We start from the raw sequence: 63,987 nt of genomic DNA, 5'->3' as shown, positions 1-63,987 counted from the left end.
CTAACATGGCCCACTTCTGACAAACTTTTCACCTCCTTATGGCCAGGTCCATAGGAACTCGGGATATCTCCTCAAAGGAGCAAGGCTTTGGATGTCTTTCTCCACCCCAGTGGCTGGTTTGATCTTTGGACATCTGCCCTCCTGCTTCCCAGGATTAAGTCTCTTGGCCGTGAAGGAGAAGGTGGCATCATTCAAAGTCAGACCCAACATTTGTTCATATTCTTTGCTTCACAGGGTTAAAATGATTCTGTGAAGCTAAAAGTCAAAAGGCCAACTGAGTCAAATTTGGTATAATTTGCTACTTCAATAACCAAAACAACTAAGTAAAATATACTGTCACTTTACCTGGAGTAACACCTATAAGAAACATCTGAAGTTATTTTTGGCCATTATAACTTTATTTTTATCTTTATTTTTCCTTGTTGGAAATACATATGGTATAAAAAGTATAAATAATGAAATATAAAAGTTGAAAAATAAAAGCCCCTTGTCATTTGAGATGTAGTCACCTTTTATAATTTATGTATATCCTCAACCTTTGTCTATACATACACTCCATATATAAAGTTTTTAAAAAATAAGGGTCAGATTATATATATGTTGTCCTATTTTTTTTTAACAATATAGCATACACATCTTTCCATATCAGTACCCGCATATCTACCTTTATGTGTCTCATGATAAGTGTATGAACCTTTGCAAACAGTGCTTCCGATGGAGTTTCTGACTAAGGAGGAAGTGAGTGAATCTGGGAGCCTCATAAACAGGTCCAGTATAGCCTGTGGAGCATTAGGACTGAAGTTCCTCCAAACTAACTTGGCTTACATGATCCACTAGCTCCTGAACCCACTGTCCCCTTCTTCTCCCCCTCTTATCCCTTGCTGCTATTCCATACATATGAAACTCACCTCTAACCCAGGCTCCCCAACCAGCTCTCAAGCAAACCAGCCCCAGAACCTCCCCAGCCCTGGCCTCACAATTTATAGCAGCACCCAGTAACCTAGATGCAAAAAACCTCGTTCCTTCATTGTTTACAAGGTCCCATCAGATTACTTCCCTCCCACCTAGATCTCTAAGAACATTGAGCGGAAGCTGCAGATCCATTAAAGAAGAAATTGGAAATTCAAGCAGTGGGAAAATCTCTGCCTCATGGAGAGTTTGGCTCCTGTGTGATTGATACTGGAAGCTGTTGGAGTTGCAAATGGACCGGAGTCAGGGGCCAAGAAAACTAAAACTGACAATTAATTGGCTCTTAACCCATCACATCTTTTAAAAAGGAAAACATACCCTCAGTGCCCCACCCAAGATAAAAACATCAAAAACCCTAGGAGAGGATATGGAAAACCAGACTGCGTATGTCTAATTTGACAAAGGGTTATTTAAAAATAAATTGCTCAAGACAGAGCACAGATGAAGAGAGTTTCTTTGGTCTTTGGCCAATTCTTCACTAATAAAGTCTGCTGGCCCCAGTGAACAGAGCCAGGACCAAGGAAAATAGTCTGCAATATTTGTCTCTTGGAACATTACCTTGCTCTTGTTTGGGTTTTGGTTGTGGTAACAGCTTAATTGAGATATAATTAATTATTTAAAGGGTACAAATTAATGATTTTTGAGTTTATTCACAGAGTTCTGCAACCATCACTGTAATAAGTTTTTTGGTATAAATTATTTATTTTAACTGGAGGCTAATTACTTTACAATATTGTAGTGGTTTTTGCCATACATTGACATGAATCGGCCATGGGTGTACATGTATCCCCCAATTGTAATCATCACTGTAATAAATTTTAGAATTGATTTTCATTACCCTAAGAAGAAACCTTGTACCCATTAGCACTTGCTCCATACTTTCAGCCCTAGGTAGCCACTGATCTACTCCTGTCTGTATGGACTTGCTTCTTCTGGACATTTCATATAATTGGAATAATATAATATGTGGCCTTTTGTGAGTGGCTTCTTTCCTTTAGTGTACTGTTTTCAAAGTTCATCCATGTTGTAGTATGTACCAGTACTTAATTTCTTTTTTATTACTGAATGATACTCTACTGTATGGATATACCACATTTTCTTTATCCATTCATAAGTTGAAGGGCATCTGGATTGTTTATCACTTTTTGGCTATTATGAATTATTCTGCCATGAATATTCACATACAGGTTTTTTGTGTACACCTGTTATTTCTCTTGGGTATATACCTAACAGTGGGATTATTGGGCAAATGGTAACTGTGTTTAACCTTTTGGGCAAATCTTTTTTCCAAACTGCCTTTACCATTTTATATCCTCACCAGCAATGTATAGGGTTATAATATCTATCCTAGTGGGTATGAGATGGTTTCACATTGTGGTTTTAATTTGCATTTCCCTCCTGGATAATAATATTGAGCATCTCTTCATGTGTTTATTAGTCATTTGTATATCTTTTTTTGAAGAAACATCTATTCAGACTCTTTGACCACTTTTTAATTAGGTAATTTTTTCTATATTGTAGTTCGTTATGTATTCTCACTCTGAGTCCTTTATCAGATCTATGATTTGTAAAAACTTTATCATAACTTCTGGTCTTTTAAATAATTTTTCCTGAAAGTGTCCTTTGAAGAACAAATTTTTAAAAATTGTTATGATATCCAATTTATTTTTTTCCTCTGATTGTGCTTTTGCTGTCATATTTAAGAAGTCATTGGCTAGTGAATTCTCTGGTGATCCAGTGGTTGGGACTCCACACTCCCACTGCAGGGGGCCCAGGTTCAATCCCTGACTGGGGAACCAGATCGTGCATGCTATAACTCAGAGCCTGCATGCCACAGTGAAGATCCCACTTGCTGCAACTAAATAAAATTTTAAAGAAGAAAGAAACCATTTCCTAACTGAGAGTCATAAAGATTTACATATATGTTTTCTTCTAAGATTTAGTAATTTTAGCTCCTACACTTAGGTCTTTGATCCATTTTGAATTAAGTTGTATATGGACTGAGGTGGAGGTCCAGTTGACTCTTTTGAATGTGAATATCTAGTTATCCCAGCACTGTTTGTTGTAAACACGGTTTTCCCCGTTTAATTATCTTGGCACTCTTATCAATAATCAGTTGAACATGAGTTCTGTCTTATAGACATGTAGGTAAATTCTGTTTGATTGATCTTTATGTCTATGCTTATGCCAGTAACACACAGTCTTCAGTACTGCAGCTTTGTAACAATTTTGAAATTGTTTCCTGTGAGTCTTCCAACTCTGTTCTTTTTCACAGTTGTTCTGGCTATTCTGGATCTCTTGCACTTGATAAAGATACTAGGATCAGTTTGTCAGTTTTGAAGAGAAGTCAGCTGAGATTTTGATGGGGATTGCATTGAATCCATAGATCAATTTGGGAAGTATTGCATCTTAGCAATATCGGTTCAGTTCAGTTCAGTTCAGTCGCTCAGTTGTGTACGACTCTGCGACCCCATGAATCGCAGCACGCCAGGCCTCCCTGTCCATCACCAGCTCCTGAAGTGCATTGAAACCCATGTCCATTGAGTTGGTGATGCCATCCAACCATCTTATCCTCTGTCGTCCTCTTCTCCTCCTGCCTTCAATCTTTCCCAGCATCAGGGTCTTTTCAAATGAGTCAGCACTTCTCATCAGATGGCCAAAGTATTGGAGTTTCAGCTTCAACATCAGTCCTTCCAATGAACACCCAGGACTGATCTCCTTTCGGATGGACTGGTTGGATCTCCTTGCAGTCCAAGGGACTCTCAAGAGTCTTCTCCAACACCACAGTTCAAAAGCATCAATTCTTCGGCGCTCAGCTTTCTTCACAGTCCAACTCTCACATCCATACATGACTACTGGAAAATAGCATCTTCCAATTCAGAAACACAGGAGAGATGTCTTTCCATTTATTTAGGTCTTCTTAAAGTTCTTTCAACAATGTTTTGTTGTTTTCAGAGTTTAAGTTTTGTACTTTTTTTGTTAAATTTATTCCTAAGTATTTTATTCTTTTTGATGCAATTATAAATGGAATTGTTTTCTTATACATATTCATTTTCTGAATGTTTGCTGCAAATGTATAGAAATGCAATTGATTTTTTATGTTGATTTGTATTTTGCCAACTTTCTGAACTCATTTATTGCTTTTAATAGTTTTTTTTAGTGAATTTGTTAGGATGGTCGATTATAAGGTCATGACATCTATGAATGTAGATAAGTTTTACCTATTCCTTTCCTATCTGAATTCCTTTTATCTAATTTTCTTGCTTGAGTATTCTGACTAGAACCTCCAATACAGTGTTGAATAGAAGTAGTGACAATGGAATTCTTGTCTTGTTCCTGATCTTAAGGAGAAAGAAGAAGGATACTTAAGAATACTCTTAAGGAGTATTCAGTCTTTTATTATTAAGTATGATTTAGTTGTGAGGTTTCTGTTATTTGGTGATTGGTGAAGTTCCTTTCTATTCCTGTTTCTTTAATATTTTTATCATGAAGATTGTTGAATTCTGTTAATATAGTGTATTACATTAATTAATTTTTAAATGGTAAACCAGTCTTGCTTTTCTGGGATAAGTTTCGCTTGGTCATGGTGTTTGTTTTAGGTTGACTTGTGTCCCTGGAAAAAGTGTATGTGGAAGTCCTGACTCCCTGGACCACAGAATGTGACCTTATTTGCAAATAGGATCGCTGAAGATATAATTAAAGATGAGATCATACTGAATTACAGTGGACCCTAATCTAATGTGACAGATGTCCTTATAAAAAGGAGAGATTTGGACCTGGACATGCACATGGGGAGAATATCATTTGAAAATTGGAGTTACACTGCCACAAACCGTGGAACTATAAGTAGGTAGGAGAGAGGCCTGGAACAGATACCTCAAGAATCTGAAGGAACCAGTCCTGCCAACGCATTAATCCAGACTTCTAGCCTGCAGAACTGAGAGAGAATAAGTTTTTGTTGCTTAAGCCACCCAGTTTGTGGTGATTTGTTATGGCAACCCTAGGAAACTGAGACAATGTATTCTCCTTTTTATATATTCTTGGATTTGGTTTGCTAGTATTTTGTTGAGGATTTTTGCATCTGTATTCGTAACAGATGTTGGTCTGCAGTTTTCTTTACTTGGAGCTCTTTGGAGCTATTTTCTTATTGTTTCTCTAGGCTTACCAGGTACACCTAATCAGAACCTGCTTTGAAATGAATTTATTCCCAATGAGACAGAAACATTACTCCTGATAACTCTATTGTCTCTCCCCGCTTTTGAACTTATTCTTGTTATCATATTTTATTATTGTTACACCTATATATATTTCAAACCCAACAGTGCATAAGTGTAATTATTACTTTATGTAATTTTATGTCTATTAAAGAACCTGAGAAAAGAAAGGACAGGAAGAAGAAAGCAAAAAACTCTATTTATAGAGCTTGTTATATTAACCTTTTTCTCCATCATTCCTGGCACTCTTCATTTGTACCTGATTTTCTAAGCAAAGAGGATCCTCTGAAGATTCTTGGTGGAGAAAAGGGGGTGGTGGTCATTTTAGTATGTACAGTTAAATTTGAGGACAGTTACTCTTGCAGACATGCATAAATACATGGGGGTGGTCCCAGGGATAGAAATCAGGGAGGTAAGTTAGGAGGCAGCTGCATCAGTCAAGGCACAGGTTCATGGGAGCCTGGCTTTGGCTTGATTTGGGCTCTGTTGCCTTGTATTTTGCCTTCTGGAGCTGGGAATGTCTAAGACAGTGTAAAAAGGCACTGACTCAGACAGAGCTGGGCATGGATAGGTACACTCATCAAGACTTGTTGATGCACTGAGGTCAATCTGAGAATGAACCCAAGATGGGAAAAAAATGCCTGGTCTGGTGATTTGAGGGGCCTGAGAGAGACTTTCCCATGGGAAGCCTCTGTGGAGAACATGATGCCTAGCAAGTAAAAGCCCATCCCAGGCCATGGTGATAAAAGAAAATTGCCACACAGCTATGTGTGAATGCAAGGCAGGAGGCGGGAGGAGGGGAAGGAGAGAGTCCTCCCATGCACGTGTCCCTGCAGCTGTCAGGGATGAGGTTACAGACCATGGACGAGAATGCAGAATTCCCCTTCCCTTTCCCAGGGCAGATGACCTTTCAGAAATTAAACAAATCAATTCTGTGTCCTCAGAGGAGGCATGTTTGACTGCCTTGATTCAATGGACTCCATTGTTTTCAGGTGAAACCAGGTGATTCAATTCATCACTGATGTCTTCCTTAGGAGGTTTTGTCTGTAAATTTTCCTCTGGAATAATTTTGTAAGCTCTGGATTAGACATGCCACTACATACAGTTTAAAGACACACATACACACACATACCCCTAAGTGCAGAGACTTCGGTGCTATATACCACACATACTGGTTATTCTAGTATACTAGGCAAGAGATTAACCAAGACCTGAGTAAGGTTGTACTGATAAAGGTTCACTTGCAGAATGCTCATGGAGAATAATCGAGGGTAGCAAAAAACAATGAAGTTTAAAAATAACTCATCTGTCAAAGAAGCAACCAAAGTGAGAATTAGAAAAAAAAAAAAAAATACTGCTCAGCACTGCTACTTTCATACTACCAAGTAGTCTCAAAATCATTCAATATTGTTTAAAATGACTGTGCTCCTTGGCATCCGTGGAATTAAATGCAAGTCTTCACTGAAGAATGCTCTCAAAAGTCCAAGGAATAAGCGGTTGCAGTCAAAAATTTAAAACCAAACCAAACAAAAATAAGAAACAAACCACTGTGATAAGAGACAGCACAGAAAATAAGAGTCCTCCCATATTAATATTATGAGACACAGATTATAAAATAAATATTTTTAATATATTTGAAAGATGAGGTTGAACATATAAACCATTTGAATAAGGAAAAATAATACTTTTAAAGTGATCAAACAGGTTTGATAACTGACTGAATGTTTGGAAATGAAAAATATAGTTGAAGTTTTTTGCCATGCCATGCTGAAAATGAAATTTTTTACAAATTCAGGTATATCATTTCTGTTACCTTTATTTTTTTTAATACTCTATTTAAAGGTTACTTTGGTGTAAGTGAAAGACCGAATCCAATTTCATATTTTCCAGATGGCTACCCTCTTATCCTAATACTATTTATTAAACATATCATTTTACTCCGCTGATTTGAAATACTAGCTTTATCAGAAACTAATCCCAGTATTTATTTGCATCTATTCCTGGGATATCTATTCTCTACATGTGCTGGTACTAAACTGTCTCCATTATTATAATGTTCATGATTTTTTTCAGTATCTGGCAAGGGCTAGTCCTCTATCATTACTATTTTCTTGCTTTATTCCCAAAATATTAATGTTGGTATTTTTCTTGAAAAAGTTCAATTTATATATTTATTTAGAGAGGATTGCCATCATTTTCCGTTATTTAAGTGTGCCTTACCATCTATTCAAGAACTTTTTAATCACCTTTTGAAGTCCTTCAAAGTTTTCTTCATGTGAATCTTTTTTTTAGAAAGAAAATCACTTTATTCTAATTAATTCACAAACAATAACACCAGAAAATCACTGTTTACATGGCCACAACCGCCTCTTCTGCCCAACCCCAAACTCAGTACCATCTCAATGAACTTCTATATAGTGACAACATTCTCTTCCACCACAGTCCTAAAGCACAAAAGCTATTAATGATTAAGGAGAGGTTTAATGGGTGCTTTCACACTTTACATCTTCATTATTAATTATATTTTAAATGCTAAATCAACATGGTCATGAGAGGTCATTTTTCATGTCTTCAATCCGAACTTCTTGATTAAGCATTGGCCAATCTGCACTGTTTCAGCACGTCACTGAAACCGTCACAAAATTTAAGGTCCCCCTGGCTCTGGGCACACTCCAAAAGCTGTTTCGCTTCATAGAACAGGAGCCATCCTGCTGCACCTGTGGCAGCTGGGTTCCCTAGGGCTCCCGGTCAGAGACGTCAGGCCTTGAGGCTCAGCACTGCTTCCCCCACTGAAGCCCGCAGTGATGATGTGACCCAGAGCGTGGCCCACGGCAGAACCCGCAGCCGCCTGGGCCATCAGACCTGGCTGCTGGGGAATGGCAGCCGGGGAGCCAAGGGCAGAGGCGGGGCCGCTGCTGGTGGCTGAGCTCTGGGCGCTGGCTGAGCTGGGCACGGCTCTCATCTGAGGCATGCAGCCGGCAGGAGGGGCCCGCGGGAAGGGCAGCTTCAGCTCCCACTGCGCGTCTTGGGCACACTGCTAAGCGACATCGACAGGTGCATGACCCCGGCGGGTTCTCTTCATGTGAATCTTGTCCATTTCTGAGATTTATTCCTAGGTATTCTCCTGTAGTTCTTGTTTTTGTAAATTGAATCCTTTCTAGGTGATTGTTCATATATTGGAAAATTATTGATCGTGTTTTAATTTTGTTCTCAGCTACCTTACTAAATTGTCTAATTCCTATAATGATTTTTAAAGTTGATTTTCTGCCATAATATTATCTCACCTGCAAAGAATAATGTTTTCTTCCTTTTCCTTTCCTTCTCTTTCCTTTTCCTTGTATTTTTCCCTCTTTCTCTAATGACATTGGCTAGATTTGGCCAAAGTTAAATAATACTGGTCATAATGTGCATTCTTGTTTTGTTTCTGATTTTAATACAACTCAGTGTTTCACTGTATAACTGTTGGCATTTCTAATGATATATGTATTTTTTCCTGTTAGCAAACTATTCATCTATTACTTTTAATAAGGTTTTTTTTTATTGAAAGGGATATTGAAATGTTATTAGATACCTTTTTAGCATCTGCAAGAATGTTCACATAGTATTTCTCTTTTGATACATGTTTAAGCTGTATTGCTTAATATATTCATTAGTATTGAGCCATCTTTGCATTTTTGGTATGAGTGTTCCTTAATTATGACATATATTTGATTTATGTACTAGTAGATTCTATTACTACAAATCTAGTGGAGGTAGGAGAAGGCAATGGCACCCCACTCCAGTACTCTCGCCTGGAAAATCCCATGGGCGGAGGAGCCTGGTGGGCTGCCGTCCATGGGGTCGCTAAGAGTCAGACACGACTGAGCGACTTCACTTTCACTTTTCACTTTCATGCATTGGAGAAGGAAAATGGCAACCCACTCCAGTGTTCTTGCCTGGAGAATCCCAGGGACGGGGGAGCCTGGTGGGCTGTCCTCTATGGAGTCGCACAGATTCAGACACGACTGAAGTGACTTAGCAGCAGTGGAGGTGATGGAATTCCAGCTGAGCTATTTCAAATCCTAAAAGATGATGCTGTTAAAGTGCCGCACCCAATATGCCAGCAAATTTGGAACACTCAGTAGTGGCTACAGGACTGAAAAAGGTCAGTTTTCACCCCAGTCCCAAAAAAGGACTATGCCAAAGAATGTTCAAACTACCTTACAGTTGTGCTCATTTCACATGCTAGTAAGGTTATGCTCCAAATCCTACAAGATAGACTTCAGCAGTATGTGAACCGAGAACTTCCAGACGTACAAGCTGGGTTTAGAAAAGACAGAGGAACGAGAGATCAGATTGCCAGCATTCAATGGATCAGAGAGAAAGCAAGGGAATTCCAGAAAAACATCTACTTCATTGACTATGCTAAAGCCTTTGACTGTGTGGATCACAGCAAACTGTGGAAAATTCTTAAAGAGATGGGAATACCACTTTACCTGTCTCCTGAGAAACCAGTATGCAGGACAAGAAGTAACAGAACCAGACATGGAACAACTGATTGGTTCCAAATTGGGAAAGGAGTAAGACAAGGCTGTATGTTGTCACCCTGTTTATTTAACTTATATGCAGAGTACATCATGAGAAATGCTGGGCTGGATGAAACACAGACTAGAATCAAGATTGCCAGGAGAAACGTCAACAACCTCAGATATGCAGATGATACCACTCTAATGGTAGAAAGTGTCACAAGGTACTAAAGAGACTCTTGATGAGGGTGAACGAGGAGAATGAAAACGCTGGGTTAAAGCTCAACTTTAAGAAAGCAAAGATCATGATATCTGGTTCCATCACTTCATGGCAGATAGATGGGGAAAAAGTGAAAGCACTGGCAGATTTTATTTTCCTGGGCTCCAAAATCACTGCTAACAGTGACTGCAGCCATGAGATTAAAAGACGCTTGCTCCTTGGAAGAAAAGCTTTGACAAACCTAGACAGCATATTCAAAAACAGAGACATCACTTTGATGACAAAGGTCCATCTAGTCAAAGCTATGGTTTTTCCAATAGTCATGTATGGATGTGAAAGTTGGATCATAAAGAGGGCTGAGCACCAAAGAATTGATGCTTCTGAATTGTGGTGCTGGAGAAGACTGTTGAGAGTCTCTTTGACTGCAAGGAAATCGTAAAGGAATTTGTAAAAGAAATCATAAAGGAAATCAACCCTGAATATTCATTGGAAGGACTGGTGCTGAAGCTGCAATACTTGGCCATCTGATTCAAAGAGCTGACTCACTGGAAAATTCCCTAATGCTGGGAAAGATTGAAGACAAAAGGAGAAAAGGGCGGCACAGGATAAGATGGTTAGATAGCATCACCAACTCGATGGACATGAATTTGAGCAAACTCTAAGATGGAGTAGGACAGGGAAGCCTGGCATGCTGCAGTCCATGGAATCACAAAGAGTTGGTCAGATACAGCTTAGCGATTGAACAATAAAAGTCTACTGGCTAGTATTTTATTTACATTGTTTAGGCATTGGACTGTGTCAGTTTTATATTGAATTGATAAAAAGACTTTGGAAACTTTCCTTTTAATACTCTGGAACCATTAAATAATATTAAAATTACATGTTCCATAAAGATTTGATAGAATTCACTTATAAAATTCTCTAAAAATTGACCTATATGTAACTTTCTTCCTTTATTGGGGTCAGTTTTAATAGTTTATATTTCCCTATTTGTGGTGTTTGCATGAAGCTGAACAATATATTCTTATAATTGTTAAAATTTAAGTATCTATGTTTATTTTTCTATACTCTTTTCATACCTATGTATGTGCTTCTTCTTTTCTAATTTATATTGTTTGACTAGCTTTGCCTAATTTTTACCTTTTTGTTTTTTCTTGAAGAACTTTCTCAAGATATGTTAATTTGTTCTTTAGTTTTCTATTCTTTAATTCTTGCTTTTACCTTTACTAATATCTCCTTGTTGTTGTTGTTGTTAAGATTACTGTGTTGTTCTTTTTTCTAACTCATTAAATTGAGTGCTTAATTATTTACTTTTTTCATTTGTCTTTCAATTGACAAACTATTTTTGGCATAGTTTTGTTTTAAGAAAGATTCATAGGAACTATGTTCTTTGAGGATTTATATGCTTGAAATCATCTGCAGGTTATTTTTATGCTTTAACTATACTTTGACTGGAACTAAAATTCTTAGGTCATAGGATCCCTGAAAATACTGAGGCAGTAAATTGCTACAATGCTGAATGTTGCTTTAAAGAAGTATGAAACAGCTTGATTTCTATCTCTTCCCCTTGAGGTGATTTGATTTTCTGTCTGAGAGATCCTATCTTTGAAGTCCAGTAACTTTATTAGGATATGTTCTAGTTCTAGTGTTGGTTCTTCCTGAAAAATGATGTGCTTGTTTAAATGTACAGATTCAAGTCCTTTATTTCAGAAGAGTTTTCTTGAATTATACTTTGAATATTTTTTGTGTGCTTGATTGTTCTGTCTTCTGAATGCATAACTGAACATCCCATCTGTCTTAAATATATTTTTTCCTATAATTCCTTAAAATTCTTTTTTTTTCCCCTTTTCTTTTGCTATTTTCTTGACCCTGTGCTCCATTTCTTTAGCTTGTTTTCAACAAGTATTCTTTCTTCCTGCAATTTCCATTTCTGTATGTCATTACTTCTCTATATCTTTCCTAGGTTCACTCAGATCAACTTTATCATTTCTTTCTTCAGTTCTTTTATTAGTGCTTTGGATTTTTGATTCATGTAATCCACTTTTTCACTGAATTATTTGAATCTTAAAGAAGTTTTTGGTCACAGTTTTCAAGTATTCCACAATAAATTTTTATCTGATGAATGCTGAATTTTTCTTTCCTATTTTGCCTTTTTCTTAAAATGATTTTGTCTCCTCGTTCCTTCTTCGAAAGTTTTACTAAAATGCAGCTCACATACAATATAACTTAGCACTTAAAGTGTATAATTCAGTATTTTAAAGTACTTTCGGAGAGTCATGAAACCTTTCCTGGTTCCTTTTTTTTGTTCTCATTTCTCCTTTCTGGACCAGTTATATAGAGAAGGAAAATATGAGAGAGATGTAAGAGGCTCTGAACAACCTCTGGACCAACAAGAGGTTGGTTTATTTTGTCCTAACTCAAAATAAAGCATATGCAAGGCTTAATGGACTTTACTGTGAGTGTGTATTCAGACTTCAGTTCACTTCAGTTCAGTCGCTCAGCCGTGTCCCACTTTTTGCGACCCCATGAACCGAAGCACGCCAGGCCTCCCTGTCCATCACCAGCTCCTGGAGTGCACCGAAACCCATGTCCATTGAGTTGGTGATGCCATCCAACCATCTTATCCTCTGTCGTCCCCTTCTCCTCCTACCCTCAATCTTTCCCAACATCAGAGTCTTTTCAAATGAGTCAGCTCTTCTCATCAGGTGGCCAAAGTATTGGAGTTTCAGCTTGAACATCAGTCCTTCCAATGAACACCCAGGACTGATCTCCTTTAGGATGGACTGGTTGGATCTCCTTGCAGTCCAAGGGACTCTCAAGAGTCTTCTCCAACACCACAGTTCAAAAGCATCAATTCTTCGGCGCTCAGCTTTCTTCACAGTCCAACTCTCACATCCATGCATGACCACTGGAAAAACAATAGCCTTGACGAGACAGATCTTTGGTGACCAAGTAATGTCTCTGCTTTTTAATATGCTATCTAGGTTGGTCATAACTTTCCTTCCAAGGAGTAAGCATCCTTTAATTTCATAGCTGCAGTCACCATCTGCAGTGATTTTGGAGCCCCCCAAAGTAAAGTCAGCCACTGTTTCCACTGTTTCCCCATCTATTTGCCATGAAGTGATGGGATCAGATGCCATGATCTTAGTTTTCTGAATGTTGAGCTTGAAGTCAACTTTTTCACTCTCCTCTTTCACTTTCATCAAGAGGCTCTTTAGTTCCTCTTTGCTTTCTGCCACAGAGTGGCATATCTGAGGTTATTGATATCTCTCCCGGCAATCTTGATTCCAGCTTATGCTTCATCCAGCCCAGCATTTCTCATGATGTACTCTGCATATAAGTTAAATAAGCAGGGTGACAATATTCAGCCTTGACGTACTCCTTTTCCTATTTGGAACCAGTCTGTTGTTCCATGTCCAGTTCTAACTGTTGCTTCCTGACCTGCATATAGGTTTCTCATTCATACTTCACAAAATTTTAATGACTAGGCTTGGTAGCTTCAGGGTCACTCATTAACCTTGGCTTCTCTGTTACCTCAAAAAATTTTTTTGCAGAATGTCATATCTGTATGATTTCAAAACGGATCATAGAGAATTCTAGAGCCATTTTGCAAACCTCAGCCTTTTTCTTTTTCCAAACAAGGAATTGATTTTTGCCTTGGAAAAGTGTTGACTCTACCTGAGCTCTGCAACCATGGATATTATCTTCCGGATATCTTTCTCTGGTCACATTTTTATGCACTTGGCAGCAGCTCCTCCTTATAAATATTAAAGTTTAGGGCAAAAGTATTGCCTGATTTCTTCCTAAATGGAGTGTTTATTCCATTTTTATTCTTACTGTTTCAGATTGGTTTCAGAAAGCAGATTCAGTCTTAGTCAGTTCCAGCTTCTCTAAGAAATGGCATATATCGGATGGCTTATAAACAACAGAAACTTATATCTCACAGTTCTAGAGGCTGGAATTTTTTTTTGAGATCAAGGTGCCAGCATGATTGGGTTCTAGTGAGGACATTTTTCTGGATTGCAAATTGCTGTCTTCTTATGTCCTCACATGGTAGAAAGAGATAGGAAGCAAATGCTCTCATGACTATTACAAGAGTAATTGCATTCATGGGGGCTCCACTCATATGACCTCTTCTAACACTAATGACCTCCCAAAGGCCATTGGAAGGTAGGGTTTCATCATGAATTTGGAGGCAGGGGACACACACATTCAGTTTGTAACACAGAGATTTCTTTATTTTTCCATCTTAAAATGAGAGAGATTGATCATTTTATTATGAAGTTCTTTTATTTTTTAAACATTTTTAAATGTCCGTTTCTTGTCCATCAACTTTAGACTATATATATTTTGATTTGTTACTTTGTAACTAAGAAAATAAACATATCTGCCTTTCTTTTCCCTTTTTTTCTCTCTGTTTTTCTTTTCTCTATTCTCTCTGTTGCCAAGCAACATCTGCTAGTATTCCATTATTTTTACTACACTAAGATTCATGGCATTTATATTCTTCTCTGTGACTGTAATAAAGTATCTGTACTTTTTTTGTCTGTAAGCTACTCTAAAAATGGAAAAAATAGAAATTGGTCAAATTATTATGGACTGTATAAATATCGTGAGCCACAGAGTACAATAGTGTTATTGGAGTCTCAGAGAAAGATGCATAATCCTATACCACTAACTCTTAGAGGAAAATGTTCCAAATATCATGTCAAACAAGTTATCTTTTTTATACTCTGAGAAAGTATCCTTGTATTTTTGTTGCTTTACATTTCTTATACAGTGCCCCCCAAAGCTTTCAATTACTTTTTTCTTTTCAATATATATATTATATAAAGATTATTTATGATATATACAGTATGTGTGCTCAGTTGCTAAGTCATGTCTGACTCTTTTGCGACCCTATGGACTATAGCATGCCAGGCTCTTCTATCCATGAGATTTTCCTGGTAAGAATACCAGAGTAGGGTTGCCATTTCCTCCTCCAGGGGATCTTCCCAACCCAGGGATCAAACCTGCGTCTCCTGCATTCTCAGGCAGATTCTTTACCACTGAGCCACCTGGGAAGCATATATAGTATGTACCTTCACTATAACTTTATTTTTTTAAGATTTTTTTTCAGTGTGGACCATTTCTAAAGTTTTCTATTGAATTTGTTAATATCACTTCTGTTGTTTTTTTATGTTCTGATTTTTGGCCAAGAAGCATGTGGGATCTTAGCTCCCTAACCAGGGATCAAGCCCACACCCCTTGCATTGGAAGGCAAAACCTTAACACCTGAACTGCCAGGGAAGTCCCTCACCATAACTTTAAAACATTCATTTTCTTCACCATACTACCTTTTAATAAAATCTATTTTCTTCATGAAGATAATCTTTCTGGGGTCCAATAAGACAGTTACTTTCTTTTATGAACTTGTTTTTTGTTTTTGTTTTTAGATTCCACATGCGAGTGAGATCATACAATATTTGTCTTTCTCTGTCTGCTTAGCATAATGCCCTCTAATTTCAACCATACTGTGGCAAATAGCAAGATTTTCAATAATATTCCATAGACATATGAACATACCAGTTTCTTTATCCATTCATCCATCAATGGACACTTCAGTTATTTCTATTCAAATAATACTGGCAATGAACATGGTGGTACAGATATCTTTTCGAGTTATTGTTTTCATTTCCTTCAGATAAAAACCCAGAACTAAAATTTCTGGTCCACATAGTAGTTCTATTTTTAATTTCTTAAGTGTCAGTCAGTTTTTAAAATTGGCTTCCCTGATAGCTCAGTTGGTAAAGAATCTGACTGCAATGTAGGAGACCTCGGTTTGATTCCTGGGTCAGGAAGATCCTCTGGAGAAGGTACAGGCTATCCACTCCAGTATTCTTGGGCTTCCCTGTGGCTCAGCTGGTGTAGAATCTGCCTGCAATGCGGGAGACCTAGGTTCAGTCCTTGGGTTGGGAAGATCCCATGGAGAAGGGAAAGGCTACCCACTCCAGTATTCCTGCCTGGAGAATTCCATGGACAGTGTAGTCCATGGGGTCGCAAAGGGTCGGACATGATTGAGTGACTTTCATTTTTAAATGTCAGCCAAGACCACAAACACTGTGTATAACACATTTGAACTGACATATGGCATGTCTGGTAATTCTTTGATTGAATGCCAGACATGAGAAAGGAAAACTGTAGATATAAACTGAGGCTCTGGCTAACGTATCAGAGAAGACTAACCTGCCATTTAGCAGTCAATAGGAGTAGAGACAGATCATGTTAAGCCAATCTGGGATGAGCTCGTTTGAAGGTAGGTTTCAGTCTTTTGTGCCTACTGCTCTATTTCCTACTGAGCAATACACCTAGAGTGGAAGTCTGAGCAGAATATGAGAGCCCTTCCTCATTGGTGGACACTGATCTCTACAATTTCTGCCACCCAGTCTGAGGGATTGCCAAAGGATCTGATTGACTTCCCAGGGTCCTTGCTTTGGTCCTTGCCCGGTGGTAATAAGCCATCTAAGATCAGTAAATTCATTGAAAGGAAGTTTTTACAGAATATAGCACCATTCTCTTTGAAATCCTTGCCCTTCAAGTCTTGTCAATGATCTCAGCTTCAACCTTTATAAATTAAAAAACAGAAGAACAAATGAAAACAAGCAGAAGAAAGAAAGTAGGACACAAGAGCAAAAATCAATGAATTAGAAAAAAGAAAAATAATGAAGTCAATGAAACCAGAAACTGACTCTTTGAGAGAGAAAAGGATAAACTTCTACCCAGACTGATCAGAAAAACAAAAACAACAATAAAACACAAGTCACCATTATCAGGAATGAGAGCGGGAATGTGACTATAGAGCCTAATCATATTAAAAGTAATATGAGTAAAAGAATAGCTTTATACCGATCAGTTCAACAACAGATGAAATAGACAAATGCCTTGAAAAGCACAAACTACCAAAGCTCACTCAAGAAAAAATAGATAACTTGAATTATGCTCTATCTGTTAAAGACATTGAATTTATGATTTAAAACCTTCCTACAAAGAAAACTCCAGGACTAGATTGCTTCAGTGGGACTTAACCAAACATTTAATAAAAGAAATTTTACCAGTTCTGCCTGGAGAAGGGAATGGCAGCCCACTCCAGTATTCTTGCCTGGAGAATTCCATGGTCAGACAGATGAGCCTGGCTGGCTACGGTCCATGGGGTCGCAAAGAATCAGACATCACTGAGTGATTAACACTTTACATTTACTGGATGTTGGAGAATTATTCCTTTGAGATTCCAACCTCACTACCAAACACGTAAAAGCTTGGTGAAGAATTCTTCCATTTACTACCCTCCTTTAAAAGAAGTGATCAGACATTAATGAGAAAGGACCAAAGGGACCATTTTAAAGCTGGACAAGGGAAATACAATTCTTATCAGTTTTGTCCAGATCCTAGTTGTTAGAACAAAGTTAAACTTTCAGTCTTAAAAACAAAATCCTTGAAAGTTTTAATTGAACATTTTACACAGTTAAAATCTTGCAATGGTGCTTTACATATCTATGTAGCACATGAAAGGCTTTGTGCAGACAAGTAAAATTTCCTTTTCTGAGTATTGAAATGTGATGACACCATTTCATCATCTTTAACTTGAAATAAAAGCTATCAGATTTTATTCTTTTATAATTTAGGGAAGGTGAAGTTAAGGGACTAGAAGACTTCTAAATTGGCTTCTTCAGATCCAATGATTTAAATGTAACCAGTTTTTGTTGGGACTTTATAAAATTATATTGTATATGTAACTGTTCACTAATCTGTACATTATAATAAATATATTTGCAATTATTAAATGTTACGTGATATTTTGGTTCAACTTAAAAAAAAATAAAGAAATTATACCAATTCTATACAAGCACTTCCAGAACTTGGGGGAATATTTCCCAATCATTCTATGAGACTAGCATTACTGTGGTATTGAAACTATAAGTAAAGTGTTCCGTAGTCTTGGCACTGGTAAAAATACAAATTTGTTAGATTCTAGCAAATCAAAATGCATGTTATAATCTTTAAACTAACCATGAAAAGAATAGTAAAATAATGTATAATTATAAGCTTACATTATTATAAAATAATGTATAATGTATAAGTTTATAAAAAAGGAAATGAAATTGTAAAAACTAATTAAACCTTTTTTAAAAATGCAAGAAAGAAGAGTGAAAGAAAATAGAATAGATGAGACAAATAGAAAACAAATAGTAAGATAGTGGTTATAAACCCTAATACATTAATAATTACTTTAAATATAAGTATCTTGATTAAAAGGCAGAGGTTATTTGGTCTGGATGAAGCAAAAAACTGTGGAGCTCAAGCAAGAGCACATGCAAAGATAAGCAGAGGATTCATGCCTGCAGGTTTCAGGGCAAACGACCAAGTATGTTTCTCAGATTTGAGGGACTTATCCTGAAATGTAAGACCTAAATCCTTGGTGCACAGTAACAAGAGGAAAATGGATAGGCTGGTGGCAGAAGTTACCTCAAGACCAAATTTGTTTTACAAACAAAATGAGATGAACTAAAGAACCATATATGTAAGTTCAGTATAGAGCACGCGGCTAGCAAATATTTAACAACTGGCTCTGCAAGCGTAGTTTCAGCATGGGTGTTGAATAATATATTTTGTTAATGTTGACAAGTGAGATGGAAGTGAAACAGTGAAGACATGTTGGCATTTCATTCATTCATCAATTGTGTGGCATGTGTGACATCTTTACTGAATTGGATGACAGTTTTTGAATATCATAAGAATAGTTTATTTGGGGTTTTTTGTTGTTGTTTTCTCCGTTTTTACTATTCACAATGTAATGTGCACAGACAGGACATATTTGTAAGTTTCATCTGCATAGTTTACGTTTTCTCCATCACTTTCTTAGGTATAGACCAAGATTAAGCAAACTGCAACCCAGCTCTACATAGATAGCTTTTCAATTATCTACTCAGATCTAAATAAAATAATGCTTTGATGTGCACCAAAATACACGAATAAGTTCTCTTTCGTAGTCAAATACTGTATGTACATCATTCCTTCTTACCTTCAACTTACATTTCATTTCCATCTCTTCCATATAATTTTATCTTAATGTAACATCATTACTTTAAAAAATTTTTATTGATTACCCTATCATTTTACTCTGCAATAAAAATCACATATGTTAACAAGACTTATGTGGTGATCATTTTACAATATATATATTGTATATATATTGTATATTACATATACACCTGAAACTAATAATAATAATGTTATATGTCAATTATACCTCAATAAACATTTTAAAATTTGTTTTAAATTCCTATACCTTTATGTCTCCTAAATGTTAATTAAAGTTATTCGAAAGTTATCACGTAATGATATTGGTGAGGCATTTCTCTATTAGTTCGTGTAACCACAGGTAAATACTCATGTATGACATTTTCAGAATGTCAGGCCTGAGACAGGCTTGGCATCAATTCTGTTCCTCCTTTTAGTTTTTTTAGCTACCAGAGCAGAGAACCCAGGTTTATATAAATAACTAGATGGAGGTAAAAGGAGTTTTATTTTTTAAATATCAACCAGGTCTTGGAAATCTTTCAAGTTATATGCCAGAGACAAATATTATTTTTAATGGTCTATCACTGATAAGTTGATTAGATCCTCTTTCGATTTTGTTGAAACCCGGGAATTAGAAACCACCCAGTTTGCAAAAAAGTTTGTTTCCTCATCTTTAAAATCTTTCTTTTTCTCAATTTCTCATAATTTTGCCTAAAGAGCCATTCCAAGACTTGAAATTTCTATTTCTTATTCTTATAATTTTTAGATAAATCTCATTTCATAGCTTAAATTTGTTAAATTGAGATTTAAAAAAGAAAGACAAAATTGGAAATGATAAATCCTTTGTGTGCAAAGTATAATCATGCTGAATTTCAGTTTTTTAGAACATCCTAAAATGTTTTAAAATGCGGACAGAGTTGGATACTTGACAGATGTTAGAGATGAAGTTAGTAATTTATTTAATGATTGAAAAGAAGCATGTTTATAATTATGTTTGATATTATTTTAAAAAATCACATCAAAATATGAGAAGGAGGAATTACCTCTAATTAAATAAAGTTGGTTTTATAAAGTTCAGGATATTATGTTCTAGTTTATGTTTTGGGAACATTTTATCCTACACCTGTACAACAGTAGATGTTCTATTTTTTTAATCTACTTTATTACTTAAGAAGTTCACAACAAAAGTGAGCAGAAGGTTCAAAGACTTCCCATGTATCCCCTGCTCTTAAACTTGCATAAGGTCCCCCAATATTAACATCCCCCACCACAGTGGTACATTTGTTAAAATTGTTAAACCTACATTGATACTTCATGATCACCCAAAGTCTGCACCTTACATTAGGGTTCACTCTTGGTATTGTACATTCTGTGGGTTTAGACAAATGTGTAATGACATGTATTCACCAGTGTAGAACTATACAGCCTCTAAGCTATGTCAGTTCATCTCACCCTTGCCTCTAATCCTTGGCAACCACTGACAGTTTTATTGTCTCCTTTGTTTTACCTTTTGTAGAATGCAACAGCGTTGGAAACATACAATATATAGTCTTTTTAGACTGACTTCTTTCCCTTGGTAATATGCATTTAAGTTTACCCCATGTCTTTCCATAACTTGATATCTCATTTCTTTTTCTGTGCTGAATAATATGCCATTGCCTGGATATGTCAGTTTATTTATCCATTCACCTACTGAAGGATCATCTTGGTTGTCTCCGAATTTTGGCAGTTATGATTAAGTTTACCATAAATATCCATGTTCAGGTTTTTGTGTGGACATAAGTTTTCAAGTTTTTTAGGTAAAGACTAGGGAGTAAGATTGCTGAATTTCGTGGGAAGAGTATGTTTCGTTTTGAAACCACCAAAGTAAACTGTCTTTGAAATAGCTGTGATATTTTGTATTTCCATCAGCCGTAAAGGAGAGTTCCTGTTGCCAAAATCTGGCATTGTTAGTATCCTGGCCAGCGCTTCGTGCTGTTCGCATTGTTCTGGATTGTGTGTGGTGTGTAGTGGTATTTCACTGTTCTTTAAATTTGCATTTATGTGAAGCACTTCTTCATATACTTATTTGCTATCTGTGTATTTTCTTTGGTGAGGTGTTGGTTAAGGTCTTTGGCCCCTTTTTTGATAGGTTGTTGTTTCCTTACTGAATTTTAAGTGTTCTTTGTTTATTTTGGTGGCTATCCTCTATCAGATATGTCTTGCAAATATGTCTCTCAGGATGACTTGTCTTTTCATTCTCATAGATATTCTATTTTGAAAAATGCAATTTAAATTACTTTGTGAAAAGTAATATTAATAACAAAAGAAAAGTGTTAGACCATAGGTAAATGACAGATTATAAAAAGTTTATTAATCATTGTTGCCATACATATTATTTACAGCACAATATAACGTTCCTGTTATAATGCCCTAGGAATGTAAAGAAATTAAAATAAATATAAATTATATGTAATAATATAAATCTAATAACTATATGGTGAAAAAAATAATTGATTAGCAGGTGTTGACTAGCAACAATGAAAAGGAGACATATGCCCAAATAAAAAACAAATATTAGTTCATAGCATCCCACCATCTTTTGGCAAAATTAATGAAAATGTTTCCCCTACCAGTCTGAATAAGTGTTCAAGAAATCATAAGACCTGAACTTAGATGTATATTTCATTTTCAGATGCAACGCTAGCCTTCTGGAAACATTGGAAATAAATGTGGAGTGCTTCCCTTCCTCCTCCCCAAAATCATGCAGAAATGCATCTGAAATGGATTAAGGCATGATTCATGCCTTAAATGAGAATACTCTCCCAATTCTATCACCAAGAAAGGTGGAAATTCAGAAAGATTTGTGGCAGACTGATACATCATTTTAAAATGTCCATACTAAAATTCTTAGACCAGTGGGCATAGATAAGATAGACAAGAGCCTTAGCTTTTCATAAATTTGTCCGTTGTATACTCTTACAAGCCTCGCTCTCAGAGGCAATGCATTCTCGACAATAGTTACTGGGTGAAATTAGTAAACAGTCAAGCTACAATGAATTCAGAATATGGCAACGGAGGCAAAATACTCAGGTTCTAATGCCTTGACCTCTCATTCCTCTGTCTGTTCTAAATCCAGCTTGAACAAGGTGGTGACTGAAATCATCCCCAAGGGAAAAAAAAAGGCAAAATGGTTGTCTAAGGAGGCCTTATGAATAGCTGAGAAATGAAGAGAAACAAAAGGCAAAAGAGAAAAGGAAAGATATACCCATCTGAATGCAGAGTTCCAAAGGATTGCAAGGAGAGATAAGAAAGCCTTCTTCAGTTATCAATGCAAAGAAATAGAGGAAAACAACAGAATGAGAAAGACTAGAGATTTCTTCAAGAAAATTAGAGATACCAAGGGAACATTTCCTGCAAAGATGAGCACAATAAAGGTCAGAAATGGTATGGACCTAACAGAAGCAGAAAATATTAAGAAGAGGTGGCAAGAATACACAGAAAAACCATACAAAAAAGATGTTCATGACCCAAATAATCATGATGGTGTGATCACTCACCTAGAGCCAGACATCCTGGAATGCGAAGTCAAGTGGGCCTTAGGAAGTGTCACTACAAACAGAACTAGTGGAGGTTATAGAATTCCAGCTGAGCTATTTCAAATCCTAAAAGATGCTGCTGTGAAAGTGCTGCACTCAATATGCCAACAAATTTGGAAAACTCAGCAGTGGCCACAGGATTGGAAAAGGTCAGTTTTCATTTCCAATCCTAAATAAAGGCAGTGCCAAAGAATATTCAAACTACTTCACAATTGCACTCATCTCACATGCTAGCAGGAGAAGGCAATGGCAACCCACTCCAGTACTCTTGCCTGGAAAATCCCATGGGCGGAGGAGCCTGGTAGGCTGCACTCTGTGGGGTCACGAAGAATCAGACACGACTGAATGACTTCACTTTCACTTTTCAATTTCATGCATTGGAGAAGGAAATGGCAACCCACTCCAGTGTTCTTGCCTGGAGAATCCCAGGGACGGGAGAGCTTGGTGGGCTGCCCTCTATGGGGTCACACAGAGTCAGACACAACTGAAGTAACTTAGCAGCAGCAGCAGCACATGCTAGCAAAGTATTACTCAAAATTCTCCAAATTAGGCTTCAACAGTGTGTGAACCAAGAAATTCCAAATGTTCAAGCTGGATTTAGAACAGACAGAGGAACGAGAGATCAAATTGCCAATATCGATTGGATCATAGAAAAAGCAAGGGAATTCCAGAAAAACATCTACTTCTGCTTCATTGACTGTGCTAAAGCCTTTGATCATGTGGATCAAAACAAACTGTGGAAAATTTTTAAAGAGATGGGAATATCAGACCACCTTACTTGCTTCCTGAGAAATCTGTATTTGCAGGTCAAAATGCAACAGAACCAGACATGAAACAACAAACTTGTTCCAAATTGGGAAAAGAGTATGTCAAGGCTGTATATTGTCACTCTGTTTATTTAACTTATATACAGAGTACATCATGTGAAATGCTGGACTGGATGAAGCACAAGCTGGAATCAAGATTGCCAGGAGAAATATCAAACAACCTCAGATATGCAGATGACACCACCCTTGTGGCAGAAAGCAAAGAGGAACTAAAGAGCCTCTTGATGAAAGTGAAAGAGGAGAGGGAAAAAGCTGCTTAAAACTCAACATTCAAAAAATGAAGATCATGATAGCTGGTCCCATCACTTCATGGCAAATAAATGGGAAACAATGGAAACATTGACAGACTTTATTTTCTTGGACTCCAAAATCACTGCAAACGGTGACTGCAGCCATGAAATTAAAAGACACTTCCTCCTTGTAAGAAAAGCTATGACAAACCTAGACAGCATATTAAAGGCAGAGACATTACTTTTCCAACAAAGGTCCATCTAGTCAAGGCTATGGTTTTTCCAGTAATCATGTACAGGTATGAGAGTTGGACCATCAGGAAGGCTGAGCGCCAAAGAATTTGTGCTTTAAATCTGTGGTGTTGGAGAAGATTCTTGAGAGTCCCTTGGACTGCAAGGAGATCCAACCAGTCCATCCTAAAGGAAATCAATCCTCAATATTCATTGGAAGGACTGATGCTGAAGCTGAAGCTCCAATACTTTGGCCACCTGATGAGGAAGAGCCGACTCATTTGAAAAGACCCTGATGCTGGGAAAGACTGAAGGCAGGAGGAGAAGGGGATGACAGAGGATGAGAGTCGGCATCACCGATTCAATGGACATGAGTTTGAGCAAACTCAGGGAGATGGTGATGGACAGGAAAGCCTGGCGTGCTGCAGCCTATTTGGTCACAAAGAGTCGGACATGACTGAGCAACTGAACAACAACGACAGAGACTAGTTGCAGAGCTAAGAATTTATCCTACAGATATACGTGCAAGAGTTCACCAAGTTGTGTTACAAGAATGTCCACTGCAACATTATTTGTAGTAGGGGGGGAAATTGGGGTGAGGGGACAACCCAAATGTCTGTCAGTACAGGACTCAGTGAGTTATAATTCATCTTACAGTGTTAATACTCCATCAGTCTTTCTTCACCTGGGTCCTCCATTCATGACATATGATACCTTGTGGCTTTCAGGCCTCAAGTGAGAAAAACAAAATAGACAACAGGTACTTCCCTGTGGTCCAACGGCTGAGACTCCTTGCTCCCAATGCAGGGGGCTGGAGATGGATCTCTGGTCAGGGAACTCTATCCCACAAGATGCAACTAAGAGTTTGCATGCTGCAAGTGAGACGTAGCACAGTCAAATAAATGGATATTAATAAATAGACTGTTTTTTTGTAAAAAGAAAACATGGACAATGAAGTGCATAGTTAATCCCTTTTGTGTAAGCATAAAAGCTACCTAGCTGGTTGCTTATCTGTGCAGAATGTTAGGTGAACAAAGGCTGGCCACTGGGCCCAGTCTGGAACTCTGAGATGGGTCACAAGCATGGCCTCAGTCCCTGGAGTCCAGCTCATGTGGATGTAGGCCGTAGAGGCGGGTCCTCTGTCCGTGGTATGAGCCAGGCCTGGCGGGTCTTTCTTGCCTCAGGCCCTTTCCCATCTCTTAGATGGGGTCCCACTAATTGTCAGTTTAAAGATGGATTTGGTGTATGTTCCACAGGAATGAAATCCGTAAGAAAGTGAACCAGAGGAAATTTCCAACTCGTCCTGACTCCTACCCCACCTGGCCGCTGCCCCACCAGTCTTGTTCTGGGATTGTTTCAGGCTTTTCCTGTGCATTTACAAATAAAACCAGGCTGCTCTGGGCATGCTTCCGAGGTGATGCCTGGAGCCCTGCACGCTTGGGCCAAAGATTGATACGGTGTGTGCACGCCTGGGCCCATACAACTCTTTTGATCTATTTCCGAAGGCAGCCTTTGGTCTCCTGCTTCCAGTGATTGATTAAGTTAGGTTCTCTTTTAGGAATTCTCTCCACTCATGCCTCCTCACCAGCTCACGGTGAGCCCTGCCAAATTTTCCTCTCCTTTCATGCTGCAGATTGTTCTGTTCCAAGTGACTAAATGGAAACTATGTTCTTAATATGCAGTCCATTACCTATTCCTTTATATGCAATCTGTTACCTTGCAATTCCTGTTTTGCATTTAGTATGGTAGGGCATGGGCACCCTCTTATCACATCATCAGTCATGTTTCTAGCAAGGTTTTGGCCTATCGTTAGGGAATAGCTTTGCTTCAGAGCCTTCTGTCCCCTGTGCATCCCCTTCCCTTTCCCTCTCCCCTCTCCTCAGCCCATTTTTGTGTGACTCATTGGGGAATCAGGGTGATAGCATTTGTTTTAAAACAAGCCAGCACACATGTTTGTAGATTCTTTAAGACCATGGAATGTAAGCAAATTCATGCAATGTTCTTGAGGTGCCAGCAGGAGAAGGGACCTTGGTTCAATGGGTTCTGGTGGAAGGGTGACCCAAGGTGTTTCCAAAAGCTTTCTGGTCATGCAGACCTAATTTTAGCTCCTGCCTCCAAGCACAGTGTTTGCTTTTGAAAAATTGGAATTACATCTACCAGCTTGCATGGGTGGTGAGAGAGACTGAAGTGAACAAGTAAAAGTAGAAGCACATTCTCACATGCATTTCTAAGGCCTTCTTTGACCAAATGAAGCTTACATTATCTTTTTCAAAGAGGCCCACACTGTAAGCGAGACTGGCCCTGGTGAAATATTATAACTGGACCTCTTTCCTCCTTTTCTGCGTGCCCTCACAGCTCCTGGTGCCCCCTCACTATATACCCAAGCCTTTCCTTCAGTCCCCCTGGCCCTTTGGTGACATCTTGTTCAGATGTTCCAATCTGGTCTTCGTTCTGCTTTGATAAATGAAATCTGGGATGAAAGCAGTAATGGTCCAGAACTCTTAAGGCAAGAGTGGGGGTGGTGGTGGAGGGGCGTCATACCTCCCCATGTCATCCTTTTTCAAACTTGTGCCATCTGGGTTTCACTCTATTAGGGGAGCTAGGGGCTCTCTTTATAATCTATCTGTCCTGTCATCACCCTCGGTGTTTTTCTTTCTTTTGAGACCATTTTTTCCCTTACAAAGAAACCTGGTTTTTAAAAAAATTACTCCTTGAGAGTTACTGTATAATGCTAATGAGGGTAACAAGGTTGTATTCGCTTATTGCTTATTGTTTATTTATCCATTCACTTATTTTCTCAACAAATATTCATTGAGTGCCTCTAATGGGCCAAGTACAATTCAGGCACAGGGGTTATAACTGAACAAAAGCAGCAAAATCACTACCCTCATGGGTCTTATATGGGGCAGTGTCAACAACTAAATACATAGTTTCAGACAGTTGATGTGAAGACTGAGGAAGCAGGAAAGGAGATGAATAGCAACAAGGATGTGGGGCTATGGGGGCTGTAGACAGGATAGATGTTCTTTGGAAGGTGACGTTTGGGTGAAGGCTAGAGTAAATTGGGGCAGCGATCTCAGAGATCTCAGAGATCTCAGAGAAGGACATTAAGGAGGTGGAAATGTCCTGGAGCAGGAAACAGGATGATGAGTTCAAGAAAGAGCAAGAAACCCATGTGTCTGGAGTCCAGTGTGCAGGAAGGGCTGGATAGGAAGTAAGGCCACATCAGTAGGGATTTGAGATCTTATTTTAAGTCTAAGGGAAAGCCAGGAGATTTTGGGTAGTGAACCGACATGTTTTGATTTATGATTATAAAACATCACCATGACTGCTGTGTGGAGAACAGAGAGTAGGGAACAAGATAGCAGCAAGATGACCAGCTAGATGGCTACAGAATCTGGCAAGAAACGTTGGCTGGCTTTGTGTACTGTGCAAGGGACTGAGGTGGTGAGAACTCATCAAACTCAGCATCTCTTCTGAAGATAGAGCCAATAGACCTTGCTGAGGAGTGGCATGTCAGGTGTGAGAGGAGATGAACTCAAAACCCCCTAGATTTGGGTCTGATCAGCTGGGTGGGTGGCCATGCTAGTTACTGAGAATAGGGGAGGAGGAGGCAGAGCTGGTTTGGGGTGGGAATCAGGAGGTGTGTTTGGACATGGGAACTTTGGGATGCTATCAGAAATCTGAGTATCTGGAGCTTAGGAAGAGGTTAAACCTGGAGATGTAAATACAGCATCCTCAGCACAGTGGTCGTATCAGGGCCGTGGGAGTGGATAGAGTTACTCAGAGAGTGATGTAGATGGAGAAGAGAAGAGGTCCAAGAACTGAGCATGGGGCAATCCAGCACCCGTCAATTCGGAAGAGGAAGAAGAGCTACTGCTGAGCTCATCACCCCAGTCTAGCAGTTTTGTGGAAGTCTCCGTTTGGTTTCCTGGGCCTCCCAGTCCAGAACTAAGCCTTATGTGTTGGTGACTAAGGCTCCTGTCCCACAGTGACCTTGAGTATCTCATGAATTTAGCTCTGGCCCAGGTCCTGACAACCTCTTCTAGGCCAGAGCCCTAGGTCTCAAGTGGCTATTTGGCTTCCTTTGCAAGTGGGGAGCCTGCCTCTGGACCAAGAACCATGAAACCAAGGGCTTCAGCCGATTTCCGTTTTGCATCTGAACCACAGCATTGATTATTTCGTTCTAGAGCAAGGATACGAATATGGTGTGACTTTTTAATTTCATCTGTCATGCTATGTGCTTGGAGACTATGGGGCAGGCCATCTATGAGGCAAGGGATACTGTCATTTTAACTGGAGCACCATTATTTTGATATTCTAGACCTTGTTTTCCCTTGGTTCAAGCTCGCCCTTTGAACCTTGGTAGCAGCTGGTTATCCCTGAGTCACTCATTCAAAGTTTCAGTTCCGTTCGTTTCAGTTGCTCAGTCATGTCTGACTCTTTGCAACTCCATGGACTGTGGCGCACCTGTCCATCACCAACTCCCGGAGCTTGCTCAAACTCATGTCCATCGAGTCGGTGATGCCATCCAACCATCTCAACCTCTGTTTTCTCCTTCTCCTCCTGCCTTCAATATTTCCCAGCATTAGGGTCTTTCCCAAAGACCCTCAAAGTTTATTTACAGATAACTGTGCACATTTGCAAAATACAGAGTAGGATATGGTTCCTGCTCTCCAGGAGTTTAAAACCAAGCCAGACAGTTGAACACTGCAAACATCACATGAGACATGACATCAGGATATATGTTCTGGTGTGGATCAGCTCCGGCACTGTGCTGAGCACCTATGAGACTCTCAACACTTGAGAATGGAACAAGCCCACCGACCATTGTCTAGTAGCAACTTCCCAACACAAATGCCACAAGAGTCCAGGAGGAGGAGATGTCAAGGGCTGGTGTGGTTGGAAAAAATGGAGCGAGATGAAGTTGGAAGCCATGAGGTGATGGATGGGCTTTAAAGAGGGACAGGTTTGGGCCACTGGAGGACATCAGGGAAGTATCACAGGCGAGGTAAGAAGGTAAACAAATGAGAGACTGAGACCTTCTGAAGGGGCAATGAGATCAACCTGAGAGAAAAGGTGGATGCTTGTGGGGTGTAGCCAATATGACTGTGGTGGTCCATGAAGCCAGTGGAAGGCCTGGAGGGAAGACTTTGCCTGCCGCTCCTTCACTCGACTGATGCTCGTGATTCAGAAGGGAAAGAGATTGTGATTTCCTTGAGGTTGGGGTGAGAAGAGGTCCAGCATCTGAGGGCCCTTGGAGAGTCAGCAGATTGGAAAAGCAGAACAGGTAGAGAAGACAGTCCGCCCTCTCTGGGGCTGCATCTAGGCCCCAGGAACTTTGCTGGTGTGAGCCAGGCCCCCGTGGCCCTGTGGCCTGAGCTGGCAGTCCCCGAAGCCCAGCAAGCAGCCAAGGTAGCTGCCTCAGCACTGCCAACGAGCGGTATTGGGGGGTCGCTAGTACCGTCGTTTGTTTGGCTGCACCACGCAGCTTGTGGGACCTTAGTTTCCCAACCAGGGATTGAACCCAGGCTCTTAGCAGTGAGAGCACAGAGTCCTAATCCCTGGACCACCAGGGAATTCCCATGCTAGCATTGTTAATAGCAAAATAGCCACTTACTTTGGCAGAAAGCTCTACACTACAGCTTAAAAATTGCTTCCATTCTATTCTACCTCTTAATTCTCACAACTTTGCTATAGGAATTCGCCTTCACACCTAACAGAAGGAGATGGACATCTTTAGAGTGGCCCCGGGCCTGCTAATTCACAGGGCAGCGTGCAGCTGGGCCACCAAGCTCCACAGGGGTGATTTTGGCCGTCCAAGCACCAACACCGGTGACTGCTCGTATCAGTCTTTCAGGGTAGGAGACACAACCGTGAGGGAGTGAGGTGTGAGCACCTCTGGGGCTGGGACTCAAATGGAACCTCGAGGGAAGGAGAGCTGATGCATTTCCAAGGATTCCAAATGAAAACCCTCCAAGTCCTCAGCGTACCGGCCGTGTTTCTATCCTGCCAGAACAGAGGAGCTCCAGTTTCATCCTCCAGACCTCAGCCCCCAAGCCTCACAGGCTGCCGACGTGCTGAAGGGCAGGCCTAGATGTCCACACTGGTCTAGGAGGAGGCGCAGGAGGACGGCGCCAAGGCTAGTCTTGGCCACAGGGCAAAGCAGGGACCTGGACTTTGAGAGGAAGTCGCTAATAAACCCTTCTGGGTGCTGTAGGAGAATTGGCTCCAGTATTTTCTACCTCACAAGAACAAAATCTCAATCTAAAACAAATGCTCAGTTTACCAAACAGAAAAGGAAAACAGTAGATGATAAGAAAAAACAAGAAAAGAACATGCTCTGAACCATCTTTGTTCTATTATCATCATATTTTGTCTTCCAAATGAAGCATCCTTACATGCAAATCCATTTTTGTATATTTTGACTGATTGCTGGCAAGATAGACATAAATATTTCTGGAAATGGACATGACATAAACATATCATTAGCCAGGCTGCAACTTTGTGTGTGTGTCTATGTGGTTTGAAAAGATGTTTATGGTGAGTTCAGTCAACAGACCCTCCTCATCTCTCTCTGATCAAGAGTCTTTAAGAACTTGGGAACATCAGGCCTGGAGAGGATAGACCGGAAGGGTTCTGGGAGCTTGAGGAACATTCTAAATTTTAAGCATTAATTAAGTTAGAAACCCACCATCTGCACACTTGCTAGTAACCCTTGTGATAATCTTTCATAATTTTTGAATGTATGAAGCATGTTTAGTTGTCTCCCGTGACACCAATGTTGCTTTAGAAATTCCAGCTGTTGCCAAGCTCTTTTTAATGACATTATAGGCAATTCAGCCACTACTGTGAGGGGGAAGGCATTTGTGATCTCAAACTCTATCAGAGCCTAGGCATGTAAACCACAGGTAAAGAAACAATTGTGATTTTTTCTTATCCTTTTTAAAAATCAAACCTAATCACAGTGAGTCCCTTCTCCAACATGGAAGGATTGAGTGTAAAGACGTTAGCAGCCAGAGTCGAGATGGCAGTGTTTTCACGTCTGGGGTATATTGCTTTGTCTAACAAGGCGCCCCAGCAGGCTTCCAATTGCGGTCTCTCTGCAGACCCTCCCAGCTGCACAGGCTGATTGACAGACTGTGGGCAGATGCGGTGCCAGACTCTAATAAAGAGAGGGCCTTGGGAAAATATAAGGCAATTATTGATGGGCAGCAATCCACTAATCAGACAATTTCAAAATTAATCCCATATTCCCTTACTGTATTAGCTTTCTTTCTTGTTTGTATTTATATAGCAAATTCATGACTTCAGTGAAAATTCTTCCCTCCAGCCCAATTATATCTCTCCAAGGGCATTAAATTAAAAAACGAGAGATATTGAAAGTGGCTTGCAATTAGTTTCTTTAGTTAAAGGTGCTCCATGCACTTAGCGACGATGAGGCTCATAACAGGATGCATAATAATCAAAGTAAACACTTGAATTTTTTTTTCCTTGTCTTGACAGAGTGAGGACTGGTAAGAATAATGTGTCTGCCATTATTCTGGACCAGTGATAATGGGTTAAATAATTGTGATCCGATTTGGGAGCTGATTGGATTTGCATAAAATCCTGCTCAAATGGCCTGATAGGCTCCAAACATCTCAGGATATGCCACCCTTCCTCCTTTGCCATGGTCCATCCTGGTGGCCTCCTCTGACTTTCCTGTGCCTCATTAACAATGTGGATTTTTTATAATAAAATCAATCAGAGAAAATCCAGCCAGTTTCTTTTACAGGTTTCACATGCAGGATTACCTTCCAAGTAGTGATATGAAACGTTTAAATATTTGTAAGTTTCAAATATTTTGCCAGTTACTATGATAGAAGTCTCTCTCTCTATTACTATTTCCACCTTCATTTTCACTGTTTTCTCCACCCCACATCCCCCCGCTTTTTTTAACAAAAAATAGGAATTCTCCTTTTATTCACTGAAAAAGTTGCTTTGGCAGAATGCTTTTCTGATTGTCTAACTTTACCACCTAAAGTGAGAAAAGTCAAGAATCAGCATGATTTGGGGGATTTATACAGCCAGAGCCTCGTGTTGGGGGCCTGAAGTTTGTGACTGTCAGGCCTGCCTGTCCGCCCAGCCTCGGCAGACTCTCTCTCCCCAGACCCGGGCAGGCTCGGCTATACTGTACTCTACCCCCCGGGATCCCATTCATCAGCAGGAGGGATTGAAGAATCTCTGATCCAACAGTGTCAAGTACCAACTGATGCTCTTTGCATTTTACCCTGGCCCCAGGTCTAGCAGACAACCTTGTAGCTAGTTTGGAAATGACACTCCTCTTTCCTCTTATGTCTGAAGTGACAGTGGCAAACAACCATGAAACTCTTTTTGGAAGCAGTCTCAGAATCTTATCTTAGAATCTACATGAATTAGGTGTTGGGGCATCCAGCTATCTGGGTCAAGAAGAAAAGCTGGATGTGAAGCTGAAAAGAACTAGTGAGGAGGGCTTCCTATTCCAGATTGTTGGGATGGGGAGTGAGACAATGGGAGGAAGAGAAAAACAAGGAATGGAGTGGAGAATGTGCAGGGTGTGTGGAGGGAATCCTGAGGACCTCAGCCTGCCTGGAGCAAAAAGGGCAGAGAAGAGGCTAGACCAGCAGAAGGGGACCAGAATCTGGTTCAAAATTGTGCCTCAGGGTTCTCTACCAATGAATCAGAACTGGCATACCACCTGGCCAAGTACAAGCCCTGCACTCAGACCCAGATTTGGGGCTCAGTTCTCTGTGCCTATATTCTGATGGCCTTCATGAGAGCAGGGCCCTGGGCCTGAGGCTTGGCCACTTGTTACAAAACTTCCATAGGGTAGGTTATTGCCTGGCTCTTGGGGTATCGCTTGCTCCTGAATGTCCATCACTGGATCTGTGGGGACATTTTCCTTGAGATCCTCCCTGCTGGACTGACTCCTTGAGGGCTGCTGCTGTTTTGTCTCCATGCCCTTTAAATATCACCTTCAGCTGCTGTACTTGACTTCCTCCCAGAACCTGCTGCACCCCAGCCAATGGGTCTGCTTCCAGGTGCCACTGTGGCTGTCTAACCATGCGTGGCCTTGCTCTGAGATGCAACACTTGGCAGATGAGAAGAAGATAAAGCCATGTCTACTATAAAGTTTGCAATGCAATGCTGAGCCATGGAAGGGAAATTCAGAACTATCTCAGAAGAAATGCAAAATATGAATTTTTTCTTCTCTAAAAAGTGAAATGTAAAAAAATAAAAAAATAAAAAGTGCAAGCTAACTAGGACTGAGAGCTTCCAATCAGTGTCGCATGAGAAATACAAAGAGAAGTCTCATCCAGTAAGTACTGATATAACTGTTGCTGTTGTTGTTGCTATTGTTCAATTGCTAAGTCGTATCTGACTCTTTGCAACCCCATGGAACTGCAGCATGCCAGGCTTCCCTGGCCTTCACTCTCTCCTGGAGTTTGCTTAAACTCATGTCCATTGAGTTGGTGATACCATCCAACTATCTCATCCTGTCATGCCCTTCTCCTCTTGTCCTCTATCTTTCTCAGCATCAGTCTTTTCCAGTGAGTCAGCTCTTCACCTCAGGTGCCAAAGTATTGGAGCTTCAACTTCAGCATCAGTCCTTCCAGTGAATATTCAGGGTTGATGTCCTTTACAATTGACTGGTTTGATCTCCTTGCAGTCCAAGGGATGCTCAAGAGTCTTCTCCAACACCACAGTTCGAAAGCATCAATTCGTTGGTGCTCAGACTTCTTTATGGTCCACCTCTCACATCTGTACATGACTACTGGGAAAACCATAGCTTTAAGTATACAGATCTTTGTCAGCAAAGTGATGTCTCTGCTTTTTAATATGTTGTCTATGTCTGTCATAGCTTTTCTTCCAAGGGGCAAGCTTCTTTTATTTGTAGTAGCACTCACCATCTGCAGTGATTTTGGAGACCAAGAAAATAAAGTCTGTCACTGTTTCTACTTACTTTCCCCCATCTGTTTGCCATGAAGTGATGGGACCAGATTCCATGATCTTAGTTTTTTTGAATGTTGCCTTTTAAGCCAGCTTTTTCACTCTCCTCTTTTACCATCATCAGGTGGCTCTTTGGTTCCTCTTTGCTTTCTGCTATTAGATTGGTATCATCTGAATATCTAATAGATGGCTTAAAATATAGAAGGGCATCATGTGGAAGGATGAGCAAATGTTTTCTAAATGGCCCTGAGAGGTGGAATGAGGTCAGTGAGAGAAGCTCACAGGAAGTCAGGTTTTTACTTTATCCAAAGAAATAGTTTCTAAAAAGCCAGATATTTCTAAAGCTAGAGAAGGTTACCTAATAGACAGTGACAGCCCTGTCACTGTGGGTGTGCAGGCAGAGGCTGGACTATTTTAGCAAGGATGTGACTTTAGAACATCAGCTTCAGCTTCAGCTTCAGCATGGAACTGAAAGTATCAACGTGGATGTATCAATGACTTCAAGGTCACATTTAGCCTTAAGAAGAAATAATTTTTTGTGACTACAGAAAAAAGTGATGAGGCCATTCTCTTTGCACCTATTAAATCTGACTGATTCCAAACGGAATCAGTGTCTATTCCAATGAGGTACTAGGAGGTAAAATAAAGAAGGGGGTGTTGGGAAGTTTTGTTCAAAAGTATTGTACTCCATTGGTTCTATTTCTCCAGAAGTAATCTTCAACTTGGTTTTTTAAAGCCTTTTGCCACCCACAGAAACTCCATCAGAGGCCCATGAGCAAGTGTTTTTCTCTTTAACGGCTTTTCCATGTGGACAGTTTATACCACGGAGACTTATAAACTCTCACGTCAGGGCCCTACTTGAGAAGTTCCAACAGCTCCCTACTGCCTACTGGAGTGGCCTCCTCCTCATGCTGGTGGTCTTGGCCCTTTATTCATTTATTTTAAATTGGGGGATACTTGCTTTACAATATTGTGTTGATTTTTGCCATACATCAACATGAATCAGCCATAGGTTATTATGTATGTCCCCTCCCTCTTGAACCTCCCTCCTATCCCCCACCCTATCCCATCTCTCTAGGTTATCACAGAGCACCAGATTTGAGCTCCCTGCATCAGACAGTAAATTTCCACTGGCTATCTAATTTTGCATATGGTAATGTATATGTTTCAATTCTACTCTCTCAATTTGTCCCACCCTCTCCTTCCCCTACTGTGTCCACAAGTCTCTTCTCTATGTCTGTGTCTCCTTCGCTGCCCTGCAAATAGGTTCATCAGTACCATCTTTCTAGATTCCATATATACGTGTTGGATGGCATCACCAACTCAATGGACATGAGTTTGAGCAAGTTCCAGGAGCTGGTGATGGACAGGGAAGCCTGGAATGCTGCAGTCCATGGGGTCGCAAAGAATTGGACATGACTGAGTGACTGAACTGAACTGAACTGAACGCGATATTTGTCTTTCTCTTTCTGACTTACTTCGCTGTGTATAATAAGCTCTAGATTCATCCACTCCATTAGAACTGAGTTAAATGTGTTCCTTTTTATGGCTAATATTCCATTATGCATACATACCACAACTTCTTTATCCATTCACTTGTCAGTGGACATCTAGATTATTTCCATATCCTCACTATTGTAAATAATGCTGTGATGAACATTGAGCTGCATGTGTCTTTTTCGATTATGATGTCCTCAGAGTATATGCCTAGTAGTGGTACCGTTGGGTCATATGGTAGTTTTATTTCTAGTTTTTTAAGGAATTTCCACACTGTTTTCCATAATGGCTGTATCGATATGTATTCCCACCAATAGTGCAGGAGAGTTCCCTTTTCTCCACACCGTCTCCTGCATTTATTGTTTGTAGATTAAATCCAGTTACCGTCTGCTGTCCAGCCTTATCTCTGCCCTTTCTGCTCCAAGCAGGCTGGGCTCCTCAGGGTTCCCTCCACACAATCCGCACATTTTTCACTCTATTCCTTGGTTTCCCCTCTCTCCCTTTCACTCGCTCCCCATCCCAATAGTGCAGAACAGAAAGCCTTCCTCACCCTTCTCAGTTCCTTCGTATCTGTCCTTTTCTTCTCGACCCCCTGATATGATGCTCTCAAAACCTGATTCACCTCTGTATCTAAACACCTCTGAACTTTGGGAGAAGGTTTCTTCCAAATAAAGTAAGGCTTATGTAGGGAAGGGAGGAGACAGAATAACCACAAACAGGGACCTCCTTATGCCCCTGTTGGTGCTGTCAATGTCAAATGCAGCAGGACATTTGGGGAAGCACCTGGCAGCTGGGCTTCCCTTGTGGCTCAGCTGGTAAAGGATCCTCCTGCAATGCGGGAGACCTGGGTTGGATCCCTGGGTTGGGAAGATCTCATGGAGAACGCAAAGTCTATCCACTCCGGTATTCTGGCTGGGAGAATTCCATGGGTTGTATAGTCTATGCAGCCGCAAAGAGCAACTGAGCGACTTTCACTCGCTCACTCACTGGCAGCTGGATGAGTGACAAACTCTTTGCCTGGGTGGGATGGGAATGGGGTGAGCTGCTCCTGTGTGTGTGAGGCTCTCTGACCTGCAGAGTCTGCACTGTGGGGGCCCGGAACGGATAGTCAGGAATGCTGCCCACATAGATGAGGTGGAAGGCCGAAGTCACAGGTAATCCAGACACTGTTGGGAACCGGCTCGCTGTTGTGAACATCTGAGGGAACCATTGGTCAATTTGTGTTTCACTGGTAGTGGAAACAGAGGGTGTTCCAACTTTTCTACTTATTATTCATCTGCTAATTTGCTTCATATTTCTGAATTTCAGTTTCCACATCTTGATAATAGTGAAAATAATACCCCTTTTCGTGGCTGGCATAAGGATCAAATTGGAAGGTGGCTTGCAAATTGTAAAGTGTTTGCAAACATTTTATACTGTAGAGGCTTCACCTTGAAAACAATCATTGGTTCGGTCTCAGACAACAGGGTGATGAAGGAGGCTGCCTGCAGGACATGTATATATAGATGTGTTGGAAGTAAGACCACTGCGGCCCAATACAGTCTCTATTTTATTTTTTTAAATTGAGATATAATTCATAGCATAGGAAATTTACTACTTTAAACTGTACCATTCAGTAGTCTCTAGTGTATCCTGTGATGTACAACCATCATCACTAATTCCAGAACATTCACATCACCCCATAAAGAAACCCTGTACCCAGCAGCAGTCTCTAGCTACACCCCACAGCTGTGTGTGGGGAGGTGGAGGTGGGTAACCACAGCAAACACTAATCTACTGTCTGTCTCTACCGAGTTCCCTATTCTGGCTCTTTCATATAAATAGAATCATACAATACGTGGCCTTTTTTGTCCAGCTTTTGTCCTCTTTCACTAGGCATAATATTTTGAAGTTTCATGCTATAGCATGTATTACATTTCCTTCTTTTTTTTATGACTGAATAATATTCCACTGTTTGGATATACTGCCTTTTGTTTTTCCATTCATCAGGTGATAGATATTTACATAGTTTCCACTTTTTGGCTATTGTGAATAATGATGCTATGAACATTGATGTACAAGTATCTGTTTGAATCTGTTTTCAGTTATTTTGGGTATATGTCCAGGAGTGAAATTGCTGGATGGTCTCATATGGTGACTATATGTGTAACTTTTTAAGGAATGCCGAGCTGTTTTCCACAGCAGTTGCTCCATTAAACATGCTCACCAGCAATATATGAGGGCTTAAATTTTTCTATGTTGTAGCCAACAGTTGTTATTTTCTGTTTTTTTAAAATTTTTTATTTTTTATTATTGTTGCCACCCTCAGTTCAGTTCAGTTGCTCAGTCGTGTCCAACTCTTTGAGACCCCATGAATCACAGCATGCCAGGCCTCCCTGTCCATCACCAACTCCCAGAGTTTACTCAAACTCATGTCCATTGAGCCGGTGATGCCATCCAGCCGTCTCATCCTCTATCGTCCCCTTCTCCTCCTGCCACCAATCCCTCCCAGCATCAGGGTCTTTTCCACTGAGTCAATTCTTTGCATGAGGTGGCCAAAGTCTTGGAGTTTCAGCTTCAGCATCAGTCCTTCCAATGAACACCCAGGCTCTCCATCCTTTCAAAATTCAACAAGTGCTTTCCATATGCCATCAACCTCGCTGGGCTCTCCTGCCACAAACGGAGCTGCTCTGTAGGCAGCCTATAGTCTGGAGAGTTCTGAGTTTGCCAGTGATTTTAGTAGAGTGGAGAAATGAGTTTTATAATTTTTATTTGATTTAGCCCTCAAGTTGTTAACACCTCCAGTGCAGGGGCTGGGGAGAGGGTTGTCTATAAATATTAGCTCCCCAAGTAAAAATGACTCTTTCATCTCAGCAGACCTAATTAAGCTGTTGATTAGAGAAGGATCAACACCTCTTTCTGTAACAAAAGACACAGTCTGTCAGTGGGAGGGTCTGTCAGGGCAATCTCTCCTGCAATTTAGGACATTTGGAAGGACAGAACCCAGGCAGCCCAGGGTGTCAAAAGGGACAGGTCTTACTTCACATAGCTCCCCTGACACACACACAGACTGCCCCAGAGAGGCTGTAAACCCTGGAGCCCTCCCCCGACTTGGGAGGCATCTAATGTCTTTCTAATAGAAATAGAAGCTTCAAGGAATAGAGAAATTTACTGGCAGAAACTGTATCATTTCTGGGACACAAATGGAACCCGGCAGTTCCGGAATATCTGTGTATGTATGGAGAACTCCGGCTGCCAGGAGAAGAGTGGCAGGCCGGGCTGTGATCGTCCTGGTGGAAGGCCCAGAGAAGCTGGCTCCAAACTTCCCCTTCCCTGTCTCTCCAGGGGCACAGGTTGCCCCATGGGGCCTGCTAATGCAACAACCTTTTCTTGGGAGTGCTTGTGAGGAACTGACTTCCTGTAAGTCTCCATTACAAAGAACAGGCTTTTTCTCGGGGGATCCAGAGAGTCTGTCTTGGTGCAGTGGATAAGAATGAGAAGCATCTTCTTGCAAGAAAGCCTGGCTCCCCAGGTGCAAGTTCTGCTTGGTCAGCCACAACAACCACACAGAAGTGAGGGACTCACAGCTTCGCTGAGTGGGCCTTCCCGGGCACAGCGGTGAATGACAACCAGCCACCCAAGAGAGAAGTGGCGGTGTATGCATACAGAGGAGGGGGGCAAATTTCTCGGTAGAAAGTGCAGAAGGCCACTCTAAACTTACAGTAATAGTCGTTGGCTTACTGTGTGTTATAAGGACTTCACATCTATTAATCCTGATAGTGATCCTATGAAGTATCACTAACCCTAAGTTACAAATGAACAGACTGAGGCACAGGAAATTAAGGAACTTGTCCAAAGGTGCACAGTGGACACACGGGCACAGGCTGCCTCCAGAGTCCCTCTGAGCAGCCGCCACGATGCAGGCTTTGGGGAAGCAGGGTGGGCTTCATGGTGGAGATGATCTTGGAGGTGAGACTGGAAGGCTGCTCAGTGTTTTGCAGGTGGAGGACAGAACAGAAGCTTTCCAGACTGAGTCTTGTGGAAGAGCACGCTGCTTTCTGGGGCTCAGGGGACAGTCCCCAGTGTCTGCAGCCTAGGAGCCAGAAGGAAGAAGGTGAAGTGGGGGCCCGATCGTCAAGTCAAGGGCAAGCAGAGAGTCTCCCACCGACAGAGCCCTAGGTCACCCCACCTACCACGCAGGAGTCACATAACTCGGGAGAAGTCACATAACTCTGACTTGTGGATATGTTGGCTTCTACCTTTGCTGACCACATCTCCAGGGCGGAGGTCTGTACGACCCGCTCCCCATCGCCCACCGCTTGGTCAACTCATGCACTACGCATCCAGGAAGAGAAGCAGTCACGTAAGATCTAAACGTTAATAACAACAAAATCCCCAAGCAGTCACTGAAATTAGACCAGTTATGATTGAAATGCCAAGGCAGGTCTTGTTACTTTTATGAAGCCGTGAATAATATAAGTATCCAATTGATAAAATGTTATTAAAGCTGACAGCCCTTAAGTGATCTAAGTGGTAAATATTGAAATGAGGTCTCTGGCACACGGTGCCTGGGGGCCCTGGCGGTAATAAGCATTGAACAATGATTCTTCAGGCTCCAGGGAGCGGAGCTTGGGGGCAGCAAAAGCACTCTTCCTAAATAATTAAACCAGGATTCTAGGAAGGGATCGTAGATCCTTGTAGTGGTTTGTTAATGTCCAAAGGAGCTGGCTTCAGGCAAGGCTTCTGTTGGGCAACGCCTCCCCCAACTGGGGTGGGAGGGAGCAGGGAGGGGCTGGCCATGCTCTCCCACCAGCCCCCAAGGAGCCTGCACTGAGCAAGCAGCATATTTCAGCTGTTAGTTATAATATAAACAGACTGATGCAGCCTGAGGGCAGCTAATAGTTGATGAGCAGTGGGGCTGCCACGTGGGTTAGAGATTTTATTAGCACTCTTAGGAAAGAAAAGAAAACACCATGGAGAGAAATTTAAAATGCCGTGCCTTCCTGATAATGGATCGTTAAAGCTGTGGCAGGAGCAGCTTGCTTTTCCCTGCTCTTGGGTAAAGGAATTAGAGGGTCTCGAAAAGCTGTTATCTATTCCTTCATTAACTAGAGGGTCAGCTGTGCTGGGACAGCCTGGGCTTCCCTGAGCTTGGCCAGGTCAGGACTAAGACTCTCCTCAGCCCTTTGAGGGCTTTGGGCATGAGACTCTCCTTTGGAGGCCTGTGGGGCTTCCAGTGCCATCCACATACCCGTCCCCTGTCGGTGCCCGTGTACCTGCAGAGGTGGGAGTCGGGGGAGGCCTGGCGGCAGACCTGTGGAGCTGGCCCGAGCCGCTCTCTCCAGTCATTTCTAACAGAGTGACGGCTAAGAGATGCCACGAGGCTTCGCCTGCTTGCTGGGTGCTGAGAGCCAACGCAGTGGGGGGCTGCGGGGGCACAGGTGGAGGTCACGGAGGTTGAGAAGCTGCTCCTGGAGGAAGTGCTCTCTACGCGTAGAGCCCAGGGGCCCCTCCAGTGACAGAAGCACCAGGAGAGACGGTGAGTCACACCTCCGTCCTGGCACTTCTCTGGGATAAGAAGGGAAGCAGGGGGAAGGCATCTGGAGAAAGAGCGCGAAGCCTCTCTGGTCCCAAGAGCTCTGCAGGAGGTCGGGGGAGTGCCTGGGTGTCAGATCTGGGGACAGGTGGGTTCTAGGACACACACGCCGAGGAACTGCGGCCTTTAAATTGAAAAAAATGTGCCCGCTTGACCAGTGACCTGAGGTTTAGGAGCCTGACCCAGGTTGGTACTGCCTCTGGGGTGGCGCCAGGCTGCCCTTTCTCTCACATCCCTCCTAAGGCCAGAGTGAGGACTGTGAGTCCAGTTTACTCATCAAAGTCCTCCAGGATCCTAGGGAAGAGGGGGTAGAACCCATCAAGGTGCAATCATGGCTTCCAGAATGATTTTCACTTAAGAAAGTCATAAGCCGGTTCAGAATCTATTTTATAGATCAGGAAGCCAAGGCTCTGAGAAGTTAAAAGTAATGCGTTCTAGGGACTGGCAGTGCAGAGTCCGACCCTACAAACCAGCTCTGCTGGCTTTTGGCCCTAGAAAGGAAAGTTTTTTAAAAATAGAAACTTTGCTGCCCAGGCCCGAGGTGGCCCTTTATAACCAGCCAGCTGCTGCCTTGTGCCTCTTCAGCATCTGCCCTGAAACCGTAGTCATGGGCTGACTCTGCTTTCTGCCGAGCCTTGGAGGAGAGTCCTGGTGATGGAGAACCAGCTGTCTCCTGCCCAGCTCGTGCCATGGGTTTGCTCTGAGCTTGGTCCTGTCTTGTCCCTTCCTTCTGTTCTCTGTGGTGCTACCCACAGCCTCCACCTCCAGCTTCCGTGAAAATGGATTCTCCTCTCTCCCTGCCCCCTGGTCATCCAACTTCTCAGTGACTGATATCCATATTAACCGCAATCGCAGCACCTCCAGGGCTGGCCCTGGTTTTCCCTCGTCATCACACGTAGGCTTGCTGCAACCCTGGGAGCAGAGTTGTTGTTGATGTTCAGTCACTAAATCGTGTCCAACTCTTTGCAACCCCATGGACTGCAGCATGCCAGGCTCCTCTATCCTCCACTTTCTCCCAGAGTTTGCTCAGATTCAGTGTCCTTTGAGTCGGTGACGCTATCCAACCTCTGCCACCCTCTTCTCCTCCTGCCCTCAATCTTTCCCAGCATTGGGGAAATGAGTTGGCTATTCGCATCACATGGTCAAGGTATTGGAGCTTCAGCTTCAGCATCAATTTTCTCCAAATTGCCTTTGGGGAAACTGAGGTTTATAGCAATGGATGTGAACTTAGCCTACCTAGTTCACCAAAGTGTCCTAGTGCCAAAGTTTGTTTCTATTATCACTCAACTGATGGCCGATGCTGGTGGTGATAAAAGGGAGCCTGAAGGTCTTGATGAATAGACAGTGGACCCCAGAAAACAAGTTTCTCTCAGAGAGAGATGAGCCTTCTTATGTGGGTAAGCTAATGGAGTGGGGTTTGCCTTACTAGCCATCTTGGACATGTAAAAAGAAAGATTGTTATGGGATATTTTTAAGAAACAACTGAAGAGTTCTTGTGAGTGAGCAGTGGTTTGTTTGTTTTCCTTTTTTTTTTTTTGAGTATAGCTGAGGAAGAGAGAACAGTAGCCAAATGCATTAAGAATATTTAAATTTCCAGAAGCTTCAAGCAGCCCACTTGTGTGTCTCGGCTTCTCTTTGGGCTTCTGTAAACAGCAGATCGATTGAGCATCAGGCTTGTTTTCATAGCTGTCCTGCACGCTGGGAGTATTAGTTGAAGCAAACCTTTTATTTAGTTCCTGACAGGTAATTAAATTTGCCTCCACATTGGTTTGTGATGCAGCCAGGGAGCCAGGAGTAGCATTCTGAGTAGCAGTAGCTATTTGCTGGAATATTACAACTTAATTTTACCTCTCAAGTTGCAAGTAGAGATCTTGATTCCATGGAAAGTTTGACTCAGGCTTGGGGGCTCCAGGTTGGAGATTTTTTTTTCCAACAAGAGTTTGCTCTCTGTCTCCAACATGTGAAAGCCCCATTTCCACATTTTTTTTCCAGAGTGACATACTGTGGGAAAAACTGAAAGTTACAAGGTAAAGAAAAACAGCAATTGGCAGAAGTGAATGAAGGACTCCAATGCCTGCCAAAAGACCCATTTCTTTAGGAACCAGGAAAGAAACATGATTTCAGTGACAGAGAAAAGTTCTGGATTCCATGTTCATTGCAAATGTCAGAGAGGGCTAACTGTGACTCTCAGAGGTTTTATAAACAACTTGTTCAGGACTTCCCTGGTGTGCCAGTGGCTAAGTCTCCACACTTCAAATGCTGGGGCCCTGGATTCGATTCCTGGTCAGGGATAGATCCCGCATACTGTAACTAAGATCTGGTGCAGCCAAATAAACAAGTAAATAAATTTTATTTGAAAAAAAAAAAAAAAAAGCTTGTTGGGTTGGGAAACAAGCTTCCCAGGAGGAAGCTGGCAGACTCCCTTTCCCCAGGACTGTGGGTTTGTGGGTGCTTCCCTGGCACCAGGCTGGACTTGATAGAGGACAGTGGCCATCCCTGCTTGGTGTTGAGGACCAAGCTGGCTCCTTGTTATAGAGAGCAGGGAAGGAGAAGTTAGCACTCCTAGGCCCAGCCTTCCCCGAGTGTGCCTACGCAGAACTCTACTGGGGCAGGCTCCAGGAGCTTCTGATGATGTCGCTCTTTTCCTAGAGGATCAGCATTTGCATGGTGATGGGTCAAGTTGTTTTTCTTGATCCTGATCTGTACTCAGTAATGACTCTCAGTCTAAGGAGTTGTATCTCTTCAATTCTGGGAAATTCCCAGCATCATATCTTTGAATGTTCCTCCTCTTATCCATTTTATTCTTTTTTTATGGAGCTGCTATTAAATATATGTTTGAGGAACTTCCCTGGTGGTCCAGGGGCTGAGACTCCACATTCCCAGGGCAGGGGGCCCCCAGTTCTATCCCTGGTCAGGAAATAGATTTCACATGCTGTAGCTAAAGATCCCATCCTGTGTGCTGCAACTGAGACCTGGTGCTGCCAGATAAGTAAATAAATATTAAAATATATATATGTGTAAATCTATCCTCTATGTCTCTTAAACAGTATATATGTATGTATGCATTATATATAATACATATGTAAAATTTCTCCTGTCTCTATGCTGCATTCTAACTAATTACCTTGGTGTGTGCTCAGTCGTGTCCCACTCTTTGCTACCTCATGAACTGTAGTTCACCAGTCTCCTCTGTCTATAGAATTTTCCAGCAAGAATACTGGAGTGGGGTTGCTATTTCCTACTTGGTACTATGTTCTAACTTATTAGTTCTCTCTTTAACTGTATCCCATGTAGCATTTACATTTTTTATTTCGTCAACTTTATTTTTACTTCCAAGGCTATAGTTTTATTTTTCTCTTTCTTCTTAATTTATTTCTTCTCTGTTTTAAAATATCATTGCTTTTTCTTCCTTTTCTTTTTGTACCTCCTTCCCTAAACATGCTTATTCAAAATTTGCTTTCAGATTTCTCTTTTATTTTCATTTCATTTGGAGTAAGTTCATTTCCTGATTGTTGATCTTTCAGCCTCTTTTTCTGAGGTCTGGGGAGTTTTGTTTGCAAGCTCGTTTGAAATTTAGTTCTCTTTATCTCTCTCTTTGCACTCTTTCCTCTGTTTAGCAGTTTTGAAGGGTCCCAACACAGTGTCCCAGGAACCCTATCTAGACTCAGGCCTGATGTCTGTGGCCCAGCTCTCTTGTGCTGAGCCAGGGGCAGCTGGGTCCCTGTCTGCCTGTGAGGCTGCACTGTGTCCCCCACCCCTGGTTTTAGACCTTGAGTTTGGCTCCAGCTATCTACCTCCTTGCAGCACTCTTGGACCCTGTTATCCTACAAGAGCTAAGCTGCCGCCTGTTTGCTAGCTTGACTTCCTACTTGTTTCAAGTCCTCAGAGGTATGTATCTGGTTTTGAGCTATTGGGACTAGGTCTTTGTAATGTTCTCATTGCCTATTGTATCTAACGTTGCTATGGTTTGGAGTATAGGGAGGCTTCCATGCATGAACTAGTTAATGCCAAGATGATGGGAAGCTGTGGGGCACAGTCTTAAACCTTTGTGGGGGGACACAGGAAAAGAAGGCCTCATGTCCTGGCCTCTCCAGGAGCTTTGGGGATGTGGCATTTACCCAGAAGAGCTGGAGAGTATCCATGAGTGCTTGGTTTGAAGGATGGAAGAGAGGAGGCACATAGCTAAAACACAGAAGCAGAATAGCAGAAAACTCATTGTTGGAAGGGCTGTTAAAATCTTGAGATCTTACCCGATGTTCCCTTATTCCATGATTCTGTCTCCAACATCACAGCAAAGGACTGTCCGCACTATGTTTGAACAACTCAAGTGAGGAGGAGCCACGAGCCATCACGGCGGCCCTTTGAATCTCTGTGTAGCTGTGTTCTACCCTTTTCAACTTGAAATCTGTCTCTCTTTATCTTCTTCCCAGTGGGCCTCATGCCTCCCCTGGGAACCATACTGAAAAGTTCAATCACTCTCCCACCTGGCACATGTGAATGCTCAATAACTGTTCACTACAATTATTATTTCTGAACACCATTAACCCAGCCAGGCTCCCAGCGCACTGCCTGCTCTGGTGTTTCATGGGTTGCCCCAAGGCATGCTGTGGTTTGGCAGTCTGGTTCTGCTGCCTGGAGTTTTCTGACCCTCTAGTAATATGACAGTTATGATTCTCAGAAGAGGAACAGAGTCCTGGTAGCACTCACTCCTGCCCATGGCCTGTGCGCCGGGCTCACAGAGGGAAAGAAAGGCCCCCAAAGCTGAGGGCAAAGCAGCTCAACATTTCTTTTCCCAAACCAATGCAGGTGGAGGATCCTGGGGCTTCAGGAAGCATCCTCTGGGGAGCAAGTAGAGCCTGTAGTTCTGGGATCTGGGCAGGGACCAAGAGGACATGGCCTGATGTAGCATATGCAAGTTATGGTATCCCCAGAATGCCAAGTTCCAGCTTGATGGTGAAATGGACTAGGGTGGGTCACGGGGAACTATTCTCAGGGTGAGTTTGGACTTCAGACTGGACCACTCTGGGGTTTTCCTGGTCCAACCCTCTGTTGCTAAAAAGAATTCCTTGGTTCCTTAAGCTCAAATGACTTAAAGAGCTATGCCCCTACCATTGTTGTTTAGTCACTAAGTCATGTCCAACTTTCTGCCACCCCATGGACTATATAGCCCACCAGGTTCCTCTGTCCATGAGATTTCCAAGGCAAGAATACTGGAGTGGGGGCATCTCTGGTGGCTCAGTGTTAAAGAATCCACCTATCAGTGCAGGACACATGGGTTTGATCCCTGATCCGAAAAGATCCCACATGCTGCAGAGCTACTAAGCCCATGAGCCACAACTTTTGAGCCTGTGCTCTGGAGCCTAGGAGCCACAACTACTGAAGCCTGAGAATCCTAGAGCCTGTGCTCCCCAACCAGAGAAGCCACTGCAATGAGAAGCCCATGTACCACAACTAGAGTGGCCCCCACTCCCTGCAACTAGAGAAAAGCCCGTGCAGCAATGAAGACCCAGCAGAGCCAAAACTAAATAAAATTATTGGAAAAAAAAAAAAGAATACTGGAGTGGGTTGCCATTTCCTTCCCCAGGGGATTTTCCAATCTAGGGATCAAACCTGCATCTTCTATATTGCAGGTGGATTCTTTACCACTGAGCCTCCTGGGAAGCCTGCACACCTCTATCATACTTTAGTTCAAAAACTGTAGTTGTAAAGCTTTGAGGTTTTGCGGTCAGAAGTCCTGGATTTAAATCCTAGTTCACCTCATCACATGTCATATAACTTTGGCATATCTTGCAACCTGTCTGATTCTTTGTCTTTTTCAAGCCTTAATTCCTTATTTATAATGTGGTGCTAATAATATATACATGCCACACTCCTCAGGGTTGTCCTAAGAAATATATAATCTCACATTTGAAAAGTGCTTCTGGTGGCTCAGATGGTCCAGAATCTGCCTGCAATGCAGGAGATTGGGGTTCAGTCTTCGGGTCGGAAAGATCCCCTGGAGAAGGGAATGGCAACCCATTCCAGTATTCTTGCCTGGAGAATTTCATGGACAGAGGAGCCTGGTGGGCTACAGTCCATGGAGTCTCAAAGAGTCGGACACAACTGAACAACTCTTTCACTTTCACTTAGCATGGTGCCAGGCACATCACTGAGAAATCCTCATTAAATATTCTTCCCCTTAGTTTCCTTTCAAAGTCCTTATCTGTAATAATAATAATGACTATTTCACAAGAATTTTAGGATCAAATGAGATCATCTACAGAGCACACAACAGCATATAATGTTCATTATTATTATTCGAAGAGAAATGTATTAAGTGATCCTGGTAGGGACCAATGATAATGGCTGGACTATCTTTCCACCCCATTAGTCAAAGTGCAACACTTCCTCCAGGGGCTAGTGAAGAAGATATCACCAGACAGCATCAGAATGTCCTGTGGGGAAGAGAGGCAGCTTTGGTGCTTTTCCAAGTGAATTCGGATTGTTTTATTTATACATTTATTCAGAACCTATATACCCAGGGCCTCAGAAATACTATGTGCGTCATATCTTGTACAGATGGGTCTTGTGGCAAAGTCTTTTGACTACTAAGAAAGTAAATTCACCCCAGAAGTCTGCTCATATATGGCTGAGTATTAAAGTCTCGCAGATCTTGTCATCACCTGACCATAATCTAGGGAACAAACATTTTTCCTTTAATGTTTGGAGGTTAGAAAGAAGGAAAGAAGGAGAAAGGGAAGGCAAAGAGAAAAAGAAGAAAGGAGGAAATGGGCATTTTAGAAAATCTCCAAGAAACTCTTCAAGTACTGATGCATTCCCACAGAGTTGTAGCAGGAGTAGATTTCAGGGCCAATAAAAATCTCAAAGCCCGCCCTGCTTGTGGGTACCAGGAGGACTCAGGGTCCCTGAGGATGGCAGGGGCTCGAAGAGCCAATCATGCTTCACTGGTGGTGGTGGCCTGTGATCCTCGTGTGTCCAAAGTGACTGGTGCTGCCGTTTCTCCATCACTGGGGCTGCTTATTGCATTTGCAGATTTGCCGGAGAATGTACGTGCCTTATAAATGGAGCAAATGCCTTGTGTTTCTGATTGATGGGCCATCAGTCGCACAGTTGTTGGGCAGTGATTGATTTTCCAACCCTGCTGCTCCAGCTGTGCCACAGATGCTCCCTGTCTGAAGTCAGAGGGCGGTGTGTAAGCCGTGGAGAAGACCCTAATTGGAGTGATCCCTGAGAAATCGGCCACTGTAATGGCTAACAGCCATAAATGTGGGGCTTCACTTGGGGTGCTAAGCCACAAGCCCTCCCTTGGTGATTGTCATTCCCAACTGGATAGGTGCCATCTTGAAATTCATGGTGATGCAGGTGGGGCCAAGCTGAAGCTTACTCTTATACAGTTCGTTAAAGCAAAACTCTGTTTTTAACATACCTTGTTTTAAAACTCCAGAATCAACATGTGCTCATTTTAAATGGCTTAAAATATAGAGAAAGGCACAAGCAAGAAAGTAAATCACAGTCTCATTATCCACAGATAACCATGGACCACAATATCTTAATATCTATAATATTATCTTATTTTGGTTATTTTATTTCATGTGAGTGACACATGCATGCACGTCTTGGCAAAGCTGGGAACACACTTCAGACAGAATTTTATTTCATTCTTTACATCTTTATAAGTGAGGATACAACATATGCCTTTAAATTAAAAATAAAATTCCTGAACAAACAAATGGTATAAGCTTGGTTGTAGCTGGAGAGAGAACTGTATATTAGCAACATGAGGTAGAGACAAGTCCATGGCAGATACTCAGGAGACCCGGTTAACAGAATGCTTTTGCCCTGTCACTTTTGACATGAGGTGCCTAATCTGTAAAACAGTGACATTAATATTAATACCTGCCTCACTTATCTAAAGAGGATGTAAAGTGTCATTCTGTGCAAGCACGTTAGAATCAAACATGAAATCAAGGGAAAGTATTACTTTTATTATTTCAGAAAGGAAGTCTTTCCAAGAATGTCAGTTGCACCTGTTCAGGTGGGGTTTGGTTAACTGGAAATGACTCTGTTTCATTGGAGCAGACCAGTGGACTACACAGCACCAGCCCTTCCTCTGGGTTTTTACAGCAGCGGTAACACAGGGATAAGGAACTTTCCTGCCAGCAGGTAGGTGCTCCCTGGAGGCCGCTTTGAGCTCCAATATCCGCCATTTGGTATCCTTGAAGATTAATAGAGGATTTCTTTTAAACTCATTGATGGAGAATTTTTCATTGCTCCCCATGTCCTTCCCCTTCTAGTCCACAGAGCAGTGACTTTCTGGGGTCTCTCATATGTCCTATCAGAAGACATTCTACATGGTGGGAGAGCAAACTTTGGCCCCAGGTCTCTGGTTCCCTTGAGGCGTAGAGGGATGGTTGACCACATACACAGGTCAAAGATGCTGCCTGGATGGCATGGGGGTTCAAACGGCCCCTTCAGCTTGGGGGTCTCTCCAGCTACAGACCTGTTCTACCCAGGAGACCAGGTAGTTCAGTGCTGTATTTCTGTGTCCAATGAACTCAACTAACACTGAGGCCATGGCTGGGCCTATTTTTAACAGACCTACATAGGACAGCTGGTGGCCTAGCCTTTAGTACCGTCATTTGAAAGTGTTAATCACTCAGTCATGTCTGACTCCATTGACTTGGCGACTCTATAGACTGTAGCCTATTAGGCTTCTCTGTTGGGAATTCTCCAGGCAAGAATACCCAAGTGGGTAAGCCATTCTCTTCTCCAGGGAATGTTCCTGACCCAAGGGTTGAACCTGGGTTTCCCACATTGCAGCAAATTCTTTACTGCCTGAGCCACCAGGGAAGCCCATGAAATCACTTTCAGGGCTTTTCGAATTCTTAAGCATTTTATTGCAGAAGGGGAAATGAGACTCCCAGGGGCTCCCTCTTAGGGTTTCCAGGTTTGGGCCCCTGGTCACTCCACATAGACTGGACTGTTGCTTAAATAAAATCCTCCCAGCAAGTAGTGCAAGTGTCCCCAGCTGTGCTTACACAGTGCAATCTTCTGAGGTTCCATCCCAGCCCTATTACATAGAAACTTCTGGACTTCTGGGAGGGGAGCCCAGGCAATAGCTCTGTTTTGAAGTCACTCAGATGACTCACATGTGCCGCCAAAGTCAAGAATCATGGAAGGGGTTGGGAGGCTTCATACACTGCAGCCTGTGAACTCACTTGAAAAGTAACAAGACGGAGGAGGTGAACTGATATGTTCCCTGGAGGCTACAGTTAGACGGACAGACCCAGGTCTGGGACTTGGGCCTCTGAAGCCCTGGTCCGAGCTTCCTAAGTGTTCTGCTGCATATGTGTTGGGCTGATTATATCCATGTAGCAGCTGTGAAACCGAAGAGCATGCCTGTTCTAGCAAACCTTTTAGCCGTACAGAGATGAGACGTCATGATGGTATTTTCTCTACACCCTGGTGCTGTGGCTGAGTTGGATGGCACCAGAGACTGGGAAGGAGTCACGACATGCAGAGATGATGGGGGGAGGTGCAGGGAGGAGGGAGTGGGCTATAGGATGGAGGCTGGACAGCAAAAAGGTTGGGAGTGAGACCCCCTTCTCCCAGCCTTTCTCTTCCTGCTGCTGCAGCTGTGAGATGCTCTTCAGGCTCCCTGTTCATAACCGCACTAATAGGAACTCAGCTGTATCATTTCTTTTCTGGCCGCACTGTGCGGCATGCAGGATCTTAGCTCCCTAACTAGGGATGGAACCTGTGCCCCCTGCATTGTGAGTGTGGAGTCTTAACCTCTGAACCCCCAGGGAAGTCCTTCAGTTGTATCATCCTAGGTTTACAATGTGCTCTCAGAAATATCTTTCTGCTCCTCAGAGTAGGGCTGTGAGTAGAGGGAGCAGGAGGCCTTCCTTATTTCCATTTCACAGACAGACAACAAATGCTGAGAAACTTCACGGCCCTCACTCCAGGCCCAGAGCAGCTCATAGCCCAACTTACCCCTCCTCTGGTATTTTCTGGAAGTTTCTGAGATGGATTTTGTGTGAGCCCATAAACCAGTCTGTTGGTTTCAGTCTCCAAGCATCTGCCTGGTTCCTGGGCAGGTGGTCTTCACCTCCTGAGCTTAGGGGAAGCCCTGGACCCCCCACCAACTGCCATGTCAATACTGAGGGCTCCTTTCTGGAGGGTGCCAGAGTACTGCCCCCACCCCACCCCCAACACCGTGCTGCTCTTGGCTGCCCCAGCCTCAGAGGTCTGTTGGGCCCCAAGTCTCAAATATGTCCTAAACATTTCCGCAGCTTCTTCTGACCTACTCTCGCCATCCAGTCTTAGCCTTTTGAGTGTTCTATCGACCCCAGCCTCCTCTCTGCTCAGTGCCCACCTTGACCTATGGAGCTGTGTGACTGGATCACGTGTAGTAAATCCCATTTTGCCATTGAGTTTGGGGCAGGGGTGTGTCAGCAGGGCCAGGGTGTGGCCCGGAGGGGCCTTGTGTCCTAGGTGAAAACCCTGGGCCCTTTGCAAGCCTCCACCTCTGAACCCGCACAAGGCTCTTCCCGAGCCCGCCCTCCCGGAGATGGCAGCCTTTGAAGCACACCGCCTGGATTATTTAATATAATGGAACAGTGCAACTCGACCCATCAGAGACATAAATGCCCAGGTGTTTTAAATTTGTTTTCCCGTCAGAATGGTAAACGGCAGGTAGTAAAACCTGGCCCCGGGTCGTGGCTGTGGGTGCTCCCCGCTCTCTCTCGGGTGGGCTGGCAGCCACACAGCAGCCCCACTTTTCCAGGACTAGTCCAGGGCCAGGACTCCCCTGGATGTGGCTTTCCCAAAACTGGAGAGTGATTCTACATCAGGACCGGCCAAGGGTCCTGGGCCTTAGTTTCCAGAAGGATCTCAGGGTACCTAAATCTCCTGCCCACCAGGGCCTCTCCCCCCAGACATCTGCGCAGAGAAACCCACAGCCCCTCCACTCCCGCACCCCCAGGTTAATTGGGGTGTGAGGGCCTGTAACACCTATAACAAGGTTTCTGTTGCTCTTGCCAACTTCAATTATGGGTGCATCTGCTTTTTGATTTTTCCAAGATGGTTTGATTTAAAAAAAAAAAAAAATCCTCAAACTACAAAGGGACAGACTGTGCACAGTAGCTTTTTGCAGAAGGTAAGAGATTCTGACTGCTTTTTCCAGACTCCTGCTTTTTGAGATGTGTCAGAATTCATAGGGTGGCTGCTGAGAGGAGGTATTACTCTGAGTCATTCTGGAGAAATCTGACCCTATGTCCCACTCCCCTCAAAGCCCTTCACCCTTTTGCCTTCAAAGTAATCAAGGATGTCTACTTTTTAAAGGGGGCCTCCCCTGCCTGCTTGCTACCCAGAAATCCACTGTGATCATCACTCTGAATGGTGAAATCATTTGACATTTATTTCCTCAACAGGAAGCACTGGCTCAGAGGAGGTGGAAACCCCAGAAATTAGTTCAGCTTAGGAGATGAAAGTAGAGAAGGTGGTTGCCAAGGTGATTATCATTCTCTATTTGCTTGTGGGCTGGGCCTTCAGCAGGGGTACCTTAGGGTCTGGAGGAGAGTAAAACCCCTAATGAAAGGTACATTTCATAACAGAGCAAAGTACTCTCTGTTGGTCTGCATTTTATGTGTGTGTCTGTTGGGTAGTGGGGCCAAGGAGAAAGGATGCAAAGTTGTGAAACCCTTAAGGTTGGCTTGCCCTCAAAAACTTACCCAGTAGCTACTAGCTGAAGTGCACAGTTTGCAAAACTGAATAGGAACAGAGCCAACAGAACAGAGCAGAGACAACCATTGGGACTGAGAAGTTGGAGAGTTTTCCTAGTGGCTCAGATGGTAAAGAATCTGCCTGCAATGCGGGAGATTTGGGTTTAATCCCTGGGTCAGGAAGATCCCTTGGAGAAGGGAATGGCTCCCCACTGCAGTATTCTTGCCTGGAGAATTCCAAGGAGAGAGGAGACTGGTGGGTTCCATAGGACCACAAAGAGTTGGATACAACTGAGCAACTAACACACATACAGTTTGAAAGCCCGAGGAGGGACAAAATCCTTTTTGGCTTTCAAGGTCTTGGGGAGGCTTTCTAGAGGAGCTTGATCTCTGGGCTGGGGGTGGGGTGGGGCAGGCATGAGCCAAGTTGGCAGGAAGGAAATGAACAGGGTGGGGGGAGGCAGACCTTATAAGACCACATCCAGGTGGGGCAGGACTGCAGGTGTCTTCAGAGAGCTGCTAGTCCCCTTCAACCCTGCTATTGCTTTTCAGCCTGGAGTTTCTTCCTGATGACATTCCCCTAAGAGCAGGAGGGTGCTTCAGAGGTCAACTTCTGGAAACAGGAAACAGTGATTAGCAAATCAATTCATTAAGGTCCAGTGAGCCTTTGGATTACAAAGAGCAGCTATTTGTTAACTGAAGACAGATCTTGGCCCCTGATGAGAGCTCTGGTTCTTGGAGAAGGCAACCAAGACAACACAGGAAGACAGTTGCAGGCCCTGGGTATGTGTGAGATTCCAGCAGCCCTGCTCTACTGATGATAGAAATGACCGTAATAAACCAGGGAGGCCACAAGTCAAACAAATAGTTTGGTTGACAAATAGGTGTATAAACAAGACCTTGATTAATGAATTTTCTAATAGTTCTCTGTTTATTGACATTAGCTCAGCTTGGTCATTAGGCCTGACATTGCCCATGTACTTTGTACGGTACAATATCTTCCATTCATTCTAAGACTCCTTTATCACTTTTTTTGTTGGGTATTTTCTGTCTCTCAGTTTTGTCTCCTGGGTTGGACCATGAGCCTCAAACTCTGAGAACTCATTCTGTGCTTATTGAAAGGACAGCGAGGTTACAGAGCTCCCTAAAATGAGAGAAGTGAGGAGGGCCTCCAACTGCAGCATCCTAAGTCATCAGTGTTGGGCTGGGAGCTCGGTTCTAGGGCCCTTTCATTATAACTTCCATTGCCTTGTTCGCTAATTGCTTAAACCTGTTCTGTTTGGATGGCTCCATCTTCTGAGGTAAGGGGGAAGGGAGTCATTCCCACAGATTCATCCTTCTGGTGTTACAGGCCTTCAAGAGAGAGCACAGAACAAGGCAATGGATGGAAAGCATCCCATGCAAACAACAGCCTCCCTGTGACTCAACTTGGCCATGACTGACCGCTTCTGACAGAGCTCACCTTACTAAAGTAATCCAGGGGGACCTCAGCCACCACGTCTGGTGTGCAGAACCCCAGCCAGGGTTGTCCTGGGAAAGTGCCAGCATGCCTAGAGTTAATCACCAGGCCCTAGCCAGTGCATGCCAGGAGCTGCTGGCCTTGTCAACGGCATGGGCCCTGTGGTCCTGGGCCAACATTCCAGCCTGGAGCGACTGTGGCTGCAGCTTGAGGTACTTGGTGAAAAGCAGAGGCAGGAGGAGTAGGAGCTGTAAATGCCAGCTGTATTTTTATTGGTCGTCTGCAACTTCAAAGGTTTCCTTGCTTTAAAGGAGGCCTAAGCAGGTATCCAGTCCACTCTCCGTGCTCCCGGCCTTGATGCCTTATTGATTTTCAATGTGGCTTGACTCCCAGGTGGGCAGACTTCAAAACGGTCTCTATTTTTCTGCTGTCATGTTTCCATCCCTGTTCGTTTCCATCTCCAGCAAGATTCTGGGTATGTTGGAGGGCAGCTTTTCCTTTTTCAGCTTTCTCCCAATAATTTTCTTCTGGACAGGATTTCAGACAGCCAGGGTCACTCCTGGGGGTGTGTGTCTCCCGTTGTAAGTGCCGGGTCAGACCAGCTGCTGGCAAGTGTGAGGGGGAAGAGGCAGTCCTTGCCTTTAAGGGCTTCACTCCCACCCGTTCTAAGTGTGGCCGCCAGGGAAGGTGTGGCCTCGGAGCGGACGGGGCTAGTGACTTGACATGACCTCCCAGGTTAACACATGTGCAGAGCTGACCGCAGGCCAGCGAGTGTTTGTGGAGCTATGGTATGTCCAGCCTTGAGACTAGAAGATTCACTAAAATGCTGATTACAGGCTGAGCTTCATGAGTACTCACTGCTAGCTTTCCTGAAATTTCCTGTAAATTCTGTGAAGCAGGTTGTTCTTGGCTCCTCTTTTATAAATGAGTCAGCCGGGTTTGCAGGGGTGTCATAATTTATCCAAGCTCATTTAACAAACAGATGACAGAGCAGGATCTGACCCCGGGGCTCCTCTTGCTACCATACCAGGCTGGGCGGCCTGTGTGCCTGTGAGTGTCACAGAGAGGAGGAAGGAACACTGGAAACTTTTCATCTCACAGGCTGACACACCTATTTGTGTGGAATTAACAAGCAAGACGAGGTATGTGTGTGATGATAGTAACAATCACAGACACTGTTCTAGCACCTACCAGGAACTGGTCAAATGTTTCCCAATGTTAACTAATCCCTATTGGAGTCCTTGGGCCTAGAAGAGAAACAACAGTCTCAAGGGCACCTGCTGAATCATTTAACTTTGGAGAAAACAAAACAGAACTTTAGGTCCTGCCCTGATGCTCCAGGTCGGTTGTATCTATCTGGGACTCGTCACCCCCTGTCCAGAATCCTTCCACCCCCTATACCTGCCCAGAAGACTTATCACCCCCTGCCCAACTACAAATGCCATCTCAACTAAAGAATACCCAGAACATCCCACCTGATTAACGTTTCCCTTATCACTTCCACAAACCGCCCTATAAATATGGAGCTTCCCTGATCCCTCTTGGCCGCTCAGCCTGGTCGTTAGGCTGACTGTCGCCCCTCCTTGCCTGAATAAAGGTAACCTACTTCCATTGAGGTCATCTCTCCTTTTCTGCCTCAGCCCGAACCATACCTTACACCTCTGAGGAAATAGAAGCTCAGAGATGTTGGGTAACTCTTCCAAGGTAACACAGCTGGCAAATGTCAGAGTTGAGATTCAAGCCCAGAGTGCGTCTTAAACACTCAGTTGGGTTTTGGGCCTGCCAGAGAGGGATTGCCAGCAAGTGTGGAGCGAGCATTACCTTTCACTGAGAGATTTTATCTTGCTGTCCCACACTTGACCTCTCCTAAGCCTCCAAGTGTGGGAGGCTGGCAGCTGGGGCTGGGTGTCACTTCCCTTTATAGATGAGGTGAGGCACAGAGATGTCAAGTGGGTGCCCATGTTACCAAGACCACAGCCCAGCCTGCTGACTTGTCACCCCTGGGGTTTTCTTTGTTTTCTTACTTTTTAAAAGAGTCTTTGCTGAATTTATTGCAATATTACTTTTGCTTTATGTGACTTTTCGTTTTTGCTTTGGTTTTTTGGCTGCGAAGCCTGTGGGATCTTAGCACTGCAAGCAGAGATCAAACCCACACTCCTTGCATTGGAAGGTGAGGTCTCAACCACTGGACCACCAGGGAAGTCCCAGGGAAAAAATGCCGGGACATTGAATAGATGTTTGGTCACAAGTGTCTTGTCTGCAAAATGGGACATATAGGCCCATGAAATCAATCTCCTAAACAAGAAGCTCCTCTCCATTTGCTGTGGTCACAGAGCGAGCTGGGAAAGTAATTTTAATGAATCCAGAAGAAAGCGACAGGGCAGGCGAGGGAGAAGCTGTGTCCAGGACCCCATCCAGGGGAATTCCCCAGTGCCCTGGGCACAAGGGCTCCTGCCCCACAGCCTGCCTGGCTTAGCCATGCAGGAAGAGAGGCCTTTGAAGTCACAGACCACCAATAAAATTGCAGCTGGCACCAGGAGCTCCTGGGGCTCCAGGCGTGAGATTTTACACCGTCAGGCTGAGCCAGTGCTGACAGGGCTGGAATGTGCCCTGGGCTCCCCTTTCCTTGACAAGAGCCACCGGGGTGCCTCAGCCGCTGGCCACCCCAGCATCCAATCAGGGCTGCACTGAGGGCCCGTGAGCTCCCACAAGGAGCAGCTGGCAGCGGAGGTGTGTACTCAGGACTGACGCAGAGGAAACACTGAGCCACAGCGCCGGCAGGCTGAGTCCAGGCCGGCTGTGCAGGCACAGGCGTCTCTCTAAGTGACGGCAAGGCTGGCGGGTGGGGGGGCAATGAGGTGAGGGCTGGAGTGGTCATGGGACAGTCTGCTTAGATTTCAGCATAAACGGAGGCATGGAGGCTGGGATAAAGGGCCATGCTCCTTCCCACCCCCTTTCCCAATTGCCTCGTCTCCCTCCCCTTTCTTGGTCACCTTTGAACTGCTAGTGATGTCTCGTCCAGTGCTGGAAGTGGCCCTGTCTCTCTTCTTAAGGCAGTTATAATCTGAGACAAGCAGCATCCTTGAGAATAGACTTTGCCTCAGGACCTGGAGGAAGAAGGTAAAGGATGGGGAACCTGGCTGAGCCCCATGGCAGTCTTTGGAGCTGTGAGCACCATGAGGCATTATCCTCAACCCCAGCCCAGAGTTTCCTAGGGTGCTGCCCCCTTCCTCTTGTGATTCAGTCCTTCTGAGTGTTTGGTGATGAGTGGATTAACTTCCCTCAAGGAAGGTAAATGGAAAGGGTCTCAGGAATGAATTGAGTAGGGAGAACCATTATCTGGAAGTTTTGGCCAGGAGGAGGAGCTGAAATAGAGACCAAAGGTACATGGGGAATGGGCAAAGTGATGAGGAGTGAGGGAGGCCAGGAGCAAAAGCAGCTGCCTGGCTCAGATATAGGTATTTAAAAGAGAAAACCTTAACAGGAGACTGCAGAGTCTGAAGGAACAAGAGAGAGTTGAAAAGCAGAGAGCATTTTGGGGTTCCTGCACTCATATTATGTCTGCAATGCAGGTGGCTTGCTCACCTCTCTCTGCTCCTCACCCACCCCACCCACCTTGGTCTTTTAAGAAGGACATGTCTCCACAGGGAGGAGACCATGCCACATGGGCTGGTATCCATTTTCATCTTGGGGATGATGAGGTCTCAGTCTGGCCCTGCTGCTGTGCAGAGGAGCTGTGGCTTGGATTTGTTTGTTTCTCCTTGGCTCCAGCCACCCAGGAAGATAGTGCAATTTTTCATATTCACACTAAAGACCTTCCTCTGATCATATCCTTGCAGACCTGAACAGAAGCCTGTGGGTAACCAGCAGTCTGATACCTCTAACCTTGGACCTCACTGTCCAGGATGACTCAGTGGGTGCCTATGCCTTCTGCAGAGGTCTTCACTACTCATTCATTCATATCAATGTTTTAACACACACAATTAACACTTTCACCAGTCTCTGTGACTCTGCAAAGCAAATGTCCTCCGGATGACAACTCAGGGATCCATGAGGGCCCTGTGTCTGGAACACAGCCTCCTTGATCAACAAGGCAGAAGAAGAGAGGGAAAACCATGCGTGGGCTTTTCTGTGCTTCATGCTGGGAGACCCCCTTATAGCGCACAGCTCTGCCACCCTCCAGGGGCTTGAAGAATGTAGACTTCCTGTTGCCAGAAAGGGGATGAAAACTGGTCATAAGTAGACACTAGTAAAGTTTACCAGGTTGTGCATCCCAGAGGCAAGAGGAAACAGTCTCAGCTGCTCTGACTCCATATTTATCAAGTGCTTTTTGACTCACACTTGGAATCGCATGCCATGAATTCCAGGCCTCCTGACTAGTCCGGGGACCAGCCAGCAGACAGTTAACTCAAGCCAGCAGGTAGCATCAGCTGAAATTTTGACATTGAATGATACACCGAGCAGTGCTATTCTCAGGATATGAGTGATTTAGTGTATTATCTAAAAGTTAAATGTTTTAATATACCTCCCAAGAAGTTACCTGGCTCAGAGAACTGCAGAGGATCTGGGAGGCCATTTGCAGGGAATCAAACTTCCACTACCAGATTTCAAAGGAATCACATAAAAAATAGATAAATAAATAAAAGAAAAGCTAGAGGAGAAAGGCATTTAAATTATGTTTGGAACACAAGTTTATAATTTTATCTGGAAGTCGCGTCAGACTTCAGCGAGTGGGAGGGGCTAATGATCCATTTGCAAGTGATGAGAAACTAGGAAGTGAGAGACTGCTCCAAAGTCATCAAAATGTCTGAAATAATTTTATATTGATTTAAACAAGTTTTCCAAGCCTTGTTTAAATTTTTATTCTAGTTTTATTGAGATATATTTGGTATACAGTACTGTATAAGGTACATCATAATGATGTGATTTATATACATCATGACGTGATCAGCACAATCAGTTTAGTGAGCGTCCATCTTCTCTTGCTGGCAGAACCTTAAAGAAATAGAAAAAGGAATTTTTTCTTTACAGTGAAAACTTTTAGGATTTATTGTCTTTGCAGCTTTCATATATAACGTACAGCAGTGTTAATTATATTGTTCATGTACATTACATCCCCAGTGCTTAAGTATCTTATAACTGGAAGTTTGTACCTTTGACTATCCTCGTCCAATTCTCTCTCTCTACCCCCTTGCCTCTCATAACCACAAAACTGATCTCTTTTTCTCTCTGAGTTTGTTTGTTTTGGTTGGTTGGTTTTTGAAATATAATTAACCTACAACACTATGTTAGTTCCTGGCACACAAAATAGTGATTCAGTATTTCTATATGTTTCAAAACAATCACCAAGATAAGTCTAGTTACCATCTGTCACCACACTAAAATATTACACAGCTATTGACTATATTCCCCACACTGTACAGTTCATGCCCATGACTCATTTATTTTGCAGCTAAAAGTTTGCACCTCTTAATCTCTCTCACCGACTTCTTTCCAGCCCTCATCCCTCTCCCCTCTGGCAACCACCTGTTTGTTCTCTGTATCTATGACTCTGTTTCTGTTTTATGTTTGTTCATTTGTTTTTTAGATTCCACATGTAAGTAGAACTATATATTTTTCTTTCTCTGCCTGACTTAGTTTACTTACCGTAAGACCCTCTAGGTCCATCTATGTTGTCACAAATGGCAACGTTTCATCCTTTTTTTATGACTGAGTAATATATATACCACATCTTCTTTATCCATTTATCTATCAGTGGATACTTAAGTTGCTTCCATATCTTAGCTATTGTGAATAATGCTGCAATGAGCATGCTGCTAAGTCACTTCAGTTGTGTCTGACCCTGTGTGACCCCATAGACGGCAGCCCACCAGGGTCCCCCGTCCCTGGGATTCTCAAGACAAGAACACTGGAGTGGGTTGCCATTTCCTTCTCCAATGTGTGAAAGTGAAAAGTGAAAGTGAAGTCGCTCAGTCGTGTCCGACTCGTAGCGACCCTGTGGATTGCAGCCTACCAGGCTCCTCTGTCCATGGGATTTTCCAGGCAAGAGTAATGGAGTGGGGTGCCATTGCCTTCTCCAGCAATGAGCGTAGGGATGCATATATCTTTTCAAATTAGTGTTTTCATTTTCTTTAGATAAATATTGAGGAGTAGAATTGTTGGATTGTGTGGTAGTTCTATTTTTAATTTCTTGAGGCATCTTCATAGTGGCTGCACCAATTTGCAGCCCCATCAATAGTGCACATAGTTTCCCTTTTCTCTACATCTTCACCAATATTTGCTATTTGTTGTCTTTTTGATAATAGCCCTTCTGACAGGTGTGAGGTTTAGCTGTCTAGGTCTTCTAGCTCACATATTCTTTCCCTGTTGACAAGTCACAGGAGAGGCCAGGTTGAAATGAGAAGATTGTACAATATGAGATCACTTAAGGCACTAAACAATATATTTCAAACTTGGCTACACATTGGAATGATTTAGAAAACTTAAAAAAACACTCAATATCCAGACCATACCCCAGGTCAATTAAATTTGAATCTCTGGAAATAGAACTGTTACCAGCCCTTTCCAGTAGGACCCAGAGAAGGATCCTCCTGCCTGGTGTCACTGGAACCAATAGAACGAGACCAAGCTTGGTTCAGAAGCAAAGGTAAGCTTTATTCTCGAATCAGAGAATGGAGAGGTACGAGCTCCTGCTCAGGAACACAGGCTTTCCCCAGAGGCTGTGGTTGCTGTTGTTCACTTGCTCACTCATGTCCAACTCTTTAAGACCCCATGGACAGCATAAGGGGTTTCCCTATCCTTCACCATTTCCTGGAGTTTGCTCAAGCTCATGTCCATTGAGTCGGTGATGCCAACCAACCATATTATCCTCTGTCATCCCCTTCTCTTCCTGCCCTCAATCTTTCCTATCATCAGAGTCTTTTCCAATGAGTCAGCTCTTCTCATCAGATAGCCAAACTATTGGAGCTTCAGCTTCAGCATCAGTCCTTCTAATGAATATTCAGGGTTGATTTGCTTTAGGATTGACTGGTTTGATCTCCTTGCTGTCCAAGGGATTTTCAAGTCTTCTCCAACACCACAGTTTAAAGCATCAATTCTTCCATGCTCAGCCTTCTTTACAGTTAACTCTCACATCCATATATTACTACTGGAAAAACCATAGCTTTGACTAGATGGATCTTTGTCAATAAAGTAATGTCTCTGCTTTTTAATATGCTGTCTAGGTTTGTCATCAGTTCAGTTCAGTTCAGTTGCTCAGTCGTGTCCAACTCTTTGTGACCCCATGGACCACAGCATGCCAGGCCTCCCTGTCCATCACCAACTCCCAGAGTTTACTCAAACTCATGTCCATTGAGTTGGTGATGCCATCCAACCATCTCATCCTCTGTCATCCCCTTCTCCTCCTGCCTTTAATCTTCCCCAGCATCAGGGTCTTTTCAAATGAGTCAGCTCTTCATATCAGGTGGCCAAAGTATTGGTGTTTCAGCTTCAACATCAGTCCTTCCAATGAACACCCAGGACTGATTTTCTTTGGGGTGGAATAGTTGGATCTCCTTGCAGTCCAAGGGACTCTCAAAAGGCTTCTCCAACACCACAGTTCAAAGACATCAATTCTTCGGCACTCAGCTTTCTTTATAGTCCAAGTCTCACATCCATGACTACTGGAAAAACCATAGCCTTGACTAGACGGACCTTTGTTGGCAAAGTAATGTCTCTGCTTTTTAATATGCTGTCTAGGTTGGTCATAACTTTCCCTCCAAGTAGTAAGCGCCTTTCAATTTCATGGCTGCAGTCACCATCTGCAGTGATATTTGGAGCCCCCCAAAATAAAGTCAACTACTGTTTCCTCCATTTCCCCATCTATTTGCCATGAAGTGATGGGACTGGATGCCATGATCTTAGTTTTCTGAATGTTGAGCTTTAAGCCAACTTTTTCACTCTCCTCTTTCACTTTCATCAAAAGGCTCTTTAGTTCCTCTTCACTTTCTGCCATAAGGGTGGTGTCATCTGCATATCTGAGGTTATTGATATTTCTCCCGACAATCTTGATTCCAGCTTGTGCTTCATCCAGTCCAGCGTTTCTCATGATGTACTCAGCATTTAAGTTAAATAAGCAGGGTGACAATATACAGTCTTGACGTACTCCTTTTCCTATTTGGAACCGGTCTGTTGTTCTGTGTCTAGTTCTAACTGTTGCTTTCTGACCTGCTTGCAGATTTCTCAGGAGGCAGGTCAGGTGTTCTGGTATTCCCATCTCTTTCAGAATTTTCTACAGTTTGTTGTGACCCACACAATCAAAGGTTTTGGGATAGTCAATCAAGCAGAAGTAGATGTTTTTCTGGAACTGTCTTGCTTTTTCAGTGATCCAGTGGATGTTGGCAATTTGATCTCTGGTTCCTCTGCCTTTTCTAAAATCAACTTGAACATCTGGAATTTCATGGTTCATGTATTGCTGAAGCCTGGCTTGGAGAATTTTGAGCATTACTTTGCTAGTGTGTGAGATGAGTCCAATTGTGCTGTAGTTTGAGCATTCTTTGGGATTGCCTTTCTTTGGGATTGGAATGAAAACTGATCTTTTCCAGTCCTATGGCCACTGCTGAGTTTTCCAAGTTTGCTGGCATATTGAGTGCAGCACTTTCATAGCTTTTCTAAATAAAAGGCTGTGGTGGGCCTGCTTTATAGAGGCCTAGGCAGCTGGGAGGGGCAGGGGATGGAGCTCTTATAGGTGGCAGAGCTGGGCTGCTCATGCTCCAGCTCCAGCGCCAGGCACAGCATCCGCACACGGCATGCTGCTACCATTTGAATTGAGTGCTGTGCACAGCTTCTGCACACGGTCCCCAAGCTGAGGTGTTGGACACAGCCCTTTCTCGCCAAGAACTCCATTCTGAGGTGCCAGGGACAAGGCCTCTGCCACAGCACCTTGTGAGCAAGTGAAACTAGACTAAGCACAAAGGAAGGGAAAGGGGAAAAAAGAGCCAGACGTTATTTTCTTACTCAGATTCTATTTTTATTTCCTGGGGAATTGTTAATGGGCTTTACCGGTGACAGAATCCAGGCATCAGTAATATTGATCGAATGACTGAGTACTTATCAGAGAACCATGTGCTGCCAGGGATAGATTTTCCAAGAAGATGGAAATGCTCCCATCTCTCCATCCCTAGATGATACCTGGGTGGGGAAGGCCAGTGATGCCTCACTCTCCCTTCCTGTGTTCCCAGGGATAACTCAGTCCTTTTCTTGCTATCTGCTGGCTCTGAGCCCATTGTATCTTCTTCATGGACCTCCAGGCTGTGGCTTTATGGGTTGATTTTTAACACTTAGGGAATAATTTTAGGTTTCGCGTCTCCAGGGAGCAAGACCAGACATAGCTTCCCCAGCTTTACTTCTGAGATATTTAGAGATGTATTTCATACCCAAAATACAAACCATCATGACTTACACATCCAGAGTGACTTGTATGCTCCCAAATGCCTTCTGTCCCACCATCTCCTTTGATTTTCCCAGTAGTCCTGTAGCCAGGCCAGAAAAATACTAATCTACATTCCAATATCAAGCCCTGCATTTCTCATTGCCTGTAGTATTTTACTAGGCAGCTTCCTCACTGACTCAGTGAACTTTTCTGAAACATGCTGTCTGACCCCCACCCACCTCTCTTACTCCTGCATTCTGTTCTTGTTCATTTACAGCATCATATTCCTGATGGTCCCAGCTTGAAACCTTGGCATCCCCATTGGGCCTCACTTTCTCCCTTGACTGGGTATTTATTTAATCATCTCCTAAATCCCTCAGCTTCTATCTTTGGTCTCTGATTTCAGCTGCTTCCTCTCACTGCCTTTCTCACCACCATCTGCCTTCTCCTTTCTCTCCTGAATAACTGCGGCTGCCTCCCAAGTGATCATCCCAGCCCAATCCTTGCAGCTGGATTAA

The 63,987-nt window shown here is 42.9% G+C and overlaps 1 pseudogene; it reads right to left on the bottom strand.

The window, feature by feature from the left end:
- Positions 1 to 7,701: 7,701 nt before the first annotated feature.
- LOC110143571 (uncharacterized) lies at positions 7,702 to 40,628 on the bottom strand (annotated as a pseudogene).
- Positions 40,629 to 63,987: the final 23,359 nt, after the last annotated feature.

This window comes from Odocoileus virginianus, chromosome 2, assembly GCF_023699985.2.
Source record: "Odocoileus virginianus isolate 20LAN1187 ecotype Illinois chromosome 2, Ovbor_1.2, whole genome shotgun sequence".
Taxonomy (NCBI): domain Eukaryota; kingdom Metazoa; phylum Chordata; class Mammalia; order Artiodactyla; family Cervidae; genus Odocoileus; species Odocoileus virginianus.
This window is presented reverse-complemented; position numbering and strand designations above follow the sequence as displayed.